Source organism: Alosa sapidissima, chromosome 14 (genome assembly GCF_018492685.1).
Source record: "Alosa sapidissima isolate fAloSap1 chromosome 14, fAloSap1.pri, whole genome shotgun sequence".
NCBI lineage: Eukaryota > Metazoa > Chordata > Actinopteri > Clupeiformes > Clupeidae > Alosa > Alosa sapidissima.
Window position 1 is genome coordinate 13,820,450 of NC_055970.1, and position 72,089 is coordinate 13,892,538.

General features: G+C 42.4%; 3 long non-coding RNA genes across 3 annotated transcripts; 1 reads left to right on the forward strand and 2 right to left on the reverse strand.

Annotated features, from left to right (window-relative positions):
- Nucleotides 1-25,090: 25,090 nt before the first annotated feature.
- LOC121681897 lies at nt 25,091-27,355 on the reverse strand. Its single transcript, XR_006022338.1, has 6 exons — nt 27,320-27,355; nt 26,430-26,546; nt 26,199-26,298; nt 25,878-25,953; nt 25,677-25,760; nt 25,091-25,256 (listed from the first exon to the last, which is right to left on the reverse strand). It is a non-coding gene; the product is annotated as an uncharacterized LOC121681897 (long non-coding RNA).
- Nucleotides 27,356-32,715: 5,360 nt separating this feature from the next.
- Nucleotides 32,716-50,058, forward strand: LOC121681948. Its single transcript, XR_006022364.1, has 3 exons — nt 32,716-32,728; nt 33,229-33,235; nt 49,953-50,058. It is a non-coding gene; the product is annotated as an uncharacterized LOC121681948 (long non-coding RNA).
- Nucleotides 45,791-46,457, reverse strand: LOC121681947. Its single transcript, XR_006022363.1, has 3 exons — nt 46,376-46,457; nt 46,198-46,270; nt 45,791-45,872 (listed from the first exon to the last, which is right to left on the reverse strand). It is a non-coding gene; the product is annotated as an uncharacterized LOC121681947 (long non-coding RNA).
- Nucleotides 50,059-72,089: the final 22,031 nt, after the last annotated feature.

Below are 72,089 nucleotides of genomic sequence, written 5' to 3' on the forward strand. Positions count from 1 at the left end.
TGTCTTTGCTTGTAAAAGCAATGCATGCACGTCATGTGGAACATGAACAGTCAAAGGATGCATTAATACTAGATCCGCACAAGCCATTACTGCATTTGAAGCAGCTGCCACAGACTTCAAACAAGGCACCCAGCCTCTTGCTACCGGATCCAGTCTCTTTGACAAATAGGCTATTGGTCTATACTGTCCACCATGCAACTGACATAATACCCCAGACATGTAACCTCCTTTTTCACATACAAACAAATGAAAATCAAGATCATAATTAGGCAATCCCAAAGCTGGAGCTGAAGCTAAAGCTTGTTTCAAAATCACAAAAGCAGTCTCACAGTCGTCAGTCCAAGTTACAATGTCAGTCAAACTCTTACAAGCATTTGCGCATGCTCGGAGAGGTTGTGCCTTCTCCGAGAAGTCTAAAATCCAAGCACGACAATAACCAATCATTCCTAAGAAGCTTAACAATTGCTGCTTTGTCCTGGGTCTCGGACAACCAGTAATTGCAGTGATGCGTGACGCATCCAGGGCCCTACAGCCAGGAGTAAGTATATGACCCAAGTACTTAACTTGCTCTTGGCAGAGTTGCAACTTTTCTTTAGAGACTTTAAGTCCCACCCTGGCCAGGTATTTCAGCAATGCCACTGTGTCAATCAGGCATGATTCTTTTGATGGACTTCCTAATAAAACATCATCAACATAAGAAATAACAGTACTTCCTGCCAGTGGAGTAAATTGTGTCAAACAGGCCACTAATGCCTCATTAAACACTGAAGGTGATTCTGTGTATCCCATAGGCAAACGACTCCAAGTATACCTTTGACCTTTAAAGGTGAAGGCAAACCAGAATTGAGAGGCAGGATGTACTCTTATCGTAAAAAACGCATTTTTAATATCAATTACAGAATAAAACTTCGCAGTGGATGGCAGACTAGAGAGAATTGTGCAAGGATTTGGCACAATAGGATGCCTCGGGTGAATAGCGTCGTTAACAAGTCTTAAATCTTGCACAAATCTCCAAGTGCCATCAGACTTCTTGACGGGCAAAATTGGTGTGTTAACTGGGGAGGAACTGCAACGCACAATAGCTCCCCTGTCCAATAATGATTTGAATACGGGCTCTATCCCCTGCTCAGCCTCTTTCGACAACGGATATTGGGCTTTCGACGGGTAATGCAATGTTTTTGCGCATATTTTTAATGGTTGAGCAGTAGATAGAGTCCCAAAGTCATAACTATCAGCTGCCCAGAGATTATCTGGAACCGCGGCTAACAGATCTGCTTTCTCTTTTAAAGAGAGAACCCTCCATTCATCGGGTTGGGTTAATGAGGGTATTAAACATGCAGAGAGCTCTTTCTGCACAGGAGTAACTTTCAAGGAACACCATTGTTGGAAAAAATATGCATCTTGCGATGGTGAATAAAACAAATTTGGGGTATCTCGGACCACTGTCCAATCTTTAGCATTCACACACGCTTTCACAAACGGCCCTAAATCAATCCAATTTTCTTGGGCTTTTACCAATGCAACATGTGGATAAGAATTAATTAGTTTGCAAACAAATATTTCAGACCTGGAGACAGGTCTACTACTACTGCAGAGTAGATTTTAGAGGTCAATATGCCGGCTACATCAATAGTCTCAATACTATTTCCTATCTGGTACCACTCTTTCACATACAGCTGATCTGGAGAGCCTTGAAAACATGCGATTGTACACTGAAATTGCTCAGGGGTTTCTGTCTTTTCTAGAACCGAGATCGGAGATTTTAATGCTAAACTAATGTCTTTACACTCATATCCTATCCATGTGGGGTTAACTTTTTGACAATACAGATAAATGGGCCCTTCTAGACCTACTCCTTCAGGAGAAAGAAAAAGTGTAAGATTTAATTTACACATTAGATCTCGGCCTAGTAAATTTTCAGGGCAAACACTGCTCAAGAGAAAAGAATGTTCTACTGTCTGATGTTCATATTGAACCACTAAAGGGATAGAAACTGGTTCTGCCACTGATTGTCCTGAAGCTCCTGTTACATATATAACTCTATTGCTTTTTAATGTTACAAACTTACAACTATCTTTCCTTCCAAGTGTACTAACATCCGCTCCTGTATCAACTAAAAAAGATACGTCATTACCATTCAGAGAAAGAGTTAGCTTAGGTTGTGCGGCAGCATTCAAAGTCAGTTGGGGATAAAGTTCATAAGGTGATACAGAAGTGTTGGGGAGGGGTCCCGGAGTCCCCTGTTCAGAGTCCTCCCTGTCCTATTCAGAATTTCCATTCTGTGTCCAGACCGGACCCTGAGGGCGTCGTTGTGATGATTTATCCCCGTCTTGTCTCCAATCACCCTGCTTCGGACAATATCTCGCTATGTGTTCTACGTCTCCACAATTCCAGCAACCATCTCTTTCAGTCCTCCTAAATCCTGCTCTCCTTCCTCCAAAGTTTGTTAACTGCTGAAGCCACTCTTCCCAAGAATTCTCTAGCAGTCTGTTGTAAGCTGAGAAATAGCCATTTTAGTCCAATCTTCAGTAGGTGAATACTTGCAGGGGCTTAGGAGCAGGAACAGCCACAGCTGGTTGTGGTGCAGGGGGTGCTGAAGGGAATGGTGGTGGAGATTTACGGACTATAAGGGCTGGATTGTCAGGTTCACTCGTCTGCACATAGACTTCAGTTGAAATGTCCATAGCTCCGCACAAACCTTCTCTCTCTCTCTCTTTGGCCCTGCTCTTTCTGTTGCATAACTTTTCTCTGTTCCATAACTTGCTTTCTCTTTTCCTCTCTTTCCCTCGCTTCTCTTTCCCACTTTTCAAACAAATCATGCTTAAAAGGCCTAGCCTTCCTTTCCATCATAGCCCTACATTCAGTTAACCTTTCCAAACTCAACATACCATCTAAAGGAAATTTTCCTTCAGTCCATCTACTCCACTTATTCAATAAACATTCATCTACACATTCAGGTCCATATTTCTTATACATATCTTTTAAACATCCAGGATTGTGTATACCTTTGGGCAATTTAACAGTTTTACTATTACTAGTCCCCATAGCAGTGTCCCTTTAATATATTTTATTAGCCAAATTACCTCACGCCTAAAACAGAGCAAACTATCAGAGTACAATAGCAATGTTATCAACCAATCCAATCCCCGTATCAAGCGCTTTAAGCCAATCCTACCGATTGCTTCTCTTAGCAGATCCTTTATCGATTGCTCTTCGGCTGTGCTCACAAGCCAACCTTTCTACCTTCCTACAAGTAGAGCAGATTGCTTCGGTGGCACCCCGGCACACAAGCCAACTTTTAACTACAAAGCGGTAGAAAAAAATCGCTTCCCACTCACCACCTAGGTGCCTGTGACCACAATACGGTAATACCGTATCCGAGACACAGGATGACTCCCTTCCGGCAAGGATGGGTCCCGCGGGCGATGTTGCCTTTTTTCCACGGTATTGTCCCAAAATCAAAAATAGATCTCCCGTAAGCGCTTTTCGGGTCCTACGCCTTCCAGGTTTCACCGCCGCGTCTCGGAGTTAGGTATCCCATCCGCTGCCACCAAAATGTGGTCAAAAATATCCAGGCAACACTCAGGTGTGAGGAACCACTGCAGGTTTATTCACGATACCGGGAGCAGGTCACTAGCAACAGCATGTTCCAGTAACACAACTCAAAGTTCTCTAGGGTGAAGCCCCATCTTATACATGTTAATTACATTGGTAATACAAATCACATGAGTACAATCCTCATACATACAGAAATACAACAATACATACTGTATACACTTCTTGGACATAGCATGTGATCCATGCGCCATACAAGTCATGGGGCTACTCCAAGTAAGTAGATAATTGGTCCATACAATACATATACATCCTTCAGCATTCTCTTGCCATAGTCTAGTTCCTGTCGGGATATTCCTAATATTACTGCCTAAGGCAGAATACCCTTAACTCGTGACAAAAGGGGTCGCATGACCTTTATTAGAAAATCATGACATGGAGAGAACAAATGACAGACAAAGCAAAGTTGATGCACAGTATTGAATGTATAGAAAGCATACAAAGAATATATATAAGTAAATGAAATGTTAATCACTTCTATGTAATAAATGTAGATTAGTATTCACTTCTAATACATGTAAATTATTAGTAATCCAAAATTTCTCCTTCAGCATCCTTGCTGCCTCACTCAGCCTTCTCTGCTTTAGTGCCTGTTCAGTCTCTTTCTTTTTCTGTAAATGCAATTGGTAGTTTTGAAATGATGAAAGGCAGGCTCGCCTCAGAGGCTGGTCAATGGTCATAGTTGAGGCTATCTGGTCCCTAGCTTTAAGTGTGGACTTGATTACTGCGAGGCTCTCATAAGTTTCCACATTCATGGAGCACCTGTCATCTTCAAGGATATCATCCATCAAATTAAATGATCCTTCCACTAAGGGGCCTGTGAAAATGGACAGAAGAGCTTTAACTAGCTTGCATAGGGTCGGATACCTCACATCTCTCTCTGCCTTTTTCAAGGAAGCAACATGGCTCCACCAGTCTACATCCACTCGACAGTCGCCTTCATTGTAGATCTATACACAAAGAAGCATGTCCCCATCTAGCTGGTAGGCCCGGCATTCTTCTACCAGCTGACCAATCTCTTCTGGAGGGACAACATTTGGCAAGGCTTCTGCTAATGCAGTCAAAGCTCCAATGACACCATCAGATTGCATTAGAGCTGGAGTAAGAGCAGAGAGTGGTGATAATATGGTGTTGTCCAGGGGAAGGTTTTTTAGCAGAAACTGCTGACCTCATATACCCTTCTCTGAGAGAGTCATAGATACGATCAACCCATACCTTTCCCTCTACATGGGCTTTGTTCATGGCAATGTAGCAAAACTGTCCAACAGAGAGTCTGTTGTTTGGCAGTTGCAAATCCCTTCTCCCTACATCAACCTTGAGAATCTCCTTGTGACTCAGTGGGATAGCCTTTGGTCTCATAAATTTGCCCAGGAGCTCTCTTACAAGGGCCACCATTTTCACGTGCACCAAATGCACCATTGGCTTTTCATGCTGAAGCCTTTTGGCAAATCGCTGAAGGCATTAAATTAAGATCCCAATGTGCACCGAGATATATTTTTTCTAAAAAAAAAAAAATCCCATCCATTCCGCTAAACTCTAGGAACGCAACCAGTAGGTGGCAATAAGATTACTTTCCCTCCCTTTTGATAAAACATAAATTATTGGTCTCTGCATTTATCCCAATCCGTGAATTAGTGAAACACATTTTTTGCCCTATCACAGACGGTAAGAACATTTTCCTGTCTTCAAATACACGTCTAACTTGTATACAAATATAGTTTCTACATAGCTCTATAACAAATATGACTATAACTTCGTTTTGGTGAACAGCTTTGTAACAGCCCGCTATGCAAACAATACTGTTAACGTTATTTATCGACATGTCGTCTTATTACAGTAACGTCAGGTGTAACGTAGCCTACTGGCTAAGTAGCTAGTTAACATTAGCTTGTGAATCTAAAGGCTCTGCAGGTGGCAAACTCGTGAAATACAGGCAAACTTAAATCACTGAACACATCCAATATTGCACATCCAATAATTTCCCTTTGTTCTGTTCTCAGTGCATAAGACATTTAGTAGCAGCAAGCAGTATAAATGGGTAAGTTTTTTTTTATCATGGCAAAGCCTCCTTTCGCCCTAATATACAGTAGCTAGCTAAGTAGCAAGTTAACGTGTGAAATGCTCTGCATGTGGCAAACTTTTTTAAAACACAGACAGACTTAAATCAATGAACACATCCACTTATTTCCTTTTGTTCTCTTCTGTTTTCAGTGCATAAGGTATTCAGTGGAGTAAGTTAATGGGTAAGTTTGGGTAATGGGTAAGTTTCAATCACTGTAGGCCTAGAGCCTCATTTTTACTGTACACTCAATGACCACATCTGAATTAAACTTCACAAAACAATTTCCAAGGCTGTTTAAAGAGTAGATTTAGTAATTGTGTTTCTTTTGTCTTTGTGTGTATGTTGTCAATTTCAGATGCTGTGAGAAGAAATCTGCAGCAAGCAGTATAAATGGGTAAGTTTTTATCATTTTGCCCTAATATAGCTAGCTAAGTAGCTAGTTAACATGTTAACCTAAATGCTCTACAGGTGGCAAACTTTTTTAAAACACAGAAAGACTTAAATCAATTAACACATCTTCTTATTTCCCTTTTTTCTACTCAGTTTTCAGTGCCTAAGGCATTCAGTGGAGCTTCACCTTAAGGCAATAGTAATGGGTAAGTTTCAATCACTGTAGGCCTAATACAGCCTCATTTTTACTCTACACTCAATGACTGCATCTGAATTAAACTTCACTAAACAATTTCCAAGGCTATTTAAAGAGTAGATTTAGTAATTGTGTTTCTTTTGACTTTGTGTGTATGTTGTCAATGTCAGATGCTGTGAGAAGAAATTCTGTTTTACAAATCACAATGAAATGGATTTAACCTTTGTGTTTTTTTGTTGTAAAAATATCTATTGACATATAGGCTAATTTAACAATATGAGCCTAGTACACTAGGACATAGCAATTCATTATAAACTGATGTAGACATATTGCAAAATGCAAAATTAAATAAATGTAAAGATTTTCAAGTGGAGTTTCAATGTAGATGCAATCATTTGGCATACTATGGCCTCACTTTGGGCCAGTTTTGGCTACTTTTTGGCTGGATTTTGGGCTCTCTTTGGGATGGTTATGGCCATATTTTGGAATGCCACAATTGGTTTTGGGTGAGTTTTGGCCTCCTTTTGTTTTGATTCTGGCTTGCCTAATTTGGGCCATATATGGGCCGTACATCCCTCCAAAACTCTGGCAAAATGCCACGCCAGTTTTGGGCCATAATGAATGTGCTATAATGTAAATGACTGTTTCTTAATAGCTAACTTATATTAACATTATGATCTGTCTTGAAGCATCCTCAAAATAGAAGTTAAAGCTAACGCTTAGCATTCATCTGGCCAGATCAGTTAAATAAAAAAAAAAATACAGTGACAAAAGGTTTCCCTTACCTTTTCCACCTTCGTTCGGTCCGCGGTGGTATTCTGCTTCCATCCCTTACATACTTTTTGTACATCATAGTGTTTGAGACTCAAGTTCATCTTCAACAATGCAAGTGGCTCAAATTAATTCAAAAAAAGAATTGCGTCTTGTCAGTCTGCGTTTTATACAGTCCGAGCTGCTCAGCGCATGTGCAAGAAGCATGATTTGAGAAGCATAAGCTAAAAAAAAGTTTTTGTGAAGTACTTACAATTTTGGGGATGTTTTAACAAACGTAAATTAAGTGATTTTCAGTAAAGGATTGCTGTTGCATATCAAAATAATAAGGTAGATAGTGAAATATGGTGGGGAGGGGTGTACTGCACATGCGCAACATGGATCAGGCTGTACTTTTAAAAAAACGTCACTGTCAACGTAAGGTCAACCGTTGACTAGAATCTACTTTGCGCCTTTTTCATTAGACAGACTAGTTAAATGGGTCTGCGGAGAGGATGAGGGGAAGACCTCAATTTTGCCAACCAACTGCATACGAAACTTCAACAAAGAAGAATATATAAATGGAATGGATGGGGATGGCATATATGTGGTGGAGTGGAGGGGAGGAAGGCGGCCAAAGGGAGGTTGGCAAGTGTTCGAGGCCAAGGTGGTCAAAATAGCTGGTAAGTAACTTAGCCAGATCTTCAGTGTACGCTGAATTGCTTTCATATAACATTTGAAACAGTTAGTTAACTAATGTCATTGATGTAATCTGAAGTTAATGATACAGAGTTATCGATACTGTTTATTGATTATATTACTGATTATGTTACTTTCTGTAACATTTGCTAATGTTGACATTAGCTTAAGTTAGCCAACGTTACTTTTTTTTTTTACACATGAAAAGGGTTTTTAAAATAAATTCACTGAGAAAGTGTTTGACAATGAAATGTGATTTGCAATGACAGTGAAATACCAACTTAACATGTCTCTGGCCATATCAGTACATTTGGCTCTGGGATGTATATTGATAGACATACGTTAACATTATGATTGGTCATATGAGGACGGAACAAACATTAGATTGATAGATAGATAGATAGATAGATACTTTATTGATCCCCAGGGGAAATTCAAGACTAACGGTTAGCCTAAGCAAGCATGGCTTCGGTATTGGAGTCTGGGGACTACATTGCATCTGTGTAGCAGCGGCCATTTTAGCGGAACGCTATATGTAGACCAAAGGTAATGAAATATAACTGTTTACTGATCAATGTACCTTTTTTGTCAAAGGAGATTTCTGGTGTATACGCATCCTGGGTTTATTTTCAAATGCTACAGAACATAACCTTTACTTTCTGAGCATTTTTACGTTTATTGGGGTAGTTTTGATATTTTGTAACTTCAACCTACACTACTGGGGACACAAAAGGTCGGTTTTGCGCCATCGTTTGCTCCAAGTTTTGTTTAGAAATCCTTAAATCTATGTCATAAGATGATACCTCACATAACACATCCCGACATTACTTACTACCTATCTGCAGCCCAATGTTTCACGTTTCTTTTTTTTTTTCCCCTGCTGATGAAGGTGACATGTCCTAATACCATGTATTCTGTTCACTTACAGGTTCCAGAGAAGGCTGCTAAAGCCCAATATGAGCGGGACATTTGGCGGGTCCAGCTAGAGAGGATGTGGGATCTCCAGGGGAAGAAGCGTTGTTGGCTCTCCAGCGGGAGGTTGCCAGCCTGAGGGCTTACATTCAACAAGGTTTGTAGAGTGTTTTCATACAGATATAAACTTTACATTAATATTTACATTAATATTTACAAACTTTTGGCAAGTGGCAATGTCAATTTCAGTCGGAACAAACATTGGTCAAGAGAAAATCAACATTAAATCAATATTTGCCAGGGCTATGAATAATTTTGTTCTTCACTGTATGCTTATTTTTTCTTTTTGCATTTTTGCACTTGAAGTAAGATTTTTTTGACATTGTTACAAGTGAAAATGTACTTGTTCTATTGCTGAATCCTGCAAATGAAAGTTTCTTGTTTTGTGGAAATACTACTTAAAATTCACTTATAAAGGTCAAAACAAACTTAAACCAAGTGCAATTTGAATATGAATATGAACTATATTTTAAAAAATATATGAGACATATATGTCTGAAATATATAGATCATGTGATCAGAATTTTCATCAAGGGTCATATGATCATGTTCCTTAGTGTCATATATTTAAATATATTTAAATATATGCAGAAAATATATGAAAGTGGCCAATATTGAATATTTACTTATATTTTGAAATATATTGATAAATACATGGAAATATATATATTTAACATAGATGGAAATATATTAATTTAACATAGATGTGCTTATACTGGAATATGTTCAAACTGCATATATATGAATATTATTTTTCTGTATGGGCAGAGTGGACATTAGCACTGCGACGCTAACATTAGCACCCAGAGTGGACATTAGCACTGAGACGCTAACATCAGCACCTAGAGTGGATATTAGTACTGAGACACTAACATCAGCACCCAGGCAGAACAGCAGGCTCCACTGTGAGTGTGTGTGTGTGTGTGTGTGTGTCTGGCCCTACTGTTTGAGTGTGTGTGTGTCTGAGTGTGTGTATCTGTCTCTGTCTGTCTGTCTGTCTGTGAGTGAGTGTGTGTGTGTGTGAGTGCTTGGCATCTCTGCCTGTGCCCATTTGTGCCACCTCACAGCTGCTGTGCCCTAATGAGGCGTGATCTATTCACCTGCACCACCTGGAGCAGCGTCAGCTCTCACTGTAGAAGCTCCACAGCTACACAGTCTGGAGCGCCAGAGCGCAGGTGTAATGACAGGTGAGTTTACAGCTGTGATGACAGGTGAGATTATAGGTGAGTTTACAGCTGTGATGACAGGTGAGTTTACATGTGTGATGACAGGTGAGTGTATATGTGAGGTGTTTTGTGAGTTTACAGGCAGGGTGATGGATGAGTTTACAGGTGAGTTGTAAGGGCTACCAGCCAGCTCTATCACCATGCCACCATAGCAGCTTAGGATTGTGTGTGTTTACGTGTGTGTGTACATGTGTGTGTAGCTCAGGATTGCATGTGTGTGAAGCAGCTCAGGATTGTGTGTGTGTGTCTGTGAAGCAATTTAGGATTGTGTGTAAATTGTCAGAGGGTCTGCAGTCATATCGGAGGGGTAGAGACTGATAGTTACTTGCGATGAGAAATTCAAATGAGAAATGATATGGGTTTGAATGTGGAGTTTTTTTGTGTGTGTGTTTGTAATTGTACGTGGGCAGAAGAGGCACAGTGAAAATAGAGCATGCAAGACTGCCTGGGGAGGACAAATGAATGTAAACAAACAAGAGTCTATTTACATGAGGTCAACCAATTCCATTGCACCCAAATGATTCCATTTACATGAGGTCAAATTGCGCCCCCGAGTAAGAGTATCCAAAGCGTCTCCCCCGGCAGATAAAGCCTCCAGTGCCAGACTGTGTTTTCCCCTCGCGTGAGGAATGAATATGAGATGGCTGACCTTTGCTTTAATGTGCTGGGGTCTGTTTAATGGTACTGACAGTTGGCCCGGCGAGCTCTAAGACGCCTCTCTCGCTCTCGCAGACAAAAGTGCATTGATTGAATTTACAATCCTCATCTATCAGGGGAGGTTTGTCCATTAGGAGTGTGTAAAACGTCCCGACGTGTGTGAGTGTGTTTAAAACTTCCCGGCGTGTGTGTGAGTGTGTGTGCGTGTGTAAAACTATCCTGGCGTGTGTGTGTGTGTAAAACGTTGCGGCGCAGCAGAACAGTGATTCCAGCAGGAGAGAAACGGCCTCGGCATTCATTGCCACAGAAACGGTGCTACGGAGGAATATTAGTGGCTACGCCGCTGGAATAAGTAAACATGCACACACATACACACACTCACACACACATGCAAAGTAATATTTTCATCTTGTCTGCAGCTGGGGTGAGGGCACATAAAAACATTTTTAATTGCTTCTCGCTGACAGCTCTACCAACCAATTGTCTGTGTGTGTCTATGTGAGTGTGCGTGTGTGTGTGTGTGTTTGTGCGTACGTGTGTCTCTGTTTGTGCATATGTGTGTGTGTATGAGAGAGAGAGAGACTTTTGCCTCTTTGTAATCTCTCTATGTAAGACTAGACAAATGCCCCGAGCCGTTTATTGGGCGCTACGAATGTCTATCAAATGCGTCTGTACATAGCTCATAGCGGCTTCGGTGTGTCGTCATCGTCTTGCTGCCCTCCCTCCGTTCTGTGATTGGTTCCTTCGTTGAGGTGAAAACGAAGTCCATAGAATCCAGGCTGCCTAGCAGCGTGAATAAAATTGTGTGTGTAAGGCAGCATGGGAAAGCCCAGGCTAGTGAGGCTCATCAACTCCAGGAAATGCAAAATGGATATCCAGATCTCCAGTGGGTGACCAAGGGTTCAAGGTCATCTACCACCTCTCAACGTCTCCACCAGGACTGCTTGTGTTCTCAGCTACCCCAATGCAGTCAGTCAAGTGGCGGAACACACACACACATACAGTGGGCAGTGCTTCGACTTGGCCAGCTTCACTCACGGTCCGCGCACGGGATCATGCGGTATCACGCGACTTTAATTTGTATTTTTCCAGTGACGCTGCAACAACCCAAACAACCAGTAGATGTCTCAAGTGAGCAGGGTGTCTCGTAAAAAGAAATGGAGCCTGGAAAACCCTACACAGACTTCACTACAGACTTTAGCAGACTGGTTTAGAAATAATTTAATAGCCAGAAATATGCCTGCCCTAATAAAGAAATATAAAGAAACTGCGAGTGAATCCCGTTTGCAGCCGTAGAAGAAACGCAGGACAAATTAAACATTATGGTTTTCTCCGAGTGCAACGATGATAGACAGACATCATTTGGACAAAATATAGAGCATATTAACCTCCGTTGCTCAGCCAAATGCCTTCCTGTTACGTCCTGTTATCACGGAGTTACAGGCGATAAACGATTTTTGATGGTTTTATGGTTGGCGGTTTATTTTTTTGATTATTAAAGAGTGTTTTTCATTTAAAGGTTTGACTTTGTGCTTATTCAGTAGAGCATTTAGTGCTCTCCCCAATCCCAGAGGTTCACATTGCATGTTTGTTTGTAATGGATGCAACCGTGAGATAGGCTACGCGTTTGACGGCAATGAGTTGTTAACAGACATGAACCAAGACATATAGCCTAGCCCAGCAGCAATCTAGGGACTGTTCATTATTTATTGAAGGGGCCACCGGAGGAATTTTGAGTGCTTCAGTCAAAAGTTGCATGACCCTCCTAGCCTGGGTGTTCCCATGCTGCCTTGCGGGCGATTTGATTCACGCTGCTAAGGCAGTCTGGAGACCATGGAGCAAATTTTCGCCTGAGATAGGGAACCAATCACAGAACAGGGGGGAAAGCAAGACGATGATGAGCTATGCACAGACGCATTTGATAGACATCCGTGGCACCCAATAAACGGATCTGGGCATTTTTTTTTCAAATACGAGAAAATTAACGTTTGGTTCGTCTCATTGAGAAGTGGTGGCGCTAGCCAGGCTATGACCCTCCCTTGCTTGCTAGAAATTGTTCAATGACCCTCCGACCGAATTGTTAAAAAAGACATGACCCTCCCCTGCCAATTGTCGCTGTCTTCCGCCCGCGCTGCTTTGCGCCACAGCCACACACTGTGATAACGTTCTTAAATCAATCTTTCCCGTGAGCTTGCAAGCTTTTTCAGAAGGGGCGGCAGTGAGGCTACTGACAGAGCGATGTACAGTGGCAGAGCGACGCACAGTGGCTGAAAGTGGTACTAAAGCTTTACGCCTCGTAATGCGCGACTGAAGTGGCCATTTGAAATCGATGCCCACTGTACACACACACACACACACCCAAGAGGAATGGCCACGGGGGTGAAACATGGGCTTTTAATTTCCTCTTTAAGAGGCTGCAGAAATCACCTCTGGAATCTAACAAAACACAGCAACTCTCTGGGGCTGCAGACGGCGTTTCCGTGGAAACGCTCTCCTTCATCCTCCTCGTCAGCTGGGACACGGTGATGAAGACCGACGTATAAATGGACGAGTCGTAATCTGGCCTCGTACTCAGTCATGGGAGTGCCGTGGCTCGGGGGTCCCCTGCCCTAACATGGTGTGTGTGTGGGAGAAGGGAAATGGATGGTGTTCAAACCCCAGACAAAAGCAGCTTAACAGCTGAATCAATAGAGAACACAGCAAGGCTTGGGTATGCGTGCGTGCGGGACTGGGGATTTAAATCTCTCCGTGGACACTGATTGAAATTTTACACCCCAGCTCTGTCTTGGAGGAGGGAGGGGTAATTACCTTCTCTCTCTCTCTCTCTCTCCTCCCTGTCCCCAGCTCTGCTCTGTTCTGGAGGAGGGAGGGGTAATTACCTTCACGCAGGAACAAGTGGAGTGTTTAAAATGTGAGAAGGGAATGAGATTTAAGAGTGTCGCTCTCCCACTCTCTCTCCCCATCTATCCCTTTCTCCTTCTCTCTGTCCCTCCCTCTCTCCTTCATTCATATCTCTGCTCCCCTGCTGAGCCACTGCATGGACGTAAAACAGTGGTTACACCTGTTCACACACACATGCGCGCACACACACACACATGCACACACACACATGGTTACACATGTGCCTCATGACAATGTAAGGAGTGTGCATCCAACACTCCATCCCAATGGAAACAGGTATGTTTGTCTATCCCTAAAGAACCACAGGTGTGTTTTAGTGCATCTCTAAGGAACCACTACCCTGGAAATCCAGAGTTCTCGCAAGAGCACAATGGAATTGTCTCTGCGAGACACTCTGGCAAAGAGCAATGATGCATGCTACTTTTACCCCAACATTCCAGTAACCAGCTAAACTGATGAAGACAGCGCTGCAATGTAGGAGGACAGTAAACATGGTCTAGTGTTATCCAATTGCGTGAAGTGAGATTTTTAAATGCATGCTTGTTGCCGCCCCTCGAGTTGGGCCATTACATTGTTTTTTGCTAGACCCTTAATCTTTCTAGATTATCAGGGTCTGGATTTTCCAGGCTAAGGAACCACAAGAGTGTTTGTCCATCCCTAAGGTTCCCTAAGTTCGGTGTGTTTGATTCCATCCTTAAAGGAACACACCACCCAATGTCAGTATTAATATATGTTCTTACCTTAACTTTCACGAGTTGAGTCATACCCCTCCGGTGTCTGTACGTGCACTCAAACACTCTGGCTTGCGGCGCGAATGTGTTAGCATGTTGCTATGCTAGCGGGCCCAGACGTAGCCGTAGAGGGAGGAAGATAGCATTAATCAAACACTTCCACGTTTTACCTACTTAAATACAGTTGCACGAGTAGTTGATAAATGTGTGTAAGGTCACACAACATGAAACGTGGCGATTTTCCAAGCGAATAAACAGGAGAACTACAATGTGTGGCGCAATAGCACTTGGGAGTACTTGACCTAGCGTAGTAATATTAATTAACACCACAATATTAATTCCTATCCACCACAGAGTTTAGAATCCATGCTTGATCGACCCCTCAGCCTCCCCCTCCCCTCTTAGCAAGAGAGAGAGGCACACACACTAGAGATGCGCTGATGGGCTATTATTTCAACCATAACTGCATAGCAAAACTCATCATCAATCCGCCATCCATCCGCACCAAAGTTTTTTGACCAATTTTCAAAACGGCACCCGCCCGCCATCCGCTGGTTGTTTTAATGTATATGGGTGATGCGGCGCTGCTAACGTGAGGCTAGAAAGCTCTTGCCTGTTCTAGAAAGACTGATCCAATGCAGCAAATATATTAAAAGGCTAAAGTCCTACATTGGCCATGTTGTAGCCTATCCCCAGAATATCAGCAGCAAACTCAGTCTCCGTCTCGCAAAACAGTCTCCAAATAAAACGCACATCGGCCTGTTGCCTATTCTGCCAGCTTGTGCCAATATATCGTCCAAAATGCTAAATTGCATTGCATTCTCCACATTTTTAGCTACATTTTCATGTACCACATCAGCATTTTTGTTCAGTGAATCTTTTGTAAATTGCTTTAGCGTCGGGCCCTTGTCAGCAGCCTTCGGCTTGCCTCTTGCCACTATTCACTCCTTCGTCTTCAACATTCCCTTCTCAGTATTTTTGGCCTCAATGTGTCCAGTTACATAGTCTGTCTGTTCTTAGTCTTGGATTTTGTGAAGTAAATGTCTAAATATCACCTGCTTGCTCGGCTTGCTTTTAAAACAGCATCTTTTTCTCTCTCGAGCATTTAATCTGCTGCCGGCTTGTCTCTCCACATTGTCCAAAATGCTTGATTGCATTGCATTCTCCACATTTTTAGCTACATTTTCATGTACCACATCAGCATTTTTGTTCAGTGAATCTTTTGTAAATTGCTTTACAATTACCGTCGGGCCTACAGGCCTATTGCCTGGCTTGCCTCAGCTTCGGTCACGTCCTTTTAAAACCGCCTTTTTCTCTATCGTGAGAGTTTAATCTGCTGCCAGCTTGTTACTCCACATCGCCCAAAATGCTTGATTGCATTGCATTCTCCACATATTTCGCTAAATTTTCATGTATCATATCAGCATTTTTGTTCAGTGAATCTTTTGTAAATTGCTTTACAATTACCGTCGGGCCTAGGCCTATCGACTGGCTTGCTTCAGTCACGTCTAAAACTGCATCTTTTTCTCTCTAGTGAGCATTTAATCTGCTGCCAGCTTGTGACTCCACATCGCCCAAAATGCTTGATTGCATTGTATTCTCCACATTTTAGATACATTTTGGTGTACCACATGACATTTTCTTTCAGTGAATCTTTTACTTTGCAATTACCTTCCTGCCCTCCTCTTGGCTGCCTTCACTCCTTCGTATTCATTAACATGAATCTTTTTGGCCTCAATAATCCAGTTACATAGTCTCTGTTTTTGGTTTTGGATTTTGTTAAAAACATTTCTAAATAAATGCGACTTATAGTCCGGTGCGACTTATATATGTTTTTTTCTTGTTCATGACTCATTTTTTGACTGATGCGACTTATACTCAGGAGCGACTTATAGTCCGGAAAATACGGTAGATGAGTTGTTTGCAATATTGAACCAACTTGTATGTAAAAACACCTCTGCAACACTGTCTATGTAAGATATGCCAGTTTAAATCATACAGTATGAATCCACACAATAAGCAAAGTGCAAAGACAATAAGCAAGGTGGTTCAGTGAGTAGGCCTATTGTGTAGACTAATTATAGGCTATTGTTGAAGTAGGTCTAATCTTGTTTTTTTTTTAGCTAGGGTTAGTTAAGTGGTCCTGAAACTGAAAAAGTTTGAGAAACACTGTCATAGGCCAAAGTATTAATGTTTTACTCCGCCTCGCTAGATGGCAATATGCGCCCAAACACAACACATTCCCCAAACAGACTCTCCATCTTAGCCATAGCTAACTTGCTAGCGAACTTTCCATATTAGCTTACTTGCTAGCAAACTTTGCATCATCAGTCTAACTAGTTAAATAGTTGACATTACATGATGAACATTTTCGTATGGACATTCTGGGGGATGTTAATTTGTATGAGAGAAGCTTCAACTTCTGGGTATGTAGCATTGTGGCATAAAGCTTAGGTAGTTAGCTTGCTAACTCTGGCAGAAATTGCAGTGTTCTTGTTCCTAGTTTCGTGTTGCAGCCACAGGGTTGCAGCAACAGCACGTAGACTAGCTTACAGGAAAGCTGAACGTATGAACTCATTCGGAATATTTTGAAAACATAACAGCTAGATATTCTGTTTTATCATTTTGTAGACGAAAATGAAGAGAGATTTTATCTTAGTCAACAATGCATCTTAAGATAGTCTTAGTCAGTGTTTCAGGACATTACTGCCGTCTCGTCATCGTCTCGTCTTAGTCATGAAAAAAAAGGTCGTTGACGAACATATTTCCTTTAGTCTCGTCTGACGAAATTAACAATACTAATAGGAGAGGTAACCCTCTATTCCCTCCAGTTTTATCCACAGAAGGTCTCCCCACCGGCTAGCGCCCATTAGCTGTAAGGCCTCAGAAATCTTTGAACGGACCAGGTTGACATCAAATCGGACAAGTAGGGCTAGATAGCCCACTCTGTCGTCCATTTTCAGTAATCTGTCCGTTGAGTCAGACTCGTTGACACGGTGGTGTTCTACATAATCAGCCAGAGACCTTAGTGCAGCTGCAAACTCCTCCATTGCAAGCGCTAACTGGGTAAGACGTAAACACGGAAGTGACGTAGCCTAGTTCCCGCCTTGACGAGTGACTTGACAGATTGCAATGCGTTTGGCAGATTGAATGGCCATTTGAATTTTGCAACACAAAGAGCGTGACTAAAGTGCAATGCAATCTCGGGGGGCGCTATTTCTTTTCCATTTGAATAAAATGCCTCAAAACGATGGCAAAACGTTTTGCCCAAAATAATCCAAAATCTTTTCAGGCTGGCATTGACAGTTTTGCCAAATATGTTTTTAAAATGCAATCCTACATTGCACTTTATACATTAAATTGCAAAACGAATTGACAGTTAAATGATGAAACTGAATATTTAAAATTAAAATGCAAAATTAATTGCCATTTGAATTTTGAGACTGAAGTACCATGGCAAATGGAATGCAATTCAATCCATGTTTATTCTATTTTTTAACCAAAATGATTGGAATTGATTTTAGGATTTCATTGTCACTTTGCAGATTAAAATACAATTTGTTGGATATTATTGCAAATTGCAATATTGCTATCTTCCTCCCTCTACGGCTACGTCTGGGCCCGCTAGCATAGCAACATGCTAACACATTCGCGCCGCAAGCCAGAGCGTTTGAGTGCACGTACAGACACCGGAGGGGTATGACTCAACTCGTGAAAGTTAAGGTAAGAACATATATTAATACTGACATTGGGTGGTGTGTTCCTTTAAGGAACCACAAGAGTGTTTGTCCATTGTTACGACCCCCTATGCCCCCTTCAGGTCCTGGTCTGTCAGTGCACGGTCAGGCCTTGGCCTGCTTAGGCTAATTACATTATTAGGTGCACCTGTATTGGGTGGGGCTATAAATGGGGTTTTCTCTCTCACTCTGTAGGCACGTTTTCCTCCTTTCTTGCAGGCACTTTGATAGTCCTCTACACTAGCACGTTATTCTTTCTCTCCTCTTTATTTCTATTTTCCCCCTTTGCCTTTCACTTATTCATCTTACATGCTGATACTACCATTTACATTCACGCATATACACATTCTTCAACACTCATTTCCCTAGACACTATACAGTGGGCATTACTTCAAGTTGGCCAGCTTCCCTCGCGGTCCGCGCGGGATCACGCAACTTTAATTTGTATTTTTCCAGTGACGCTGCAACGACGCTGCAACAACCCAAACAACTGGCAGATGTCTCTTGTGTCTTGTAACTACAGACTTTTAGCAGACTGGTTTAGAAATAATTTAATAGCCAGAAATATGCCTGCCCTAATAAAGAAATATTTGGTTAAGTGCGAGTGAATCCCGTTTGCAGAAGAAATGTATACGCCCTGGCTTTCAGTAGACGGAGAAGGAGCGCACAGTCTACGAACGCGCGACGCTGCAGCTCAGCAATTTAAAATGGCTCAAAACCACTTTGTATCAAGTTTTAATGACTCAAAAATGACATTTTTAGAATCAGAGAATGAACACGTCAGGTTCATTAAAAAGTATTTTCTATGCGTCACGAAAGGCTTCAGTTACAGTTAACACGATTTACCGTTAACTCCATTTCTTGTTCTCTTCACCTATTAGGCAGCCAGTGACGTTGGAAGTGGGGGTGCGGCCACCCCCGAAGCGCACTAAGGGGCTGTTTACACGAAACCGCCAGGTGAATTTTCTCTTACCGCTTTCACACCTTTAACGACACCGGCAAGAAAAAACCTTGCGTGTACACACAGAGGTGTAACCGGCTAAATGTGCTGTAGTGCATATGCCAGACCAGTCGATGGTGCCGCTGTGCAGAAGCTTCAACATAATTTCGCGTGAATCACGTAGAAGAAAACATTGTTGAAACAGTTTGTTAAGCCAGAGAATGTCTAATAAGGGCTCTGAATAAGCAGTTGCATGAAATAAGGAGACTACAGACAATTCGGTTTTCAATTCAACTGTTAAACTAATAAAGTTCAACAGGTTCAAGGTATGTGAATGCTATGTGAAAGGATAGGCTACATTGTGCACATAAATCATGACAGGGGAAAGAAAAACATTTTAATATGATAAATAAATGGTTTGGTTTGTTTTGACAAGCAGCATGTCGGGTCGAGTGCTGTGCCTGAGTTGAGAGGTGGGGCTATGTTGTCATAAAGTTGCCGGCTTCGCACCTACAGGCGTCTACACGGCGAAAGTTAGCCGGCTGTATCAAAAGTTCCCACCTCGGAATCGGTTTCAGTCTCCTAAACTGCCGGCGTCGTGTACACGCAAGGCGTAACCGTTAACAAAACCTCACCGGTTTCATAAAAACCGGCGTTGTGTAAATGGCACCTAAGACATTTTCCTTGTAGACATACCCATGGTTACACTAGACAGGCAACTATGCTCTGTTCCCAGACCATGCTTTCTCTGTCTATGATCTGCAGGCTTATAGGGCCTCCTCGACGAGGAGATTGCTAGTCCGCGGATAATGTGCGGCAATTGAATGGTAGCCTATGGAACCGCGGACCGAAAGAAAAATAAACTAAACATTTTCCTGATTAGAAAATATTTCTTTATTTAGTGTTCTCAAATAAAGAGACATGCAATTAAGGGGTAGTGGTGTCAGCGCTCATCCAATCTGCGTGTCTGCTGCGCAAGTTAAAGTGAACCACTAGAGATGGTGTGTGTAAGCAACAGACAACGTTATTTAAAACAATGAATGAAGCGGGTCTTGCTGTCCATGAAAACAACAGAGACTGGCTAGTCTAATCCAAAAATGTAAATAACAGGTCTTTGAATTGACACACGAAATTAGACCTGTTGTATGCTGTAGCCCAAGTTAAAAGTTGAATGGGCATAAGTCACGACTTGTTGAAACAGAGGTAAATATCGTAGCAGATAGCCTATGTTGATGACACAGCCTTTAAACATTTAGCCTACCAATATTTCACTCTTGCGTGTTGTACACAGTAATTTGTTGATCTTGTCAACACAGTCTTTTTTTATTTCCTTCCTGTCCACATCCTGTCGATTTTGAGTAGGCCTAGGAGTTGCGTGACCAACTTTTAAACATTTATCGAGGGAGAAACCCCTGAATCCCCTCTTACATAGGACATTTCATGTCTGGGCGTCTCCAATATGTTGAGCACCTAGCAACGTGCCTGCCTAGTCCTACAGTACCATGCGCAAAAGCTCAGTGGTGCTGGAACGATTTTAAGGCTATTTTGCATAGGCTACTCAATGGTGCTATTTCACACGCATTATAGCGACCCCCACTCACCGGAGTTAGGTGGAAGGTGTTAATAGCCGATTGGGGTAGCCTACAGTGTACTAGGGCTGTCAAAATTGCTCAAAAATGAGTTCGAATTTTCCATCTAAAATAAACACATGTATTTGAATATATTGGAATATCTAGGCTATATTATTTGCGCGCATTATGTCAATGATGCGCATCACTGTGAATCAAATTAAAATGTTCTCCTCTTTGCAAACGTAGGCATAGGCATAGTGACAGATTAATTTAATAATGTTACAAAGATACTGCATCAATCTGTATGTTTCATTAGGCTACTAGGCTATTTGTTTTGCCTTACTCTTGATTCATTTAGGCTAGGCCTTTTTATTCAGTTATTCATCATCTTCCGTCCTTGTGTAGCGCACGCATTCTCAGACCTGTCACTCATCATCGTAAGGGAGGTGTTTGGAATCATTCCCGCGTTACAATCATCAGCCAATCAAGTTTGTCACTTCAGTCAAGCTCGTGCATGAGTAATCGTCATCCATAAACGAAGACTCACTCTTAGTTTAGGAGTTGTCATTTTTCCTTACTAAGAGTAGGTCTGAAAGGCTTTGTGAATAACTTAATAAGCTTAAGAAACTTCTAGCTAAAATTTGTGGGTCATACGTGAAAAAACGTGGGTCATATTTGTCTAAGCCTCTACTGCGTAGCCTGTTCTCATTGAATGCCAAACTGTTTTCGGAAGCTTTGTCCTAGAGTGCCAGCAATCTAGACCATTGTTGATGATTTTTGTACAGCCACAGCATATTCTGTGTTATAGCTATGAACATATACAATGGCTCGTTTGAAAGGTGAGATTTCTCAGTGGGTGCAAACCGTGTATTTCTACACGCCTCTGTTCCTGAGAAATCCCAAGCTAAAAAGTGGCTAGTTTTCATCAAAATCGCTGTTTTTTTTCTAGAAATGGAGATATAACGTCTTTCATGAAATATGAAGTGTTCAATATGAAGCCTGTAAAGTTTCCGGGAAGTGACCTGGCGAGACTGCCACCTAGTGATAGACCCACGAAAATGGCCTGGTTTTGAGCTGACGTGCATGCGTCACTGATTCGACCCAAAGCGGCAACCGAGTTATGATAAAATGTCCAGATTGTGCGTTTTCATGAGTTTTCGATCGTCATATATTTCATTTCCATTCGTCACAGAGTTCCCAAAATCACATATAAGGTGTGTTAATGTGTCTAGTTTCGTAATTAAAAAAAGCTAAAAACGTAATATTACATTTTTGGCACTCAACGCATGGGAAGGAAAAACGTAATATTACGTTTTTGGCACTCAATGAGTTAAAAAACGTCGCTATATAGTATTAAATCGGCAACAACATTGTTTTCTGCAGAAGCCTACCCTAGGCTACAGATTAGTTCTGAACAGTTATTTCTCTACTGGCTCAATTATCAAAAAGGTGCTTTCTCTTCGTCCTCCGCAAATTAAGCAGGTAGGTCCGTAGAGAGACGTTAGAATAAATTAGCGTTTGCGATTGACAACGTTGTGATAAGTAGGCTATAACACTAACTTTGCAAAGTTAAGTTGAATGCATCAATTTTGAACAAAGTTGTGTAGGCTACACCGCACCAGTCTGCATGAACAGTTCTTGAAGACACTGTTTTGATTTGCGTAGGGGAGGTGCGGGCTGAAGCCAACCTGTTTGAGGGAGAGCGGTGCAAGGAGAGAATGCGTGCTCTGTCCTGCGCATATCTCTACAATAAAATAATGTGTCTAGGCTGATCTATATTTTCAATAAGCAATCACTGCATGCCTATGGAAACAATAAGTCAATATATTAGAGATATCAAGAGTAACGCAGGAATGGACGTTACCGTTATTCAGTAACTGTAACGAATTACTAAAATTTTAATTGTACATTTTGTAACGCATTACCCCCAACACTGACAATAACATAGACAGCAAATTAAGATATTTTTTTGTTTTGTGGAGCGGCACCGGTAGCCTATCAAAAGCAGTTTTCGATTTTTGTTAACCACTGTGTAGCCAATCCTTATGCCATACCCAAGTAGCCTTAATCGAGGTCATTTTTAATTATGCATGATTTATTTTGTTATTGAATTCGTAGGCTGGGATTCCTCTCAGCAAAAATTATGTTTAAAGGTAGCCTCCTGCTTTTTCAGAAGGGGCAGCAGGCAGACTACTGACAGAGCGACGTATAGTGGCTGAAAGTGGTACTAAAGTTTCACGCAGCTTCACATCACGTAATGCGCGACTGAAGTGGCCATTTCAAAGTAATGCCCACTGTAGCTGTGTTTGATTCAATCCTTAACTCATTGAGTGCCAAAAACTGCTGTGGCTATACAAAAATCCTCAGCAATGGTCTAGATTGCTGGCACTCTAGGACAAAGCTTCCGAAAACAGCTTGGCATTCAATGAGTTAAGGAACCACAGTGTGTAGGTGTAGTGTTGTGTGTAGGTTCAACTCTGAGGGAACACAGGTGTGTGTATGTTCAGGTGTGTTGTATCCTCATTCCTCACGTTGAGATGGCATTGCCAGTGTAATCCTAAATCTGCATGCATCGCCATGGCAGCAGTCCGGAACAGATTCATATTCCAAGAAGGCTGCCACCACTAATGATGGGAGCCACTTACAGTTACCACGGTGATGAAAGCAGAGTGATTAACAGTATTATGGGTACGGAGAGGACCAGGAGACAGACTGGCCGCAGGGAGATAGGAGCCTGATGGCGCTCTGATTGGTAAATACTCCCCAGTGTGTGTGTGTGTGTGTGCTCTGATTGATATTACTCCCCAGAAAGCATGTGCCTGTTTCCTTCACGCCTGGATGCCCATCTCCATTATCAGTTTTGAAGGGTTTCCATTAAAAGTACAAAACAGGAAGAGTTGCCACCCCATGACCGCTCCTTCCTAACAGCCAATCAGAGCGCACACACACACACACGAAGAGTTGCCACCCCATGATGCGTCCTTAACCAGCCCAGCATGAGTCAGACTGAATAGAGCATCAGAGCAGCGATAAGGACTCACGTCAGGTGTCAGAGCAGCGATCAGGACTCTACGTCAGGGTTATTACAGTTAACGAAAAGTAAGACTAAAAGTATAACATGGGGTTAAAAAATATGTGTGTATGTGTGTGAGCGGAGCCGGTTAGCCCATGTGTGTGTGTGTGTGTGAGAGTGGAGCAGGTTAGCCCTTGTGTGTGTGTGAGCGGAGCCGGTTAGCCCTTGTGAGTGTGTGTGTTTGTGAGGTTTCAAAGCATTTCCAGGCCGGGCTGAAGGCTCCTACACATTGTACATGCATACGGCAGTGTTGTGATATAACCCCATTATTTCCAATGTACATGCATATCATTATTGTTATTTCCATCATTATTGTTATTTCCAATGTACATGTATATCATTATTATTATTTCCAATGTACATGCATATCATTATCATTATTTCCAATCTTAAGGTCATAGCGCAACCTAGCAATGAGTGCACTGCATACAGGGTATAATTTGTAGGGGCCTTGAGGCAGATTCTCACACACACACACACACACACACTACACTACACACACACACCCTGCCCTGAGCAGACGCTAATAGCATTGTTAGCAGGTGAGCCCCAGAGCCCTGAGGAGTCTCATCTGCTGCTCCTGAAAGGAAGTGTTTATCACACACATACTCACACACACGCCACACACTCACACACACGCCTGACCTTCTGTGAACACATGGGAGAGAATTTACACATCAGAGGATGGTGTGTGTCCAAACCCCTCAGAGTGCTGCGCTGGACACACTCATTCTCATTCTGCTTTCTCCCTCCCTCCCTCCCTCTCTCTCTTCCTCTCTCCCTCTCTCTGTGAACACAGAGCCTTGCTCTTCTAATTAATAGAAATGTTGAAGCACACACACACAGACTGTATTAAAGTCCAAGTGACACTGGGTGAAAAGGCTCTGAATCAGGGAATATTCATAGTGATATATTTCCTGATATGTGTAATATCAGGAAATATATTGGTTGATATGCTCCTGATATTTTAGTGCCAAATGCCATATCAGGAGCATATCAAAAGTCCTGAATGGGACTGCGACGACATGCAAGATATCCAGACTTCATATTCTCACCTGATATGATCCATGTTTCATGTATTAGCTACTTATATGACCCCGGACACCTTGTTCTTGTTCCCATATACCCCCTGATATGTCAAACATGGGACTACGCATATACAGCCCATATACTGCCAGACAGCTAATTTTGCAGGCATTTATGTGTATGCCTTTATTTGCTTTTCGATAGGCTTTATGCCTTTTTTTTTAAATTAATTATGTGATTTATATATGATTTATGTAATGGTTTTAAATGTGAGATAGTACATAACCATCACTGAGCTTATTGTGCATCTTTAACTTAAATAATATTCCACATTAATTTTACATACACTTAATTACATTATTTACTTACACCTGCTAAATCCCAATGACTTATTTTACTTTACCATGAAAATTCATATACTGTACGACAGGCAATAAAATTTGTTACATGGCCTTTATTGTATTTATCAATCAATATTCAAATCAACATGGCTTTCTCGCCTGCAGTAGGGGGCTTACGAAGTGACACTCGCCCCCTCTCAATGACCTGCCTCGAGTGAGAGACTTCTGCTTGACCACAGTGGTTTAAACAGTCCATGGTCTGGGCGTGCAACGTCCTTTAAAACATTTTGGGCCCTTGTCCGTACTCTTCTGGTATAGATGGTAGGGAGAGGTGCTCTGATGGTCCCTTTGGCAGTAAAAGTCAGGTGTCTGTAAAAAGAGAAAGAAAGTATATGTTACAATTGACCCTGTCCGTGAATATAATTAACTCAGCTTGTGTGACAAATAAAAGCAAACCCACAATAGCAGCCTAGACGTCAGGTGCAATAGTTAGAAGTAATGGAGATATGTATTACAGTTGTGCTCATAAGTTTACATAACCTTAGCATACACATACATTTAAAAATCATCTGATCTTAATGCCTTAATAAAAAAAAAATGAGAAAATCCAACCTTTTAAGGAACACTTATTTATTTACGATACATTATTCATTCACAAAGAAAATTGCTGTCCTTAAAGGTTGGATTTTTCCTAATTTTTTTAATTAAGGCATTAAGATCAATTTCCAAAAGTATCATACCTAATTGCAACACTGTCTACAGAAGCAATTTCCTTCTTGCTTAAACCACCTTTCTGATGCCTAACATAGATCCTCCCCCATCTGACGTGCAGTGCCAGCCTCTGGCTCCAGGCTGGGACTTGCTGGATGGCACCTAAAAAAACAAAACAGCAATTGCTATACATTATGTTATTGTTGATTAAGATAAAAATCAAACATTAAAAAATAAGTTGGTAAGTCAATCAGGTGTTCAAACAAAAATGATAATTACCTTATGAAGGCACCCTTGCCACCATCACCATCAATGTTAATTATTGATATCAGTTTATTAGTGAGGGTTTCAGTTTCTGTAAATAGAAAATAAGATTTAACTAAATTATGATTATGCTCAGTTTGGCATATAGTCAACACATTATTTACATTACCACCAACATAATGGTAAACATGGCTAAACTTCAAAATTCAAGACTATTATTAAAAACGACAATAATGATGATTAGTTCCTGTATTAATGCATTACATTGCACATTTGTCAAACAAATTAGAGTGTGCACAGTGACATAGCCCTCATTCAAAACACACAAACACTTACAGCATGTTGAGGGCAGCAGCCATGGCTTCCAGACATAGTCAAGTAGCATGTAGTAGTAGCAGGACAGACCGACTTTGCCCTGGTCTGTTGATGGAGCCCACTACAGTCATAACAACAAACAGACACATGAAAAAAGGGGATAAACTAAACACAGCAACAGACACAAATACATGCACACACATTATAATGTTATTTGCTATTCTACGTGTGTGTGTGTCTGTCTGTCTCTACCTGGTGAGTGAACTCTCTTGCGGGATTGAAACTTCTTTTGTATGGAAGTGGCACACATTTGGAATATTCCAGAATGCACTCAGTGTTCTCAGGGAAGCAGTCCTCACAACTCACTGCCTGCAAACAGAGAACAGAGGGAAATTAAGATTAATGAATTGCAAAATAAGCTTACACATAACATGAAAAGACTATCACTGAAGCACTAATGCCCTCACATGCATCTTAAATAAACACATGCCTTGGCACAAGTCAGGTACAACCAAATAAGGGCTATGAAATGAAGAACATTTTGCCTAATGCTACCCATACATCAGAAACCTTTGATAAGATTTGGCTTTCAAACTTTACTCAAAAGACTACAATCTTTCAATAATCTTACCCAAATCTGGTCAAGTCTTCTGGTGTAAGGATGGCTTAATATAGCACTATACGTTACCCTTCACAAACTAAAGATCCCTTCACTTGTCGGCATCATATTGAGGTACTCAACCCCCTGTTCACGTTAGCCTGCATAGTTATTAGCAGCCACTATAAATGTAGCTTCTAGAAGTTATAGCTAGGTTAGCTAACCTACTCGTGCCTGATAGCCTTGGCCATTTCATTCAAATTAAAACTTTACATCCATAACGAAATCTCAGACAGACTTATTGTTGAATATGATTACTACCATTCCAGATATTCCACACAATAGTAAAGTTAGTTATTGGAAAAGTTAACATTAACAGCTAGCGTGCGCGCTAACGTTAGCGATGTTAGCTCGCAAGCTAGCAAACGTTAGCTGATTCTAACATGACGGTTAACAAACGGTTTTGGTTAACATTAATGCTAAAAACAGTAGTTTCCTAATTAATTCCAGTTTTCAATTGGCATACAAGTACTGTAGTTCTTACCTTGGATATGATGACGGCAGAGTTTGTAGCAAAGTTGCCACAATATTCCGTACAGTCTGCCGCCTCTGGTTTGGCGCGGTATTGCACGGTATTGCACTTACGATCGGATGATTTAGCAATACGATGTCCTATAGACTTCCTGTATACCTCATTTGAAAGAGGAGGTTCTTGTCTACAAAATAAGCCCTGATTGGGTTATCTCTGAACATTGTGACCAATCCTATGGCTGATTTCGCCAAATTTGTCCCTTAACAGTATTCCGTACATCACTTCGCGAAACATTAACAGTGTTCCGTACACCGCTTTTGGGTACGATTTAAACACACATTTTACACTGTATAACGTATATTTAAATTGTTTGATGTTGGTAGATTATGTAGTTAATGGATATATCTGTTGATCAATACGTGGTAAGGATTATTTTAGGATTTATCTTAGATGTAGCTTAGCCTTACCAGCAAGTCATTTGGTACTTCCATGTTCTTCTCTGTAGCCTTCTCCTTGAATAAGTCAATGGAAACTCCACAAGTCATTGCAAGTGCGGCGGTGACCACTTTTATTATTAAAAATACTAAGTGCATCAAGGCACTGCAAAGAAGGGAACATAGAAAGGTGCCACATTTAAGAACACTTGTGAAATATGGGTGCGCAACACAGTTCTGGTTCACAGTACATGGAAGGGGCGAATGACCCCATGTTCCGTACAGTCTGCCGCCTCTGGTTTGGCGCGGTATTGCCCAGGGTCAGTTACAGGGCAGTAAGAGAATGCATCAGATTAAAGAGCAGTGGGCACTTGTAAGACCTAAAACACAGAACACAACACGTGTACTGAATTAAGTGCCATTTCAAGAAGCCCTTTGTAAGACCAGAACACACAGAACATAACACAAAACAAAATAAATATAAAAATATATTAATATATAATAATAAAAAAAACAATGAACTATATACAGTATGTACAATATTTACACTATTTACAATATTTACAATATTTACAAATTATACATATATTTACAGCTCCAGTTCCAGTGCCACCTGGAGCGACACACTGTCCTGGCACTTAAAACAGTACCATTCACCCTCTGGTACCACACCGACTTCCAGGCACTCTGTGTGGTACCAGAGGGTGCACAGGTCACACTGCAGCCACTCGTGAATGTCACGGGAGGACCCAGGCGGAGCTATGTCCTTGCACAGAGTGCAATACTGCTCTGGGTCCTCCCGTGCAGAGCGTAACGCTGCCTGGCTTGCTTCACGCTGCTCTCTGGCCGCCTGCTGGGCCCCCTGCTGGGCTGGCTGCTGGGCTGCCCTTGCAGCTGCCCTCTCCGCCTGCTGTGCTGCCCTCTGTTCTTGCTGGGCTGCCCTTGCAGCTGCCCTTTCTGCCTGCCGGGCTGCCCTTTCTGCTGCCCGCTCAGCCACCTGCTGCTGCCGGAGGAGCCGCTGTGCTGCCCGCTCTCTTTTCTCCTTTTCTTTGCGCCTGTCCTCCTCCTCCCTCTCTGCCAGGAGGGCCGCGTAGGCATCTGCAGTGATGACCCTCGCTGGCAGAGGCATTCTCCTCCTCCCCCGGGCCGGCCGGTCAAAATGTGGGGGCACAAGGATGTCAGCCAACCCTGCTGGGATGACACCGGCCGACACCAGGGGATTTGGATATCTTTTACAGGTGGGACACTGCCCGGTGGTGGGGGCAGCGGTGGTGGTGGTGGGGCCGGCAGCAGCAGCGGAGGTGGTGGTGATGGGGCCGGCAGCAGCAGCAGCGGAGGTGGTGGTGATGGGGCCGGCAGCAGCAGCAGCGGAGGTGATGGGGCCGCCGGCAGCAGCAGCGGAGGTGGTGGTGGTGGGGCCGGCAGCAGCAGCAGCGGAGGTGGTGGGGGCTGCGGCGTTGGTGGTGGTGGAGGAGGAGGAGGCGTTGGGCCTGCAAGGCGTCGGGACGGTGGTGGCAGCAGGGTCGGCGGGACCCCAGGGCGACGAGACGGGCGATGGAGCGCACTCTACGGCGGTGGAGGAGGCTAGGACGGTGACGGTTCCTCGTCTGTATCAGACGGGAGATGGTTTGGGTCCCGGAGGCCTTTGACGAGCTGTTAGTAGGTGTTTAGAAAAATATGTTAATCCAATGAATTGTACTTCACATAATGTCAAACTGTTTTTTTTCTGCTAACTCACCTTTGAGTCGTCCACCGCTGTCCTGTCAAGCGGGAACAGGCCTGTAGAGCGGAACCCGCTCTTGATGGTATTGGGCGTACAGGCCTGCTCCACCGCGTACTTCAGCACCGCTGAAAAGTGCCGCTTGCCCAGCACCAGGTCTCCTCGCACCAACCCCATCTCCCGTGCCAACCGGGAGAATGCCGCCTTCAATGAATCGTACACCGCCACGTCCAGTGGCTGGAGCACATGGGTGGTGTGCGCTGGCAGGCACACCACCTCGATCCTGTTGGCCCGACAGAAGTCGACCACCCCCTTCCCAACATGGGCCTCATGCTGGTCCATGAAGAGGAGGAGGGGCCGCTCCTGCCTGGCGTGCTTTACGAAGTGCCCCAGCCACTTCACGAACAAGTCGCTGTCCATATAGCCTCTCTCCGACACGCCGTAGAGTGCGTTGGCACCCCTGAAAAATGATGAACGGGGGTATGCTCTCCCCAGCGGCGTTCGCGCAGCAGTGGACGGTGACGTGGTCACCTGCTGCGCGTACACGTGCCTCTGCCCTTTACGGCAGAGGACACGCTGCCTGGAGTGGCCCTTGTCTCCAAAGCCCGTCTCGTCGCAGTTGTATATCTGGGCTGGGGTCCCACCGAACCCATGCTGCTGGTACAGGGCCTGGCAGATGCGGAAGAGCTCGTCCACCCGCGCCACCGTGGCCCCATGGACCCTCTCCCTATCCAGGGGATCAGGCCTCCGCGAGGCCACGGTGGGGTGGCGAGCTCGGAAGTGAGTCCACCACATCTTGCTCAGGCCCTTCTCCATGTTCACCAGTGGTGAAGTCCGTCCCGACGCCTTGCAGAGCTCAGTGGCCAATAACAAGGCCACTGAGCGGGTGATGGGGAACCCGTGGGCTGCCATCCAAAAAATGTAGCCCACCAACGCCTCCTCCTCCTCCGGCATGAGGGCCCGGTTTGTATGGGGCAAGTGGCCATACTTCCCCTTCCTCCAGTCCTGGAGGGTGGTGTGGGGGATTCTGTGGCGGGCAGCCACCTTGCGGAGGCTCCTGCCCTCCTCCAACTCCTGCAGGGCCTTAGCCACATCTTCTCGGCTGTATTTTCTAGGCATTTTCCTGAAAAAATAAAAATACATAAAATGTATTAAAACTAGACTAGACAGATAGATGCTTTATTAATCCCCCAGGGGAAATTCAAAACTTCAACACTAAAGAATTGTTTAATTGGCGGTGATTATGTTGTTGGAATGTGGCTCTGCAAAAGCATTATTTTCAATGGTTATTATGTGGTTGGATTCATGTTTTTTTTTTTTTTTTTGTATTGCTACTATTCTTGTGTAATTACCACTAGGTTGCTGCCTTTTCTATCCAGTAGGTGGCAGTCCAGGATAAGGAATAGCAGAGCCATGGCTATATATATATATATATATGGCTCTGCGGTATCTTATCCTGGACTGCCACCTACTGGATAGAAAAGGCAGCAACCTAGTGGTAATTATGTGAATAAAAATCGCCTCAGTGGTCGTTATACTTACCGTGAGTATCGACAACCTCCTGCCTCATCGTGCAGGGGTGTCTAACTTGCACTGATTGCCCAGTTTAAACTTCAGGACAATTAATTATATAAATCTACGAATCCAAAACATTACACGATGATAAAGTATGTAATTACAATCTGGCCATCACATTTATTCATGGAAATGGTGGATTCCTTCTGTATAACTATTGCATATCTGGGCATCACGCTAACGCGCGCTTTTTTTTCTTTCTAACGTGCCGCATTTTCCCCGCGTTTTGCCAATGTCACTAATTACGCCATGAAAAGGTTTAAACTTCAAAAATGAGCAATTATATCAATCTACGAATCCAAACCAACACGACTCTAAATTGTCTGACCTTGTTATCAATAACGTTAGCTTTACTTACTTACCGTGAGTATCGACAACCTCCTGCCTCATCGTGCAGGGGTGTCTAACTTGCACTGATTGCCCAGTTTAAACTTCAGGACAATTAATTATATAAATCTACGAATCCAAAACATTACACGATGATAAAGTATGTAATTACAATCTGACCATCACATTTATTCATGGAAATGGCGAATTCCTTCTGTATGACTATTGCATATCTAGGCATCAAGCTAACGCGCTTTGTTTTTTTTTTTTTAATCTGCCGCCATTTCCCGGCGTATTTGAATGTCACTAATTACGCCATGAAAAGGTCTGATAAAATGACCGCTAATGTTATACTAACAATCTATATTCAAACAAAATAACTTTTTCAACATGTTTACTTCAATATGTAATACGTTACACATATACATTTTACCACATATTTTCACAAATCTTGTTTAAAGTCTTCCCCTACGTCATTTAGGGCGAAGGTTAAACCCTCCCCCGGCACCATTTTTAAATATTCTTCCGGTATCGCTAAAATATGCTGCGTGTGTTGACATACTTACTCGGTAGTTGCAATGTTCGCTGGTCAACAGATACTCTCCACGGTCAGAGATCAAAGAGGACAAGACGAGGTTGTCAGAGGTATTTATAGTTTTTATTGACCTGGAAATAATTAATTGCATTTGATCGTAAAAGGTTAACTGTACGGATTACTGTTACCCACGAAATGAACGTTTCCCTATGGCAGGGAGCACTGTACGGAACACTGTTGCTAGCTTCAACTTTCCCTCTGTCGCACACACGCTATTTGTTTATCCAGCACCGGCTTTGCAAATAACAATGTCCACAGACAAGGTAGAATATGTTGCATGATTTATGAAAGTACGATGTATTGCGACATCAAATGCAAGTCAAATTTGTAGTTTCTTATGTCTCATTCCATCAAACTACAGATCCGCTACCCGATCTGGCAAACTTACATAGTGCGGTTATAGCCGATAGAGGGCTGCGAAGCGAATGCAGAAGTGCCGTTCACCCTGTTACAAGTTGATGAACCACTGAAACGATTTTGGAAACATTATTTTAAGGTACAAAAAACTCTTTGGTGTAGCTTTAACATCATCTCTTAACCTTACATATGAACAGCAACTCTTAAGGGTGTATACATGGACATTATCTTTTTAGAGGGTATATGATCAATAACTCTGAAAGGTATATATGAATCTCAGATGTGAAAACACACTAGTCTGTGATTCTGTAGTCTACATATAATTAATGGCTATTATGTGTGGCTGTTCAATAATGAGATGTAATTCATTTTGATATAGAGAACTCTTTTTACTAGTCAAATGTTCTCACAATGTGGGCAGTCGTAGCCTACTGGTTAGGGCTTTGGGCTTATAACCGGAGGTTTGCCGGTTCGATCCCCGACCAGTAGGAACAGCTGAAGTGCCCTTAAGCAAGGCACCTACAGTAACCCCTCACCACTACTTCAGGTTAGTGTGAGCTTCACCTCACTGTGTGTTCACTAGTTCACGGATGGGATAAATGCAGAGACCAAATGTTATTTACCAGTCACGCCTGCTTTTTGGTATCCACCCTCATCATATGCTCGCCAGTGACAGGTGTCTAATCTCCACCAGTGCAGTGAAGCCACAGTGTGCTGTGTGATAATATTATAATCGCATAATCTCAAGTCTCGACAATGCCTTATTTAGAGTCACGGTCACGGCACTCTCTCACATCTGGTTGGGTGCGCTGGCTGTTTCAGCAGATGTTCTTATCATGCGTGCATCACAGCAGAGCGCCAGCTCAGGCTCCAGTGTGAGCGGGCTTAGTAGGAAGCCTCAGGGTCTCAAAAGCAGCCAGGTTTTATTCCTCTCTGAGGCTGCTGTGGAGGAGACTACATATCTCACAGAGTCTGAGACAGGACTACATATCTCAGAGTGAGACAGGACTACACATCTCAGAGTCTAAAACAGGACTACATATCTCAGAGTCTGAGACAGGACTACATATCTCACAGAGTCTGAGACAGGACCTGCAACACAGAGGTTGGCACTGAGGAACCTACTGTAGATCATGACTCTGTGTAACTCCATGACACTTGTAATAACAAGTTCCACACAGCACTTCCTACCACATCTTCGTGTATGTGTAAGCCATCCACTTCCAGTGTTGTGCCTGAATGCGTTCATTGAACGATAGTTCATGAACTCGTTCATATTTTGGGCGAACGTGAACTGAACGTACTGTATTACTGCCTGATGAACGTTACTGTGAACTTGTTCATTCTGGTGTCTGTGAACGGCATGCTCTCTCAGTTTAACTTAGTTCAATAGGCCAGATTTCCATAGAGCCTTCCAGGCGAAAACCTGGCTAAAACACACTGTAAACAGGCCTTAATATGTAGAAAAACACCCAATCTGGCAATGTCAGCTACCAGTGTCGCACCGCCGCATGCGTAATCAAAACAAAAAGCAGCATGGAGGCGACAGCAGCAAGGAGGCATCGTATAATCGTTTAAACGTGTTTTATGACAAGGTCGGTGAGGATAGAAAAATCGTACATTTCTGTGCAAGCTTTGTCCGCTGGCTTTCAAAAAGAAAATTCGCACTTGTGTGGATCCGCACCCGGCTAGCCTTTCAAGGTATGTGCAAGCCAATAAAAAAATCAAAAGACAGTCAAGAAAGATCCTCGACCCAAATCCCATTATATAATCCCATATGTGTGTGTGTGCAAGCATGTGTGTGTATGTTATTGTGTGTTTGTTCATATGTGTGTGTGTGCAAGCATGTGTGTGCATATGTTATTGTGTGTGTGTGTAACCAGAGGCTCTCAGGTTGTCCTGTTGCTGTCCAGCTCCACCTGCTAGCCTGCTGCAGTGTCCTTTGAATGAGATGCTGAAGCACTCAACCTCTCACTACTCCCACTGGGCACACACACACACACACACACACACACACATACTCAGACACTCACACATGCAAACACACGCAAGCATGCATGCGCACACACCTTTACTAAATGTGTGTGTGTGTATGTGCGTGAATATGTTTGTGTGTGTCTGAAGCAAGCCAAAGCAAAAGATGGGGCTGGACTCGCGCACACACACTCACACTCTCTCACACACACACACGCGTGTCCTCTAGGAGCCAGAGCTGAGGAGTTGGCAATGTTGTACTCAGAGTGGAGAGGCTGCATCTGGTTTCCGTGGCTGATGAGCATCTGGGTGGTAATCGAGCCGTGGGTGAAGTGGCAGACACCCAACCCCACATACACAAACATGCGCGCACACACATCCTGTTAATCACACACGCGCGCGCACACACACACACCCTGTTAATCACACACACCCACACATCCTGTTAATCACACACACGCGCACACACACACACATAGCATTGGGCGTAGGTTTAGGGTGGGACACTAGGACCAGTTCTAATCAATATTTTGAGATGACAAAATTGTCCCCACCAATATTTTAGCGAACGCCTTTGTGCTATTTGGACTATTCCGACGGGCAGGACGACCGCAAAAACACTGTCATTTGATTGGCTGAAACTGAAGGGGGTTTATCTGACACGCACAACAGCGTTAAAGCATAGCCTAGGCCTACTTCACTTTGTGGTGACACTGGCAGAAAAGCGAGGGAGTGTCGGTATAGGCCAAGTTATCAGGGATGTCTACCAATACATTAGATTACATTTGGCTGACGCATTTTTAACCGAAGCGACTAACAACATGGTAAATAGTTTAAGTTTTAAAGCAATTCTCAACAATTTTAGAACAATTTAAAAACGGTAGACTACAGTAAGAATAGCTCTGTGAACTTGCACAGGTAAACTTGCTCGTCTTGACCGCGTCCGTCTTACACAAGGACGGATGAAACGAGGGCTGACGCTTCAGCAACAGCCTCTATTGTTATGCTGACAGGAATCACATGCAGCTAGCCTCGCGTCTCACTAATGATGAATCAGCGTAGACCGCCTTCTGACGTTAGCGCAGCTTAGATTGTTCAAAAGGGTGTTAATTACTTTCAACTGAAAGTCCGCTCGCTCACACCGACCGAAACTTGCAGTTTCAAGTAGCTTCCTCCCTCAGCTGTTCCCAAACGCCCAGAGTCCAATTCTAATGAATTGGAGAGGATTGGCCAATAGTAGCCTATGTGTTCTTCCTTTCTCTCTCCCAACGCACTGCAAATGTTGTCTGATTAACTGAGAGGTGCTCCGATATTATAAGGAGCTCGTCACGTCTGATCCCGCCCTCTGACGTTAGCACAGCTTACAATACATAACCCAAAAAGGCCAGTGTGAAAATATTTTTAACCCTTAAAGGAGTACCGTCACACCGGTGTGACAGGAATGTTGAGAAATGAACATTCTAAAGAATATCTGGGTTCATTGAATTCAACATAGAATTTTAGAACCTTCAATTGTTGCGGAACTTAGAACGTTCAAAAACCTACACCTTTAAGGGTTAATATTCCCTTTGCCCTTCAGTACATTTTGCCCCTTTTTGTGCTTTGTAGATCAGCTATGCCACCAAAGAAGAAAAGGAACATTCAAAGCTTTTTCATTATGCAGAGTCTAAGTAGGCAAAGTAGCCATACAAACTGGCAACTGGTGACCAGGCTTTCAAATGCGATTTTACTGTGGAAAATAGCATTAACTGTTAGGATATTACCCAGGATATTGTCACAGCTAAACCTAGCTTCTGTAACCTTTCAACCAAGGTTAGTAGTTATGTTGAGGGTGTGCCGCAGAACAGTTGCTTAAAGCAGAATTAAAGTCACCATGTCATTGACTGTTAATTGTGCTACCAATCTTGCAGTCACAATAAACAATGGATCTGAGACATTTTCCTGTTCCTGTTTATGTAGGCTAATGTATTTGTGAATGTAGCCTGCACAATGCAAAGAAATAAAAGATAAACTAGAAATGTAATGCCAGAGGAATTACAATAGTGGATGGAAAGCTGCTGGCTTAATGTTGGTGGGGAGATTCTTGAAAAAAAAAAAAACATTGAATCACGTAGGGCCCGTCCCAATACCTCCCCTACCCCTAGATTTTTGCCCTAGCCCTCATTTTTGCGCGTGAACGTGTAGGGCTAGGGTGTCCCATTACTTTAGGGAGCAAGGGGAAGTGCTATTTTCTCCTTAAAATCAACCCTCAAAATATAGCCAGGACTGATGCAGGCTTAAAACAAAGTGGGAGATGAAATTACCCAGGATACCGTTCGAGCTCACCGAGCCGGCCACATTTTTCATATATTTTCGCAAATAAGCATATAAAAATGTCGAACTTTGTTGGAATATGTTAGTTTGATGCACATCTGATGGACTGTTGAGTTTTGAACACTAATGTTAGAAAATATCTCACGAAGCTATCTGACGATGTTCATGATATCTGCTGAGTGCTTTGAGAGAGTCTGCCCATCAAATAAAGTAATATATCTGATCTGGGTAGTTTCGTCAATATTTAAGGTGTGTGTTCTGGCATTCACATGAACACGTATATCTTTGTTGATTAACCAGACGTAGATAAACCAGCACAGCCCACACAACAATGACCGCTGGAACGGGCATGTTCCTGAATGAAAATAGTAGCAGGCTACTACCGGTAGACATGTCGGCGCTGCGCGTGACGTAGGTGAGCACGTTCTCTACGCTAATTTGCATATAGTGCTGTCCCAATTCATAGGGAAAGATCTTCACCTCCACTTCCCTTGTCGAGTGGGCTTTAATGTTGAGGGCAATCAAAACCAAGTGGACGTTTTAAGGGGGGAGAAATGGGACGGACCCTTAATCTTTGAGTTCATACAAACCCTTGTACCAAAAAACCTTGTGTGTCAGGCTTTCTTGAGATATCACACTCAAGGTGGGTTTGACCTTGACTTAATCATTGAGTCCATACAAATGTTCACACCGAATTTGAAGCATGTGCGTCAAGCCGTTCTGAAGTTGTGACAAGCACGAAAGCTGGCCTTTGGAGAATGTAGTTCAGAGAAAGCCTAATTGTATGCAATGCAATAGGCTACCTGCAAAACGGGACTTTCAGTTGATGTGTTGATGACTGCTCATTCTGCACCCAGATAACAATTAGTCATTGAATCTGTTAAATCAACATTACTGTCAACATTAAAATCATTGAAGGCCTACATCACTTTTGCACCCTTCATTAATATTGAAGCAACGTTGAAATTCTAACTACAGATCAATGGGATTTCAATGGGATTTCCACTAAAATGAATATTGAAACAACGTTGAAATTCTAACTACAGATCAATGGGATTTCAATGGGATTTCCACTAAAATGAATATTGAAACAATATTGAAATTACAACAAAACTAAAGATCAACGCGATTTCAATCAAGCGGATCACCAGGGGTGTCACGGTTCCACGGGGAGAGCTTGAACCAAACGCAGGGCAAAGCACAGCCAGGCAAGGTAATCCCAGAATCTATTAAGAACTGACTCAACCGTGTGCAACGCAACACACAATGACTAATAACCGACGAAGACTGAGGGGAGACAGAGGGTTTAAATACACAGGGGTAACAGGGCACAGGTGGACAGTGGACAATGAACAAGGTAAAAGACAGGTGGAAACCATAATTAACAGACTAACGTGGATCAGGTGAGGGGCGGAGACACGGGCACAAGGAACAGAAACACATGGCAAAACAAACAAAGAAACACATGGAACAGGACACAGGAAGTAAACAAGAGGAGCAGACATGAAGGAAAACACTAAACAGGGAAAACAAAACACAAGAGGACCCTTACAAGGCGCAAGCTGGGAGGGGGGCCGTTGGCTGCCATTTCTATATGACAGCTTTTGGCCTTAACCTCTCGCAGTGCGGGCAGGATTCGGGGACCGCCAATGCTGCCCGGGCATGGTCGACACCCAGGCAGCTTATGCAGACCGGGTGTGTGGGTCCAGAGCGGGGATCCACATCCCGCAGCTCCGACTACACCTCCGCATCTGGGCGGTCACCGACTCAGACATGCTTATTAGATTTTTTTTTTTTTTAGAACCTTTATTGAAAAAACAAACAAGACAGAAAAAGCGAGAAGAAAAATAGAGAGGTATAGAAAGGCAGTCGTCTTCCTCCCCGGCAAAGGCTGAAGCCGATGACACCCGTCTCCCCTGTTCCGTCTACTTCTCCCGATATCTGCACTTTTCTTCTTGCTCGCAAGACCGTATTTTTCTTGTGGGAAACTTCAAGCGTCGTCACAGAAGAATGAAAGAGTGATTGTGGTTGGCCACGGCGGCTTATTATAGCCGAGCCGTTTTCGCGCCAACAGAACCTTAGCAAGACCTGTGAGAGGACTTCAGTTGCGATCACGTGACCGTGGAATGCATTCCCATTGGTTAACGACAAGTAGTTCGACTGAAAGAGAATGGCAGCTTGCTTGCTTAGGCTACTTGTCTAGCCGAGTCGTTAAAAACAGACTTCACATAGATACTCCATTCGAATAGAAAATACAAATTAATTGTTACTTGCATTTGGTTGGGTAGGAAAACGTAGTGCCTGTCTTGAAGAGAATTGAGCAGTGTGGTTCAAAAGCGATTAATTATAGGATGTGTAGGAATAGTTTAGGGAGAGCCTGATTGTATGCAGCTGGACCCGCACCTGATTACTTTACGACCCTTCTAAATGAGCCTCCTTTGTGATGTCATACAGAGAAAAATATGTTTTTGTAGCATTTTTAATCCCCTATTTCTTAAAAAGCATAATTCCAGACCTACACAACAGTTATTTCAACATGTCTGTACGTTAAGCGGTTAGAGTCGCATTCATTCTTGAAAAGGTAAAAAGAAAAGGTTATAAGAAGAAGAAGCAGCCAGGAGATTTCAAGACTATGGTGAATTTCCATACTCATAGAAATGAACATTGCGAGACACTTATCTCTTCTATGATCTCATCCCAGAAATACTTCTTTGTTAGTTATTAATTTTATCTAATGACACAGCAAACATGATTAATTTAATCCACATATCCTCGCACTTTGCGAAACTATTTTCCACTAGCCTAAAACCGCGAGACTGACACCTTGATTTCAAAAGAGTCAGGGTTGGTATACAGATGCATCTCAAAAAACCCAGACTGAGAGATTAAATACTCAAGAAACCATTGCCGGTATTTGGATAATAAAAACTAATATTTTAGTTGTGTTCACCCTGCGACCCATGGGCACAAATGTCAAATGAAAACAACAAACAGGGTACTACGGCCAGCCTACCTAATTTATCGAGATAGCTCGTTGATCTAGGGAGTTAAATAATAGCTACAGTGTAGCTAGATTGAGCTCTCAGTGCATCTTGCCCTGTGTGTAAGTGGTAACTTGGCCTGCATGTGTAAGTGGTAACTTGCCTGTGGCTATCAGTGGTGTGGGTGTATAGCTGCAGCTTACCGACTTCCCAGGCGAGCGTGAATACCAGTCACAAGACTGTGCATGATGGTCACAAGACAGGTACATCTAACATGGTGTGCTAAATAAGTGTGCTAAACCCTAAACCTCAACGAACACCTGCCTTTCGTCAGTGTGTGTTATTCCCTCAACCCTAACAGTAAAAGTTGATTAGAGCTCTTCTCAGGTCGATATAAATTCTTTTTTGTAATATTTTGAGATATTGGGTTTTGATTTCCATGAGTTGTAAACTGTAATCATCGAGATTAGAGTAATCAGAATAAAAAAGGCTTGCAATATTTTACTTTATGTGTAATGAATGTTCCACTTTTTAAATAAATTAGGTGGGAAAAAAAGAACTTTTCCATGATATTGTAATTTTTTAAGATGCACCTGTATTTCTGAGGTTTATTGGGGGAGCATTCCAAAGTCTCGGTGCAACCACAGCAAATGTACGGTCTCCTTTTAGTTTGAGTCACGACTGTGAGGTTATCTGAAGTAATTGGGATGCAGACCTTAAAGGTATACTACGCAGGTTTAGGTAGTATGGGTGACCTCTCTCTGAACTCTACCAGAGTGGGCTGCAGCTAATCTATGTGCTTCCGTATGGCCACAGTGTCTCATTAGTCTCACATCTGGAAGCGTGGGATCAGTGGCACCGTGCCCAGATAATGCCACACTGGCAGGAGCGCACAGAGCAGCATCCCGCTGAACTTTCTATCAACCCAATCAACTCCCAGCACAGAGGAGAGGTTTCACACCTAATGTAGCACTGCTGTTCTAATGGATATCTATAATGTAGCACTGCTGTTATAATGGATCTATAATGTAGCACTGCTGTTATAATGGGTCTATAATGTAGCACTGCTGTTATAATGGATATCTACTGTATAATGTAGCACTGCTGTTATAATGGATATCTATAATGTAGCACTGCTGTTATAATGGGTCTATAATGTAGCACTGCTGTTATAATGGATATCTATAATGTAGCATTGCTGTTATGAGTGAAGCAGAGTGAATCAGACTGAAGCTGAGTAATGCACTTTATCAACACTCTAAACACACTTTATCAACACTCACTCTATACTCACTCTACACACACTTTATCAACCCTCTAAACACACTTTATCAACACTTACTCTAAGCACTTTATGAACACTCTAAACACACTTTATCAACACTCTAAACACACTTTATGAACACTGAGCCTCATATACTCAGAAACACACAGAAGCAAGGACACACCTAAATAGATTGGGAGACACACACTCTCACACAGACCCACCTGCGTGGTTGGGAGAGGCACACCTGAGCAGGTTGGCAGACACACACACCTACACACTTGAGCAGACACACACACACACACCACAGAACTGGTAAGGAGTCTGTTGCTCTCTGTGTGTGTGTCTTGTTATCCTCACATCTGGAGCCCCAACATGAGTGGCACAATGCCCAGATGGTGCTAAGACACCTATAAACGCACACGTGCACACACACTCATTCACATGCACACACACACACATGCACACAGGGCAGGAGTGGGGCCACTTTTCAGCCCGGGAGTTTCAGATTGGATAAATGAGGCAACATTTCAGCTGTTACTATCCTGTAGTTTTCATTAGAACCATGGTTCAACAAATGTGTAAAGGTTGTATAATAATAATTAACTTAAACTGAGAAGTTAACAAAAATATTCTACTATCCCACAAGGATATAGGTTGATAAGTTAACAAATACAGAAAGAAAGAAAACATTTGAAATGTATCCCACTCTTCCAGAAAGAGGCATATAGAACTAATGTTTACATGTTTATTTTGCATAGGCTATCATGTTGTTGATTTAGCCTATACAGGGCTGCCAACTTTTAAAAAAACCTTGGAGTGAGATTTGGTGGGGCCAACCAAAATTTTGCTGCGGAAATTTTTTTTTTGGCTCATTCAGCATTATTACGTACAGTCAAAAAAAAAGTACCTCAGTGGTTCTCAGGTGTAGGGAACAGGGTCCCATAGTTTAATTAACATTGGTATCAAAGGGATCTAATACTAGGACCTCGGCCTGAACCTGCGTTCATCTGATGCTGTGTCGTCCTAAGGGTGTTTTGTAAGAACCCAGGTGAATTTTTTTATTAAAATTATACTTTTTAAAAGTGTACTAAGTACAGTTTGTACTTTTTTCGTCAAATCCAAGTGTAGTTAAGTGTATTCAATTATGTATTAAGTTCAACTTAAAATCTATTTGACTACACCAAGTGTAAATTGTATGCTAAAATGAAACTTTTTTCAAACTTTAAGTGTTCTTAAGTACCAGCCGCGGGCGGTTCATATGGGCAGGTAGGGCAACGCCCTACTAAAAAAATCATCCACCCAAAAAAGTAGTTCCTCCTCAATAAATAATTGTTGGATGTCAATTCATATTTATATGAATTAATGTATTATTATCATGTTTCTGTGCATTTTTAACTATTTCTGATCCTTGAAAGTTTGAGTTTTAAAAGATATTCTTAGTTTGATTCGCCGTGCTGTATTGGGACAGGACAGCTCAACGACCGCATTAGTCAGTAGATTTATGGTATTACTCTGTCGTCAATGATCGGAACTGCAGTCAGCGCTAACAGAGGCTCATATGGGAAGAAATGAGTCTGCCCCCACGGTCATATTTTGTTGCACTGTAACACTCACACATTAGTCCACCACATTAACGTAGCCTACATAAACAGATAAACAAAATGGCTAGCAGTATGGCACCTGCCGTGTCAAACACTGTAGAGTTCATTATTAAAAATCCATTTGAACGACTGAAAGTAGAGGAGAAGTTAGCAATCAAGAACCTTGGCCCAGACAGACCAGACGTTAAAATAACACAGAAAACTAAGGACAGAGGGAAGATTTACACCAGGACCTTTTCCCGAACCTGGTATCAGAAAAAGAAGTGGCTAAGTGGTTGCTCAACAAGGAATACAGTATTCTGTTTTCCATGCCTATTGTTCCGGTCAAGTTCAGCAAGGGGATATATGGACTACTGGTGTGACTGATGTGAAACACTTTTCAGAACGATCCAAGAAACATGAGTCAAGCAAAGCACATTTACAGTGTGCTATGAAACTAGCCATGTTAGGTCAAGTTAATATAGCTGCACAGTTTGACGAGGGCTACCATGTAAGTGTGCGGAATCACAATAGGGAGGTAGACCAAAATCGACATATTCTGTCAAAGCTCGTAGATTGCATAAAATTCTGTGGAGCATTCGAGCTGGCTCTTAGAGGGCATGACGAGTCTGAATCATCAGACAACCCTGGTGTCTTCCTTGGCCTAGTAGATTTTGTCGCATCATTGGACAGTGCAATGCGGGAGCACTTAGAGAAAGCAACGGTGTTCAAAGGTACGTCCAACCATATTCAGAATGAACTACTGGACTGTATGCTGGACATTATGCAGGAACACATTATACAGGACCTGAAAAACACAGAATTCATGGCAGTACAGGCCGATGAAACGACCGATGTGTCAACTCATTGCCAGCTTGTTGTTGTATTTCGTTATATAGATGCAGCCAACACAGTGCAGGTGGTTTTTTTGGTTCAAGGCAATTGGTGGAGGCACGACTGCAGAAGCCATCTCAAAAGTACTGCTGGAAAAGCTGAATGTGGTTTGTTCACCTGATAAGGAGATGGACAGGGATAGGCTGATAGCGCAGACATTTGATGGGGCGAGTGTAATGCGAGGAGCCACAGGTGGAGTGAGAAGGAAAATTCAGGACATTTATCCAAATGCTCATTTCTTACACTGTTACGCACATCAGTTGAATTTGGTGATGCAACAGGCTGTTTCATCGATTACACCTGTGCGATGCTTCTTTTCTGACATCAGTGGCTTTTCGGCCTATTTCTCACGCTCTCCGAAGAGAAGCGCTACTTTGGACGGCATTGTAGCAAGGAGGTTGCCCCGGGCATCTCAAACGCGATGGAACTTCCATAGTCGTGCAGTTAGTACAGTGTATGAGAACAAGAATATTTTGCTCGAATGCTTTGACACTATTCAAGCCTCTCCAGACTTTGATACAATCTCAATCAGAGAGGCAAAAGGTTTCTGTCGAATGCTGGAGGATAAAGAATTTCTTTACTTCCTAGAGTTGTTCCATAGCATACTGTCCCGTGTAGACACACTCATTGCGCAGCTTCAGAGGAGAAATATTGATGCTGTACATACACACAGATTAACAGAAAACTTTGTAAGCTCTATTTCAAAAGTTCGCGACTCAGTGCCTTCAATTTGTGCACGATACATTGACGCAGGGCCTAGACGAGGAAACGCTACAAATTTGCAGAGAGTAGGATATGAGGTGTGCGACACAGTGATTGCCAATGCAAGGGATAGATTTACTTTTACTGGGCACTTGGCCGCAGCTGTTTTGTTTGACAGTGAGCGTTTTCCTGAATACTCAAACGACTTCCCCACAGCAGTATTGGGAAAGGCAGTTGATGCATATTCAATGTTGAGCAAACCACGTCTGCAAACAGAGCTTTCTCTCATATATGAGAACCCTGACTTCAGAACATGCAGCAGCGCAATCGCATTGTTTCAGTTTTTTAATAACAACAACTTGCAGGATGTGTTTTCCGAAACTTCGAAGCCCATGACAACCGCGGAGTCTGAGCGCTGCTTTTCCACACTTAAACGAATCAAGACGTTTCTTAGAAACACCATGACACAGGACAGACTAAATGCACTGGCAATGTTGTCAATTGAAAAGCGACTGACACGTGATATCCCCGATTTCAATAAAACTGTGATCGAGAGATTTGCGCGTTTGAAAGATCGCCGTGCCAAGTTCCTTTATAAATGAGGTGAAAGGAGGATGGAACTGTGTGACAGTGTGAATCTGACAGCTCAGTGTGGCTTACAGTAGGCCTATAACTCACGCGATAAAACATGTATTTGGGCGTATTATATTATTACAAATATTATACTATTTTCACATAGATATTAAATGCGAGCGCGCAAATTCTCTGTGCGCGCGCGGACTTGCTCCCCGAGCGAGGAAAAAAATGCTGCGAGCGAGGAGGAATCTGACCAATGAGCAGAAATCAACTTTGAGAGAACTGAGTGTTTTTTCGAGTGGCTGTTTGGAGCGCTGGTCAGATTCCTCCTCGCTCGCACGTGCAGAGAGAATTTGTGCGCTCGCATTTAATATCTACGTGTGTGAAATAATATATAATATAATACACCCGAATGCATGTTTTATCACGCAAGTGCTTTTTGCCACTAGTGTGTCGTGATACTCTACACCCTCATTAGTTCATTAGTAGACCATCAATTCAAAATGCAGATTTCATGAAAAACAAACGTTGTTTACCCTCTTAGGTGAGAGAATTTGCCCTCTAAGCTCGAAATTGTTTAATTGTCACCCAGCCTACAAGCCAACAACTTAAAAGTCTAACATGGCTAAATTTGTAATGCATGATCATTTATTTCTTATTTATTTGCAAAGTCTTCTGGCCCAGAAAGAAAACCATGGTGGTTACGTATCATGAGGCCATCCTTAAAAATATTTTCGTTTGCTGTAACCCGACCGACCCTGTCAATTTAGAACCGAATTCATTCACAAGTCCTGCAGTCTGGTAGATGGAGACTGTTTTTCCGGGGTTAGACCTCATCCATCCATCAAGAGCACGGCTGTATTGGGTCTTGAACGGGCCATACACGGTCACGTCGAGAGGCTGCATGCGATGGGATGTGTGGGGTGGGAGGGTGAGCAGAACAATTCCGTTGCTCTTGGACATTTCTATTGCCTTGAGTGAGATGTGAGCTTTTAGATTATGGGACGATCAGGGGTGCAGTTAGTGTGCTGTATCAGGTGATCAAGGAACTCAGGCCAGATGTCTTCATTCATCCATCCCGTTCTGGTGGCGGTACCTTTGGCTCCTGGAGGTGCTCCTGTCATGAAGCAGTCCTTAAACTTGACTCTGGGGAAGACAAACATGGGAGGTATGGCATTCCCAGCAGCACTGCACACACCACAGTCACCAGTTCTCCTCTCTCAGCCGATGTGACAGAACCAACTTGCTTTTTTCCTGTCTCTGTCACAACCTGATCAAATAGAAACTTTAGAATCAATGGCATGTGCAATCAGTATTTTACTACTGGTCTAAAGGTACAGTGCATTTCTTTTCATGTCCAGTTCACAGATTCACAGCATTACCACAGCATTATACATGTACCAGCACTTTACTGTCCACTGCACTTTTATATGCACCAGCACTTTACTGTCCACTGCACTTTAATATGCACCAGCACTTTATTGTGCACTGAACTTTAATGTGTACTAGAACCATACTCTTAACCTAATCTGTACCAGCATTTTTTATATGTACTAGCTCTTTAATATGCCCTCTAGTAGCCATGTGTAGTTTACCTGCTGTGGCTTTTGTACTGTAAAGACACCTGTTTCATCCACATTGTAAATCATATGTGGAGGGAAGGCACGCCTGTTAAAGATGAGAGGCAAAGTAAGAACCTTATCAGAATCAAAGCCAAATCTTACAGGTAATGCCTCCGTAAAGCATTTGCGACTAAATAATTAATTCTGTCACCTGTCCATCACTACAGCCAGATTGTCAAAGAATTCCCTGACTGTAGTTTTATTGAAGGCTGTAGCCCATCCCAGGGATGTTGCCTCTGGAGTTCGGATAGAGATATGGCGACGTGCTAGGAAGCTGTGAAACCAATCTTCACCTAGAGTAGACAATTCATTATTATAATATTTAGCTTTGTGCCAAGATCAGTTGGCCTTAATTAACCTACAGAATCATGTGATCTCTTGCACACCCTAGCCTACCTGCACATTGTGTCTTTGTCCAATTGTCAGGGACAGGGATATTGTTTATTTCTGCATATTCAAAGGCCAGTTGACGGGACTTAACTGGAGGAAGGCCATGGAACTGTTCAGCTAGTTGTTTCAAGTGTTTGGCAAGCCCCTCCTCCATCTCATCTGTAATAATTCTCTTTGCCTCAGCTACTGCACCCCAGGCTACTGATTTTACTTCCCCTTTGTCTTTTTTCCTTTATGAATCTTAAAAGGCTTGACTTGTCAATATTTCTGTCCCTTGCAGCTGCTCTGATAGACTTCTTTCCTTCCTTGACCTCAGCGGCTGCACTCTCCATCTCCTCGAGGGGTGTTTTGCCCCAGGTTGTCTTCCTGGTGTATTGCCTTGGCATGATGGCTTTTCTACAATGTTTGACATTTAAAATAAAAATGTAACATTACATATTAATTAATATGTAATGTAATATTACATTAAAATATGTTTAAAACTAAACTTAACTTGTGCCTCATGGTGGGGTAAAGTGAGACACTGTATCACTTTACCCCACAACATTTGTCTCAATTTACCCCACCTCCACCATTTTTGAAAAAATGACCTTTCTTAGCAATTCAGGCTAACCTTCAGCTAGCATCATCATATGGTTTTATATGTTGGTAGTTCATCAACAGGTATGATATAAGTTTTTCTACCTGAATCAATTTGCTTTGGCACAACAGTTGATTAAGTTGACAGCAAGAAAATGTACTTTTACATGCAAAAAAACCATTTTGTTGGAAAAAACATGCTTACCTCAGCAAAATGAGCTTCTCTCTTTTATGGCCAAGAGGAAATGGGAGGAGCTTGGAAACAAAATGGTCACATGGGCACAGATGTGTTCTGTTGCCTAGATACAGGGGTTGTCTCACATTACCCAGTGTCTCACTTTACCTCACTCTCCCCCACACTGTATAGCATTGAGTATTAGTCAAATTTCAATATAATGTGGCCAAGAGCTATTGTAGCCTTCTTTCTGGGTACATGTAGATGATGAGCCCTAGCTATGACCCCAAAGTCTGCCATGACCGGGCCTCAGGTCAAAGAAGTTTGAGAAAGGCTGGTCTATATAACCTGCATCAGAATGAAGTTTGCAATGCGCCTGAAGGCACGGGTTGAAGACCCAGTCAGTTGCGTCACGATATGCACATTTGTGTCAATTCATTCCTACGTAATCACCATGACCAAAATTGTACTTTTTTTTTTACTTTGAATCTTGAAAAAAAAAAATATTGACCTACCTACCGACCCATTTTTATTTATTTTTTGGCTGTTACTGCAAACAAAAATATTTTTAAGGATGGCCTGGCTGAGGAGGAAAGGTACAGCTGGTAGAGTTGTGCAGTAAGTGAACTCCCAACACTGAGGTGTGGTGGCAAAAGCTGTGGTAGCTAGCTTCCTTACTAGCACACCATCTTCTAGTCCAAGATGCATAAAGTTTTCGGTGCCAACCCGGGGCTGGACGGGAGTCAAATGCATTGACCTTGGTATTAGAGAATTTGTCTCTGTTGTCTGTGAACAGAAAGAAGATGGACAACATTTTACAAGATAAACAATATTTTACACAGAAATCTATTGGCAATGATGGGATTAATACAGACTATCTGTACCTATTTGACATTTACTTTTTATGGGTCAAATTGGTACTTGACACCATCTGTTTGCCATCCTGGTATGGGTAGACCTGGCCAGGTAGTCTTTCGTTAAAGCGTTGTTTTCTGCATTTGATTACCTTAGATTCCTTTGTTTTCAATACAACGGTATTGTCGTTTTCGGGTCAAATGGGATTTTGAATGGGAGTCATAAGGGCACTAGCCTACTATTTTGATGCATGAATCAAAATCATCATGTATCAAAATAGTTGTGCCCCTACGACTCCCATTCAAAATGGCATTTGTCCCAGAAACGACAATACGGTCAAGCTTAATAATAATAGTGGCGCTTCTGACGTAATTATGCTTTTAAACGAAAGTTTTACTCAGGTACATTCACAAAAAGATCCTAGGTTGCATTTTGGCTTGAGTTATGCTTTAAGAGTAATACAGTACACAGCACATTGTCTTCAGGATCTTCTCCAACACACATCCTCTACATACTTACAGCACACTGCCCCCACCTACCCACACACACACTACACACACACACACAGTCACTGCTCCACTCCCCTCCCACCCACACACACATCTTCACTGTCATCACTCACATACATCATACATACAGTACTCTGCTTGCAATAGTAAGTCCCTTCACCATACTTGCAGTACACTGCCCCCTCTCCCCTACCTACACGGCACATTATTTCATCAGGAAGCTTCTCCAACACACATCCCCAACATACTTACAGCACACTGCCCCCCCTCCCCCCAATACACAGCACATTGTCTCATGAGGAAGCTTCTCCAACACACATATTGCACACTGCCCTCTCCCCACATACACAGCACACTATCCCATCTCCCCTGTCATCCCCCCAACACACACACCAAGACCCCTGGCAGTTGGGTTAGCCCCTTGAGCCGTGGATCTGCCCAAGGTTTTTTCCTTGGTAAGGGAGTTTTTCCTTGCCCCTGTTGCTCTTGGGTGCTCCTTGTTGGTCCCCCCAATCCCAATCCTCCCCCACCTTTCTTATGCAGCCCTTGCCACTTAATGGACAATAAATGTACAAATAAATGCACAAATAGGCTGACACCAGACATAATTTCACTGCATTTCTTACTTCCAGTAACTATATGCATGTGACAATAAACTTCCTTGTAGGAACACCTGTAAATGGGCAGCCGTGGCCCACTGGTTAGCACTCTGGACTTGTAACCGGAGGGTTGCCGGTTTGAGCCCTGACCAGTGGGCCGCGGCTGAAGTGCCCTTGAGCAAGGCACCTAACCCCTCACTGCTCCCCGAGCGCCGCCGTTGTAGCAGGCAGCTCACTGCGCCGGGATTAGTGTGTGCTTCACCTCAGTGTGTGTTCACTGTGTGCTGTTTGTGTTTCACTAATTCACCGATTGGGTTAAATGCAGAGACCAAATTTCCCTTATGGGATCAAAAAAGTATATATACTTATACTTAAAAACATAGTTAGGCTACAGATTAAAACTAGGTAAATTACAAACACTGCCATGAAATGAACTTGAATGCTCTGTCAAACATGAATAATTAAAAAAATCTAAATCTATCGCATAAACCAAGGCATAAATATGAATAATGTAGCCTAAGCTTCATAGCACTAGTAGAGCACCAGGTTTATTCCCCCTCTAATATCAATGGTGGAAAAAATGTTCTACTTCATAAAATGCATGTAATTTGTCCTGTACAGTGGCGTCATGCCCATTGAAATAAAGGGGGCACGTGCCCCCTCGGATTTTTCCTCCCTGATAATTTTTTTGATCATAACTTTGTTCCTATTATGCTCCATAATAAGCCAGAGGCTATAACGACTCAAATGCATTTTTCTGGATGTGTTCAACCGTACCAAAATAGCTGAAGACCGGTCAACATTAGCCCTTTTCCTAAAATTGGTGTCTGTGTATGTTCCCGTAACTCACACGCACATTGAGCTCGCAATGTTTTGCTTGTGTTGAACTGTTACAGTTACAGTTTAAACAGATACAGTCAATGGTGTTAAAGTGGTAAGTAGTCTAGCTAAGCAATAAAAAGTAGTGGAATTATTTGTGGTTGACCAGGAAATTTTGACTTGGCGATCAAATAGTTAGAACTATGGATTTGATGTTGGCCGCGAATTCAGAGCATTGCGTTAACGTTAGCCTACATCAGTGGTCTCCAACACGGTGCCCGCGGGACGGCTATGAGGCGCCCCCAGCGCACCTTCTAAAAATAGCCAACAGCTCGCCTGCAGATCACGCTCTAAAAACACGCCCCATTGTAAAATTTTCAATAGATATTTAATTCAAAGACCAGAACCATTTTAAGAATGTATGTAGCCATACATCTGTAACAATAAATTGATATTGGTGATACCTTACAAATTGTAGCTGCGTTGAATTTTAGCCTTTGGCTCCAAATCCGTTTCCCATTCAATCTTTAAACAACAACGGAGATGGAGCGCATACACGCTGTTCGCACGCATAGACAGTTAAGGGGGAATAAACTTGCTCGTGTGGTGCAGTGGAAGCATATCGTGGCAAAAGTTTTGTGGCCATTCCATGTTTGTCAAATACGGTGCATGATTGTTCAAGGACTGAAAAACAATTGCTTTAGCTCACAAGCCTTTTCTGCTCCGTAGGCTATTGCCATATAATAGCGCTGAAAATGTTGTGGCATGCCTGGCTGAGCAGGATTGTGCATTACCTATTTTTGTCAGAACATGGAGAGATTTCTGGTGTGCAATAACTTTAAAATGAGTTTTCATATGTTAGGGTGGTGTGGGCGATTGAAATGTTAAAACCGAATTGTCCACTTAAATCAGAACTTAAACAACCCCTGCTGAATTCATAATGGTGGGTGGGTATACATTTACAAATTGTAACCCAAATTGCACAAAAAGAGTTTGTTTAAAAATAATTGAATATATTTCCCATGCTAACATTGAAATGAACAAACTGAACAAAAATGTTGGTAGTGTTGCATAGGCTATTGATATTAAAGTTGAAAATACATTTGCTTAATATATCAAGACTTATAGGCCTACACAATATTGATAATTTAAAAGTAAAAATCACATAGGCCTGTTATTTAGGAGGACTACCCTCGCAAAAAAGGGGTGAGTGTATGTTTGTTTCAAATGAGTAGCCCTCCATATGATTTCGGATCTTCAGGTAGCCCTTATTCCCAAAAAGGTTGGAGACCCCTGGCCTACATGGTGTCAGTGTAACGTAGCCTAGGCTACTCTTACACATATTACAAATATTTGGCAAAGTCTCCTGGTTCAATTGTTTCCAGTTTCATAGAAACGAGGGCGTTAAATTTGCAGTGACTACAAAATCCAACCTACAGTAGGCCTAACATTAGGCCTACCAAGGCATTGCGTTGGATGTTTCTCAATCTCCACTTGTTCTCTTCACGTATGTGGCAGCTAATCCATGTAGTGAAAAGGGATACCCTTTTAAAAGGAGGCTTAAAGTTGTTTTATATTATAGGATCGCTATGGTCCATTTTTAGACATATGCCTTATGTATGTATCTTTTTAATATAATTAAATGGTATATACAGGTGGTTATTGTTAGTGTGAGACCTAGTACTGTGTGAATTGATTTTAATGACTCAATACTGGTTAGTGATAAAACACAATTATGAACAAATATAAGTGGTACTAACAGTAATTATAATTGTATTTTATGTTTTTATTGTGTTTTTATATTTTCTATGCCAATACTCTTTTTCCAGTAGATCTACATTACACTGTTACTGTTTTTCTTAACAAATTAATCAGAGTTAGCTTAATATTGACTTAAAGCATATTCCTTTTGCAGCTGTCTGCTCGGCTCTTTTATGGGAAGAGGGATACCATTGTTGTTCCCATAAACCCTGCCATCAGCGATGATGATGATAGCTCAGAGGAAGAAGACAATGATGTGGCAGATCCCGACTTCCTTCCATCCATCGAAAACCTGGACATTGATGGCCCTTCTGCTAAAAGGAAGTGCAAGCGACCTGCAGTGGAGGTGCTTGTAGATGAGGACCTGGACGGAAATGATGAAAATCAAGAGCCGACCCCAAAAGCGAAGAGGCCCACCAACAAAAAGAAGCCAGAACCCCGGCGAACCCTCTGGAAGAAAGTTGACCTGGACAACCCACCCCTGCCTGAATACCAGCACATTCCCCCTGACTTCATCCAAAGTCCATTTGATTATTTCAGCAGGTACTTCAGTCGTGAAGTAATCTCACACATTACATACCAAACAAACTTATATGCAACCCAGATAAACATCAACACCACCTTCGCCACCACTGAAGATGAAATGATGAACTTTGTGGCAATTCTCATCTATATGGGGATTGCTGAGCTACCGTCCGTTGATGATTACTGGGCAATGGAGACCAGGGTCCCACAAGTGGCAAACCTTATGTCCTCTAAACGGTTCAAGTTATTGAAGAGGGTTGTCCACTTCAATAACAATGCTCAGATCCCTGGTAACAATGACCGTTTCTTCAAAGTCCGGCCATTATTCAATTATCTTGTTACGGCCTTCAGAAAAGAGCCAGAGACCCCCAAGCAGTCTGTTGATGAGGTGATGGTTGCCTACAAAGGCAAGACTGCTGGCAACCTAAGGCAATACATTAAATCCAAGCCAGACAAATGGGGCTTTAAGCTATTTGCCAGGGCTTCACAGGATGGCTTCATTCATGACTTAATTTTGTACCAAGGGCAGACAACGCTTGAGGCTGACGGTGTCCCACTGACACCTGAACAACAAGACATGGGTGTCACCAGCCAGACAGTCTCTGTCTTGGCCAGCACCATGTCCTCTGGCCCAAAAACCATCTTTGCAGACAATTACTTCAGTGGCCTAGATATTCTGCGATATCTCAAGAGCAAGAATTGCCGGTACACAGGAACAGCCAGGGACAACAGGACTGGCAATGCTCCACTCAGGCCCATCAACGAGATGATGAAGAAGGCTGTCCCTCGTGGTACCTGTGACCTACATCACCAGTGATGATGGGATCCTGATTGACAGGTGGAAAGACAACAAGATAGTCACTCTGATGTCAACAGACATGGGGGTAGAGCCTTGGTCCTCAGTCTACAGGTACTGCAGTGACACCAAGAGAAAAGAACAAGTGAGCTGTCCATATCTCATCAAGAGCTATAATGCAAACATGGGAGGGATTGACAAGAGTGACATGCTGGTCCACCTCTACCGCACTCCCTTGAGAGCCAAGAGATGGTACATGCGGCTCTTTGCATACGCCATTGATGTCAGCCTCACTAATGCCTGGATAATGTATAGGCGTGACAGCAAGGCTCTTCAGGATGTATAGGCGTGACAGCAAGGCTCTTCAGGATGTATAGGCGTGACAGCAAGGCTCTTCAGGATGTATAGGCGTGACAGCAAGGCTCTTCAGGATGTATAGGCGTGACAGCAAGGCTCTTGGTGTGACTGATGGCCTGTCACTGAAGAACTTCAGGATCCAGGTGTTCAAGACGGCCAGTAGCTCAAAGTCAATGACCTCTCGTCCCCGCAGGAGCTCAACACCACTGCCAGGCAGCTCCAGCACCTCTGCTGATATCCCCAAGCCTATCCGGGGACACCACAGTCACGTGCCACACTACTCTGTGTGGTTTGATGTGTCACTATTCCATGCCCCATTCTACAGCAACAGCCGCCAGACCTGCAAGCAATGCAGCAGGAAGGGGAACATCATGAGGTCAAACCTTGTCTGCAGGGTCTGCCAGCTCCACCTGTGCCTCAATGCTGAGCGCAACTGCTTTGTCAAGTACCATGAAGCAGTTGCCTAAGTGACTGAACTGGCCTAAACTGGACTGACACAAGAGAAGAAATGAGTTCATTTTGCAGTGTTCCTAAATGGTCAATGACAGTGGCCAGTATTTGTACCTCAGGAGAAAAAATGTTTTCTAGTTTTTACAAATGCACTTTTTTTTTTTTTTAAAAACTTGAAAGAATGTGTTGTATTTTTAACCATGATCTTCGTGGCTGCTGATATTTTATTTGTTGTTTAGAATTATTTTGTATTCATCAAGTATTTATGATTTATTATTTTTTTCTTTTATCAATTATAGTTTATTTCACACATTATTATTTATTTACAATTTCTATGACAATTTTATTATTTATTTATACATTTTATTATATTTGTATTAATATTTTGACTGTTACTGTTGTAACAAGTGGGGTTGTTATCGGTTCCAGAAACGGTTCTGAACTCAACGTTGTGTGTATGTGTATTTGTTGAATATGTCAGTCCAGTGTTTTTCTTGTATGACAGTCAAGCCAGTATCAGTACCTCAAGACAGAGATGTCTCTAAATAAATGTTCTTTGCAGTTTGTGTGTGTTTTTCTCATATGTTTTAAAATTCACTCTCTGTATTTATTTTACCCTAGACAGGCAAAGACACATATATGGTAACTTCATTGACCTTGATTTGCAACGCAAAGATGAAAAATATTGATAACATTGTTTTTTAAAAGAAATGTCCTGAAACATCCCCCATTAACTTTCTGAGGTTAAAATTTAGAATTTCCAAAGATTTCAATGAGTGCCCTATAAAGGGTTAATGTTTGCTCACACCACGTTTTGCTCAAAAGGTGCACAGACCCGCCCACTCCATTTCAAATTCAACCAGCCATCGTGATTAGTCAACTGGACTGCCACCCAGTGTTGCCTATAAATTTAACAAAATGCCACATTCATCCTCTCAAAACCTCTACGACATCCCAAACTTATAGGCTACTACCTTACTACGACACAAAATCAACAAAAGAAAAAATATTATTTGATGACCAAAATTGATCTGTGTGTCTCTCTGTAGGCTAGGTTATTGCACATTGCCATACATGCGGCTGCATATCAGGCATAGGCTACACACATTAGTATTTTATTAAAAGTTAGGTGACTATGAAACTATACAAACAATGTATTAGCAAACTTAAACAAAATAAACTTCTTTACCATATACTATATTTCTAACACACTAAAGTATACTACTTTTTTACCTGGGAATGTAAGAAATGTTTGTATATTTTAACTTTTTAAATGCATCAATCAGGTGCACTTTCAAAATAAATTCAGGTCAGACTTGCATATTTTTATGGAAATATTTGTGCTGTAGCCTAAGCTATTTTGCACTTCAGAATTATAACCATGCACACACAGGTGGAATAGTTATGATGATATTGCAATAAGTTCACAACCACAACACATATGTGCTACATTTTACAGTTCAGAAATGTTCAAAAATGTGTGTACATTTCAGCACTCCATGAAATTATGCAGAAGTGGTCACTAGTTCATTTAAGATAATATATTGGTCATTGTAATGGCCATCTAGCCTATAGCCTACATGCTCTTCCTTTTTCAGGATGTACCCATATCTGGGAACGTATGATATGAATGTTTGCATATGGCTTAGGTCAGGCTTTATATCAACATTTGTGTCTCATTATTTGATTTTCTTCATATTTTTGCATTAATGTCACTAGGTAGCATGCCAATAGAAATATATTAATTTATCTGTGTACGTGGGATTGGCTGGAACCTGACAATATAAGAACCATGATGGTGGGATCTTCTATGGCTGAGCAATTTACAAAAATGTATGTAGGCTACTGACAAATAGTTTACATTAAAATACATTATAATTTCACCCCAATGAGGCTATGTAGAAATGTGTTGCAATTTCAAAACCGGATTACTCAGGAACCACTTATTGCACAGAGGCATGCTTTATATCCTCATATTCGGTATGGTTTGCTGTTTATTGTGATATTGAGTTTGCCATTTGTTGTGTGAAGGGTTAGTGAGATATTTAACCGAGAGTAATGGGTGTGCACTGTGTGCAAAATGCAAATATGATTAGCCTAAATTGCATGTCAGTTCAATGTTAATTTTCTCGCAAACCTTTGTTGTCACTCTGCCTACCAATTTCTTCAAAACTGTTTTTCACCTCATAGCGGCGGATGTCCTTCAAATTGTAAATGTATCACTGCTGTCTGGCACTTTTCCTAAGTCACTGAAAACAGCTGTTGTAAAGCCACTTCTCAAGAAGAATAACCTGGATGCCTCCATGCTAAACAATTACAGGCCCATATCCAATCTACCTTTTATTGGCAAAATTATTGAAAAAGTAGTCTTTAATCAATTAACCACCTTCCTAACATCAAATGGGTATTTTGATTACTTTCAGTCTGGTTTTCGGGCAAATCACAGCACTGAAACAGCTCTCATTAAAGTTTCCAATGACATACGCCTTAACGCAGATTCAGGTAAAACATCAGTCCTAGTGCTACTGGACCTTAGTGCAGCATTTGACACTGTTGATCACAATATTTTACTACACAGACTAGAACACTGGGTTGGATTTACAGGCATAGTTATCAGCTGGCTAAAATCATATCTACAAGAAAGGAGCTTCTTTGTTGCCATCGGAAACTGTACCTCAACACCAACGTCCTTGACCTGTGGTGTTCCCCAGGGGTCGATCTTGGGGCCACTATTATTCAACCTCTATATGCTCCCACTTGGACAAATCATTCAAAATAATTTGATTTCATATCATAGCTATGCAGATGACACACAAATTTACTTAGCTCTATCACCAAACGGCTATAGTCCTCTTGAATCTATGTGTCAGTGTATAGAACAAATCAACACCTGGATGTCTCAAAATTTTCTTCAGCTGAACAAAGAAAAAACTGAAGTAATTATATTTGGTAAAAATGAGGAAAGACTTAGGGTTGCCACTCTCCTTGACACAAAAGGGTTGAAGGCAAAGGATACTGTTAAAAATCTTGGTGTATTAATTGACAGTGATCTAAATTTCAACAGCCACATGAAAGCGATAACTAAATCAGCTTTTTACCACCTCAAAAATATTGCCAAACTCAGAGGGCTGATGTCAAAACATGACTTAGAAAAACTCATTCATGCATTTATCTCCAGCAGGGTTGATTACTGCAATGGACTGTTCACAGGCCTTCCTAAAAAGACTATTAAACAGCTTCAGGTGATACAAAATGCAGCAGCTAGGACTCTAACAAAAACTAAAAGAACTGACCACATTACTCCAATTCTTAAGTCCTTGCACTGGTTTCCAGTAAGTCACAGAATTGACTTTAAAGCACTATTGCTTGTTTATAAATCAGTAAATGGAGCAGGACCTAAATACATGCTTCAGCAGTACACACCTTCTCGTCCTCTCAGGTCCCAGATGAAAAACCTGCTAGTAAAACCTACAGTTAGAACTAAACATGGTGAAGCAGCTATGCGGCTCAGCTGTGGAACCAACTTTCGGATGACATTAAAAAGGCCTCAACTGTAGCCAGTTTTAAATCTAGACTTAAGACCAAACTGTTCTCAGATGCTTTCTGCTGTCAAGTTACAAATTCTGAATCTGCCTTGATAATTATTCTACTTTGTCTTTTATTACTTTTTTTATTACTTTTGCCTTTGTTTTTGCTTACTAATTATTCTTTATTTTTAAATGATTTTACCTTGTGTTTTATGTTTTCTTTTTATTATGATCTTTACCTTTTAACTATTCTTTGACTATATTGGCCTTCTATGCTTTTATTTGTTATTATTGTTTGGTTTTGTTTATGTAAAGCACATTGAATGACCTCTGTGTATGAAATGTGCTATATAAATAAACTTGACTTGACAGTGTGCTGTAAGTATGTTGGGGATGTGTGTTGGAGAAGCTTCCTGATGAAATAATGTGCTGTGTATGTAGGGAAGAGGGGGGGGGGGGGCGGCAGTGTACTGCATGTATAATGTATGTGAGTGATGACAGTGAAGATGTGTGTGTGGAGGGGAGTGGAGCAGTGACTGTGTGTGTGTGGGTAGGTGGGGGCAGTGTGCTGTAAGTGTGTAGAAGATGTGTGTTGAAGAAGATCCTGAAGACAATGTGCTGTGTATGTAGGGGGGGGGCAGTGTGCAGCAAGTAAGTAGAGGAGGCTTACTGTAGCAAGCAGTGTGCTGCTGGGGGCAGAAAGGCTAGGCAATCAAGGACATGGGTAGATAGATGGAGGAGAAATCAAAAATAATACATAAAATGTTCTATGGAGATGTGCAAAAGTTGGAGAAAGTCAGATATGTGTGTGTGTGTGTGGGTTTTGACGTGTGATGAAATAAGAAAATAAATAAAAGGTCATAAAAGGTCTGTAGCATAGGGAGAGGGATGTAAAAGTCATGTAGGTGTGTGTGTGTGTGGGGGGGGGGTCATGAGTGCTGAGGAGTGAATGAGTGCAAAGTCAGTATAGTGTGAGTTCAGAGTTCGAATGGCCTGGGGATAAAAACTTCTCCTGAGTCTCTCAGTTCTGGCTTTGTGACTACATAGGCGTCTTCTTGTTCAGCGGTAGGAATAATCCATTGTTAGGACGAGAAGAGTCCTTCAGAATCTTTTGGGCTCTTAGGAGTACTCTTCTGGAATAGATATCTTGTAGAGCAGGGAGTTGAGTTCTTATAATACGTTCAGCTGAGCGCACTACTCTCTGCAGAGTACTACAATCTCTAACTGTGGAGTTCCCATACCAGGTGATGATGCTACCAGTTAGAACACTCTCAACCGCTGAAGTGTAGAAGGCCTTCATGATGGATGTAGAAACTTTGAATTTCCTTAGCTGACGAAGGAAGTAGAGTCGTTGTCTGGACTGCTTCAGAACATATTGAGTGTTAACAGTCCATGTTAAGTCTTCAGTAATGTGGACACCAAGGTATTTAAAACTTGTGACTCTCTCTACAGGTTGCCCGCTGATCATTAGTGGGGTGTAACTGTAGTTCTGCTGATGCCTTCTGTAATCCACTACCATTTCCTTGGTTTTATTGACATTCAGTGTCAAGCTGTTAGATTGACACCACTGTGCCACCTCATCAACCTGATCCAAGTAGAGCTGTTCATTGTTATTACTAATCAGGCCCAAGATCACTTTTTTTTTTGTTACCTGTGTTCTGAACCATGTGCTGCTTTGTTTACCCTGGTCATGTGCTTTTGTTCCTTGTCTCCGCCCCTCACCTGAGCCATGTTCCCTAATTATTGCCTTGATTGCTTTCCACCTGTGCCTTGTCAGTCTTGTTAAGTGTTGTGTATTTAAACCCTGTCATGGCAGATTATGAACTTTTGGACCCCTGGGCCCAGATGTATTAAGGACCCCCCACTAATTGTCGTATATGTGGGAGGGGGGGTCCTCCCCCAGAAATTTGTTTAATTTGTTTGATGTGATTTCCTGTATTCTGGTGCATTTTGGGGATGGCCAATACTAAATTCAATCAGATTCATAGCCTACATCCTGATTTGTTGATATTGAGGAAATGATTCCATGCAAAGGCTTGGGCTTCAGGGCCCCCTGACCCCTTGGGCCCCCGGGCCTGGGCCCGGTAGGCCCGTGCAGTAATCCATCCCTGAACCCTGTGTGTGCTTTGCTGGATTATTTCATCTCTTGTCAGGTTTGTGCATGTTCTCGTCCAGTTTGCGATTGTCAGTCTAAGACTTTATGTTCTTGTTAAGTTTTCTGAAGAGTTTTGTGTGAAAGAAGACACATTAAAATATAGTTTGAATTAGGGGTGGGTGATATATCGTCTGCGATAATATCGTGATTGTTGTTTTAACGATGTGCAAATTGACATTATCGAGTATTTAAATTACTTATGGTGAAAAAACACTCGAAATCACGCACTGAAGACTCATACATTCCCAGGAGGTGGGCTATGCGGGAGAAGTGCAGCAGAGCAAGTGTCACGTGATCACTAGTGGGTCACAACGTTGTCCCACGCAGCCTAATGTTTATTTTGTGCAGCTTTTATGCGGCTACTTCTGTTCAAGTAGCATTGATGAGACAGTCACGTTTTTTCCTACATGGTATTATATGGAGAGAAAATAAATGTACTTAAGTTTGCTCTAAATATCTATCTGGGAGGTGTTGATTGTGAGTGGGGCCAGGACCTCGGTGGATGTAACGTGGATGACGAAGTATCCCGGCTTGGCTTGCTGCAGTGGCAGCAGCCGCGTGGAGACGGTGATTTTTTGTTGTTCAGGCGGTGGAGGTCAGCGGCAGAGAGGAGAGGAGAGGGTGAGGAGTTGGTGGAGTAGGGGGAAGGGTTGAAAGAGACTGGAGTAGCAGAACTGATAATCCAAGGTGGAGCTGAGTTGTGGTAGACGAGAGAAGACCAGGTAGGATATTGATGGTGGCTAGTAGCTGGTTAGCCACTAGCTGGCAGGCAGTGAGTTTTGCTGAGGCTGCCGTGGACCAGGGGTTGCAGTTGGTGGAGTGGGTGATGTTGGTTGCCCCAGACCAAACACGCACGGCGGACAAGTCCCACTGTCCCACCATTTCAGACGGCTGTTGGCGACGGCCACAGTTGCTAGCGAGGCCCTCAGCTAGGCGTCGGATGACTAGCTCGGAGGGAATGGGGACTCCTCCTGCGAACGACACGCATACGCCGGTCAAAACAGCTGGGCTAATGTTTTTAGCAAGGCACGCTAGGCACACTAGGCAGATGACAGGCTAGGACAGAGTGGGGCTAATGCAGGGCACGCAGCGAGTCAGTCGTGGGTTGGCACAATCACCACCACAAAACACACAAGCGTACTCACCCAGGTCCACGGCAAGCGACCCACACACTCAGAGCCGGCTATTGGTATCTGAGAAAACTTTTTGGAAAAGACGAGCTATATGGACCCAACCAACTGTTTTTGAGAGGGGAGAACTCCCTCACATGGTAGGCTACAACCCATGCAGAGGCAACGGTGTCAGGCATGCGGAACGTGTATAGCACACTTTAAGAGAAGATCTTCTAGACTAACGTGACAAAAGTAAATATTTTTTCCTTAACCGGCCCAAAAGTGAAGCGGCCCACCAGGAATTCTCTCGATTCTCCCGATTGGGCCTGTAACCGGAGGGTTGCCGGTTCAAACCCCGACCAGTAGGTCACGGCTGAAGTGCACTTGAGCAAGGCACCTAACCCCTCACTGCTCCCCGAGCACCGCTGTTGTTGCAGGCAGCTCACTGCGCCGGGATTAATGTGTGCTTCACCTCACTGTGTGCCGAGTGTTTCACTAATTCACGGATTGGGATAAATGCAGAGACCAAATTTCCCTCACGGGATCAAAAGATATATACTACTATACTATTACCCACCCCGAGCCTGTGTGCACAAACACACACACATGCACATACACACACACACTCACATGTGCACACACACTATGCGCACACACACATGCACATACTCACTCACATGAGCATGTGTACACACACTCTTTCTCACACAGGGTTGCATGCACACACACACACTCTATCACAGACACACACACAACACACACATACACACACAGAGCATCTCAACAGTGTGTGTGTGTGTGTGTGAGCTGGGGTAGGCTTCTCTTCTGCTCTGAAACTCTGGGAATTACAACAGCATTCTGCTGACAAAAGCAGACAACATTGGCTTTGTTTGTTTTTTACTCCATAAATAATGTGTGTGTGTGTGAGTGTGGCTTTCTTTGTTCTTTCTCCATAAATCATGTTTGGCATCTCAGGCCTCACCGCGGAGGCTGCAGCGCAAGACAATATCTCTCACTTGGATAGGAACCACACACACACACACACATACATGCACACATACTGTACATCCACACATACACACATGCACACACACCAGACATGCCGACATACATACATGCACCCACACACACACACACACACACACTCTCTCTCATTTACGCCCAGCAGTGATGAGTGTGTGGGGTGGGGGGGTCCCTGTGTTGAGATAGAAGGGGGCAGATATCACACACTGATCAGAGAAGAGGATGAAACGGCATATAGAGATGAGTTTCAGCACCTATCTATGGAGATCATTGTGGATTTCAGGAGAGCCAAGAGCAGGGCACACATCCCCCTCCACATCAGCGATGCTGAGGTGGAATGTGTGTCTAGCTTTAAGTTCCTTGGGGTCCACATTACTGAAAATCTTTCTTGGTCTCTCAACTCATTTATATATATATACATATATTTGTATACTTGAATTATACTTGAATTCCCCTTTGGGGATCAATAAAGTATCTATCTATCTATCATTTATTTTATATTCCATAGCCTGCCCATAAACTGAGCAATATACTGTACATATATATTATATATATATATATATATATATATATATATATATATATATATATATATATATATTAGTTATACAGAATGTCTATTTATACTCAACATATATACTCTATTTATCTCTGTAGACATGTCATACACTATACATTATTAATCTCTATTGTCTACACAGCCATACTCTACCTGCACTTGGTATGTAATGCTTCTTTGCGCTTCTGGTTGGATGTCAACTGCATTTCGTTGGCTCTGTACCTGTACTCTGCTAAATGACGATAAAGTTGAATCTAATCTAATCTAATATGACCAGAGGGAGGACCTGGGGCAGATGTGCAGAGATAGAGGACAAAGAAAGAGGGGCAGGAGTAGAAACAGATGGAGAGAGAGAGGGGCATTACTGTAGAATGGAGTGAGGGGGAGAGGGGGGCATCACTGTAGAGAATAAGATGAGAGAGAGAGGGAGATGTGAAAGGGAGGGGGAGGGTGAGATGAGAGTAGAAAATGATGAAAGGAGCTGATTAAAGAAAAACAGAGACAGTGTGTGTGTGTGTATGTGCAGAGATCAGTGGGTTAAGGTGAGTCCATTCTGAGGTGTGTGTGCGTCTGTGTGTGTGTGTGCAGAGATCAGTGGGTTAAGGTGAGTCCACTCTGAGGTGTGTGCGTGTGTGTGAGTGTGCAGATATCAGTGGGTTAAGGTGAGTCCACTCTGAGATGACGTCCGTTTGAACTCTCTGCAGGCCAGTCACTGTGGTGGTTAGACTGTCAGCACCTATAAGCTTACAGGCCAGATTCTGCTCCTGCTCCGGAATGGACACAACACACACACACACACTCTATACATCACACACTCCACTCGCTACAAAACTCATTTAGCCACTCTCTCTCTTTCACACACTGCTCCACAACCTCCACAGTGTGTGTGTGTGTAGGCAGTAAATGTGGTGAGTGAATGCCTATTGAGGGGGTTCAGACAGAGGCCAACAGTGGTGGAGTGTGTGTGTGTGTGTGTGAGTGCTGGAGGACTCGGCCGGCTGGCTCTCAGAAATCTGAAAAGCACTTCACTCCATTCAGCCAGTCATGATTGCAACAGCACTCAGACTTTCCCACAGACTTTCCCAGGCAGAGATATGTTTTTTACAGTGCATAAATCACACACACACACATACACACAGATACACACACACACACACAAACAAGCCTACACTTACACACACATATACACACACACACACACACAGACACACACACTCACACATACACCTACACAAACACACATACACACACTCCTTCACTCACAGATACAAATACCCTCATCTACACACACAGATACACACAAACCTACGGAAACACACACACGTATACCAGGGATGGAAATTAGCCACCCGCCCCCCGCCAAATGCGGGTAGTTTTGTGCGCTGGCGGGTGAATTTGGTCAACTTACCAGCCACTATGGCGGGTAAATAAATACAGCTAGCATAGGCTACCACAAATAGTCAGATCCGGTCTAATTTTCATACTTATTGACAGTTAAAAATAAGATAGTGTCTGTAGGGATCATGTAACGTTACCAGCCTATACGGGTAAATCGCGCTGATTTAAAGTTCTACAACTACCACCAGTGAGCCGCCGCCCGCAGCATAGCCTATAGGCACTGGTGCAGTGCTTCACTTTTTGCCATTACCATTAAGAAACTGTCACTATGCTTTCATGTGCCACTGCTAGCTTATTTCAGGATGACTGCATAAACAAATCTAGTGAGATCTGTGGATCTGCGTTGTATCTTCACAGACTAATATTCTCACGCGAATAGTTGTCTTTTGAAGTGGCCCGTAGCTATTTTAATCCAGCCCGCGACAACTTCACCGAAAACAAGATGATATGGTACTATTTAGACCTATGAGGCAAACAGGCGGACATCTCCACACCCATTCGTCGTGGTGGAATATCTCACAAACTTTTCATTCAAGAAATTACAAACCGCATATCAGAACTAGATGTTCCGCATAGCAGTACAAAATATGACCGCCGCTCAGTCCTGTACATCTGTTCCGCGAAAATAAATCACACTAATCAATTTGTCTCCATCTTTTACTCCTTCGCCCACTCTTGAAACTTTTGTGTATGCTTGTTTAGCGTGCCTGTGTGTGTGTGTGTGTGCGGCTGCACAGAAAGTAGCCTACTGGCGCTGCAAAGGTGAATAGATTTGTAGCACTTGCCAAAAAATTTGTAGCATTGTTATAAAACCTTTAAAATATCTAAACAATCACAAGTAGGGCAGTTCATCACAGTCCATCCATTGCAACTGGACTGATGAAAGGTACACCTGTAGGCTACATTGTATTTGGGAAAAGCAGAAGGTAGCAGCATAATGTATTTATTTATTTATTTATTATTAAACAAAACAATCCCTGTCAGTTCCATGCAGTTTTCAACAGCTATCAAGAAGAGAGGTCATGTCATGGATTTTTGTGAATGTTTCTTCTTCTATATATGCATAAGTTTAGTCATCTAGTTCATATGATATTCAGCTTTATTGTCAATGCACAAATTAAATACCAGTAGTCTAAAACAAAATGCCGTTTTACCCAGTGGTGCAAATAACTGACATGTCCAAAAGGGCCTTCATGAAATGCGTTGCTAGACTGTTCATACACATTTTAATGGGCCAAGTTGAAGAGCTACTGTCCGTTATTGTTTGTGCAAATAATATGCTGATTCATGTTCCCTTGCATTTTGCAACTATGAGGTCCATGGTTAGTCTGGCTTTCGCCAGACCAAGCTCAATCTTTTAAGAAATCGAAAAAGAAATCGCCGGCAGATCAGGGTGGGTTCACCCAGCCTAGTCTATGGTAGGCGCCCGATAGAAATATTGTTTAATTTTGCGATTGAGATATACATGGTAGTGAGTAGAGGGTCCCTAAAGCCAAACGGAAGTATCCCGAGGTCTTTATGTGGTCGGATAGAGAGTCCAGAATGAATTTCATCAAGCCAGTACCTTTCCAGAAATGTTGCCATCTTTGCTGCCATCTTCGGGGGAAAGTCCGTAGGAGTCGATTGCTGAGTGTGGAGTAAAATTTCGTCGCCGTTTTTTTTTTTTTTTTTTTTTAAAACATAGTCCAGTATTTCTTTCAAAATTGAAATGAAGTTGTATGGACTGGACTATGTTTTTTTTTTTTAAAAAACGAGTAGGCTTGGGTGTATGAGCTCCCATCTTAGCCACCCAGAAACCTCGTAATCTTAGCAGCCAACCTGAAAGCCTGAAAGCTAAACAATACTAATACAATTTATAACAAATCTTCAGTCATGCATTAATGAAAACAGCAGTCAATGAATAAAATCTTTACGTTACACCATCGGTGATCAACACAGTCTTCGTCGGTAACGTAATATTCATGTTGTCATTCATGTCAGGTATGTTTCTAGCGAAGCAACTTGGCTACAAACAACTGTAAATTGTGCTACATATTTCGACTGAATGACAGGTTTATTTGACAATATATCGCGACTACACGTCAAGGACATGTTGCAGCCTCTCCTGGTGCTAACGTTACCTAACTTAGCTAGTTTTCTGTATCACCAGATGACAAGCAAGCAACATCGTTCAAACTAGAATTAATCGTTAAAGTGTCAGTCCTAGTAGGTCTGTAATCTTGGTTGACATATAGTAACCCCCCCAAAATGACTGAAAATAATGAGTTTACTAAAGATTACGGTGTGCTAAAATACCAGCTATCATCTGAGCTGAAGTGGACTCACACACACAAATTATGTTACGGCCATGTATACATGGTGTAATTACCAGCAAAAATAACTTTTAAAAACGATTTTGAAGTAATAACATGTATAACAAGTAACAATGACATAAAAAGACTTGTTTTTACCTCAGATGATCCAGTAGTTTCTCCTTAAGACAACGTCAGATGAACGATTCATAGCGCTTCCTGCTGTTTTTCCTCTAGTGGAGGAAGACGTCGACTCTTGATTTTTCCTTCAGGTAGTAAAAGAAATTCGCGCCACAAATCCCTTAACCAATCATATCGCCAGAAAGCGCATGATGTGACGTTTTTGAGGGAAAAAATTGGGGTAATTGGTGGGGGTATGGCGGAGTTATTAGACTGAACGTCATCGGTACTGGGGTACCGAAATTAGAATGGGCCGTCTGCAAAGGGTTAAGTAAACAGAGTGACTATATATACACACACACACACACACATAGTGAAGTAGACAGACTGCACACACACACACACGGTAAATTAGACAGAGTGACTACACACACACACACACACACACACACATAGTGAAGTAGACAGACTGCACACACATAGGCACAGGCACACACAAAGGATGTGGATGAGAGTGTGTGGAATGCTGGTTGACAAACATACATGTTTATACACTGAAAACGTGTACAGGTGTATAAAACCTGTGCAGAGACAGAAGTTAGTGTGAGTGTGTGTGTGTGTGTGTGACAACAGTAGGGGCTGGATGACACCACTCTGAGTCTGTACGAAATTATTATCTATGAACGTTTCCTCAGTGTGTGTGAGTGTGCATATGTCTCCTCGGAACTAGAAATGGTTAACTAGGGTCACACTCTGCTCTGCACAAATGGAGAAATCTTAAAAAGGAATAAATTAAAAGTAATGGTGTGTGCGTGTGCCCGGGCAAAAGAGAGAGAGAGAGCAAGAGAGAACTAGAAATGCAATTCCGAGGAATTACACGAGGGGATTCAGTCTACTGGTTAGGGTGTTGGTGGGGCTGTTGAGCTTGCTGCTAGCTGGTTGGTAGGGTAATTGTGATACCTGCAAAGGTGCTTTTGGAGTAACCAAATTTGAATCTTGTGTGACATGGCATTCTTCAGATATCACACTCAAGGTGTAGCCAGAGGAAGTAAGGACAGGGTGTCTTTTTCAATTAGTTTGATAAACACAGGAAGGACTAATGACACACACACACACACAGTAATGATCAGAGCTTTGTGTTTTAGCTATCTCTCTCTCTCACACACATACACACACAAACACACATATACATACAGAGAGAGAGAGAGAGAGATGGAGGTGGAGTGATCAGAGCTTTGTGTTTATATAAACAGCCTTTAGCCCTCCCACAAACAGTAATGATCACACACACACACTTTATGTTTATAACAGCCTTTAGCTCTCCCACAAACAGTGATGACACACACACACACACACAGTAATGATCACAACTTTGTGTTTACAGGAACAGCCATTAGTGGACGGGCACAAGGCTGGACCTGATTTCCATAACACGCACACACACACACACACACACGCTGCTCTCGAAGTGGAGACAAAGCTGGAAAAAGATTCTATTTCGGAACTTTTTCTACACAGCAGATGTGCTTGTACAAAGCTGCCAAGGTGACATTACGCTCTGCACAAAATGTCTGAGCATTAAATAGGAACGATCTGTGTGTGTGTGTGTGTGTTTGTGTGTGCATGTGTTTGTGTGTGCATGTGTGTGTGTGTGTGTGTGTGTTTGTGTATGAAGAACAAGGTGAAGAACTGCAACTAAGAACAGCGCAGATGTTCATGGTAATTTGTGTGAGTACATCCACCAGGATGTGTGTGTGAGGAGGGCTGCCTCAGCAAGAAGAGTGTGTGTGCAGGTTCAGGTTGGATCAGGGTGTGAGTGTGTGTGTGTGGGGGGTATATATATATATATATGTTACACATGCAAATAGAGACACACACACACACACATATATATATAGATATATATAGATATATAGACACACACACAAACACAGTAAAACACACAATCATTTCAAACTAACAGAAGCACACCCTCCCACAGCACAGCTTTTAAGGGGTTGCACAGTGTGTGTGTGTGTGTGTTGGGGGAGGGGGAGGGTAGTGCTGAAAAGGTAGAATGTGTGTCGTGTAGCTTGTCTATTTCCTCTCTGTGTGTGTGTGTGTCTGGACATTACTGCATACTGACTGTTGGAAACCAGACAACTGTATATGAGAATATAAAATGAAAAGGGCAATAGTGTGTGACCAAACAATGTGTGTGTCTCTGCAAAGCCATGCGTATGCGCATGTGTGTGTCTCTCTGCAAAGCCATGTGTGTGCGTGTCTCTCTGCAAAGCCATGCGTGTGTACGTGTGTAAAAAACTGAAGTAATTATATTTGGTAAAAAGGAGGAAAGACTTAGGGTTGCCACTCTCCTTGACGCAATAATTGACAGTGATCTAAATTTCAACAGCCATATGAAAGCGTTAATTAAATCAGCTTTTTAGCACCTCAAAAATATTGCCAAACTTAGAGGGCTGATGTCAAAACATGATTTAGAAAAACTCATTCATGCATTTATCTCCAGCAGGGTTTACTATTGCAATGGACTGTTCACAGGCCTTCCTAAAAAGACTATTTAACAGCTTCAGGTGATACAAAATGAAGCAGCTAGGATTCTAACAAAAACTAAAAGAACTGACCACATTACAGTACTCCAATTCTTAAGTCCCTGCACTGGTTTCCAGTAAGTCACAGAATTGACTTTAAAGCACTACTGCTTGTTTATAAATCAGTAAATGGAGCAGGACCTAAATACCTATCAGACATGCTTCAGCAGTACACACCTTCTCGTCCTCTCAGGTCCCAGGTGAAAAACCTGTTAGAGCTAGGGATGCACGATGATATCAGCCTGACATCGGTATCTGCAGATAAAAGCTTCATAACTTAATTATCAGCATCGGCCGATATGGACATTTCTGCTGATGTGCCTGGCCGATAAGGTGATCTGTTCATTACGCGCATGTGAAGCAAATGTTTACGTTACTATGAGCGCCAACAACATAGGCTACTTCAACATGGCTGTATGGCAGTATTTCCAAATTCTGGAAACTGATAACAAAATTGCTATTTGCAGGGCTTGTAAAGTACCAGTGATGCAAGGAGGGGTAAAACTATACTCTTTTAACGTTACCAATTTAATTACACATCTTAAGAGCCATCATCCTGAACTCTACAAAACACTAAGCCAGAAAAAACGGCACCAGCTAAAACCGTGACGACACATTGCTATAGCTTTTCTTTAGCTTCTACACTGAAAGAAATGACTTGTAGAATTTACTTAATAAAATCCTTGTAAGTATTTGCACTCAAACTTTCTAAGTAAATTTTAATGCTGTAATATCAAGTATAACTTACTTACCAGTATCAAGTACAATGTACTTACTACTAACCTTAAAATTTGTGATGATATTATGTAAATGTTATTTAATTATTTTCATACAGGAATATCAGTTATCAAAATATTAAGTAAATCTTACATGTCTGTAATATTTACTGTTATGAAGTGAATAAGTAGATTTTACTATATTTTTTCTGTTTGAAAATTTTAATTACCTAGTTGTATTAAGTTGTTTTACTCACTATAATTCTGCAATGTTACTTATTTTCTTTTGATAAATCTTAACCTTATGCAGTTAATATACTTTTACCACATACCACACAATTAAAATGTAATGCAATTAACTGTTTATTTTGTCAGCACAGCCATGCTCACAATGTTCACACATTATATGAACTTAACGTTGGGGCGGGGGGCAACAAAAAATGTCGGGGGCACTCATCACTGAAACTCAACACTGCATGTACCACTGATATGTTTTTGCTGTGTTGAAAAAGTAAAACACTGTTGAATGCTCATTCAAATGACTGCTTTTCTTCACAATTTTTTTAAATAACTAAAATATCACTGGTGACCATACATACCGCCTGTCAAAATGTTTAAGGCATAAAATATAAATGAGAATATTTGTCTCCAAGTATTACAACATATCAAAAATTTGTCGGCAAATATTGCAAAGATGTGGTTGTGTCAACTTGCTCTCAAAGACAAACACACAACATACAACACAACACAACACAACATAACACAACTTAACGGGAAGTCAAAAGCATTTGACAAAAACTTCCAACAACTGGTTGAGATGGTGATCTGGTGAAAGCATTTAAGCCAGCAATTTCAACTTTAAAGCTTGTACAGTATTTTTGGGGACAGCTTAATGCCATCCAAATCCAAGAAAAGTTTTTGGAAAACTTCAAAAGTGTATCGAAGTGCTGGCGGATATGCAAGGTTGAGGGCATAAATGAGTCCCATAAGCAATGCGCACGCTTTTGCGGTGCATCCACATCCTTCGATCATCTCCTTTCCTTCAACAACGATGGCCACATCAGCTGGATCCTCTGCACCATGAACCACCAGGATTTTGAGGACATGTTGCCTGGCATCACTGCGGCAGTCCTCCTGCATACAATTTACAAGAAAAAAGACAATTCTATTGAGCGACAAATCAGAATTTCCTCATTCATAATGACGTCATTTCCAGAAAGTAAATCATTAAGTTGATTGTGAGCTGTAATCATACTTTACCTGGCAATCTTCAAAAAGGTCCTCCACTTTCTCACCCAGGTACACAATGAGGCTGCGGATAACAGTGTCACGTTTCTCCTCAATGCTTTGGTTCTGTTAACAGTTTAATATAGTGTCAATATTGAAGCCTTATTAATAAACAATGAACTGTCTCAGGAAAACACAAGAGCATACACTAAATTGCCAAAAGTATTGGGTCACCTGCCTTGATGCGCATATGAACTTAAGTGACATCCCATTCTTAATCCATAGGGTTTAATATGACGTCAGTCCACTCTTTGCAGCTATAACAGCTTCAACTCTTCTGGAAAGGCTCCACAAGGTTTAGGAGTGTGTTTATAGGAATTTTTGACCATTCAGTCATGTTGGAACATGAAGTGGCCATCCCGAGCTGGGCTCGGCCCCTTAGTTCCAGTGAAAGGAACTCTGAATGCTTCAACATTAACCAAGAGATTTTGGACAATTCCATACTCCCAACTTTGGAAACAGTTTGGGAATGGCCCCTTCATGTTCCAACATGACCGTGCACCAGTGCACAAAGCAAGGTCCATAAAGACATGGATGACAGAGTTTGGTGTGGCTGAACTTGACTGGCCTGCACAGAGTCCTGACCTCAACCCAGGAGAACACCTTTGGGAGGAATTAGAGCGGAGACTGAGAGCCAGTCTCCTCATCCAGCATCAGTGTGTGACCTCACAAATGCGCTTCTGGAAGAATGGTCAAAAAATCCCATAAACACACTCCTAAACCTTGTGGGAAGCCTTCCCATAAGAGTTGAAGCTGTTATAGATGCAAAGGGTGGACCGAAGTCATATGAAACCCTATGGATTAAGAATGGGATGTCACTTAAGTCAGCGGTCCCCAACCACCGGGCCGCAGGACATTCCTAACCGGGCCGTAGCCTACGACATGAGTTAAAAAAAAAATGCATGCAAACTAAACTAAATTTAATTCGCAATAATGTCACGTTTTTACATGGCATAGGCCTATATGCAGTTGTTTAATTGCACGCATGTTTGCATTTTGCAAGGTCTATTTTCTTACGTCTGTCTGTCCCGCCTTCAACACTTTTACATATTGCCTTCAGCGCTGCGCAGCCTCAGGTCAGCTCACTTCACTTGATCAGTTCTTGGCGAACGGTAGTGTCACACGAAGTTAGCTAAACTGCTAGAATGAGCAACAAAAAACAAGCATCTTTAGCAGGTCACTGGCCAGAGTGTTTGAGTTGCGAGAGCCGCTGCAGAGATTTCTTACAGAAAAAAAGTCACCGTTAGCTGCACATTTTAGTGATGAGGACTGGG